Source organism: Schistosoma haematobium, chromosome ZW, assembly GCF_000699445.3.
Source record: "Schistosoma haematobium chromosome ZW, whole genome shotgun sequence".
In the NCBI taxonomy this organism is placed as follows: Eukaryota; Metazoa; Platyhelminthes; class Trematoda; order Strigeidida; family Schistosomatidae; genus Schistosoma; species Schistosoma haematobium.
This window is the reverse complement of record NC_067195.1, coordinates 15,486,072-15,558,160: the sequence shown is the minus strand read 5'-3', so window position 1 is coordinate 15,558,160 and position 72,089 is coordinate 15,486,072. Positions and strand designations below refer to the sequence as shown.

Genomic DNA, 72,089 nt, shown 5'->3' with positions numbered 1-72,089 from the left:
TCGCTTCAAACGCCATCGCATTATCCACTTAACTACTGAGTCCTGATAGCCACTAGCTCGTACAACGGGTTGAAGTTAAATTCACTTCAGGACAGTACTGTGTTTGATTCCCGGGGTGAACATCAACTCTGGGATGCAAGTACATCCAGCTGAAGAGTCCTCAATATGACGAAACGCGCGTCTTAGATTCCACTGCTAGCCATTATCCATCTTTGCTTAGAAAGCTTGTGACCTAAGGCTATATCGAGGCAGTCCGAACAGGATGCACATATGCTAATATGAGACTGATCAAATGCAGACTTAAATAACAATCGGAAGATACAATTAAAACAACGCCAAGTGTGTTTTTTTAGACATTTTGAAAAGTAAGAAAGGCATATTGTTGTATTTGATACTGAGTTCTGTTTGTTCAAACAGTGGGTAATGAGACAGAAAAACGTTATTACTTTTCTTCAGATGAATTCAAGAATATGTACACAGCATATTTCTCAAGTATGAAACAAATGTTGTAAAATATTAAGTGAATAAAATCGATGAGTGAAAATAATTACATTAAGTCAGAAAACGCTGACACTGTGATTTAGATTAACATAACATTTGTTACTGTTCACCGATTACTTGAAGTGAAAATCACAGGTCACTGAAATGTCAGTTCCTTTCATGATGCCTCTGGATGACGGAAGTTCAAATACAATAACAATGAGCAATTTCCACCTTAATAAGCATAACTTAAAACAATATATATAACCAGATATTTCTGCTAATTGTTTCCAAATATCTGGCATCAAAATTCAAACATCAAATACATCCATTTATTACTTTTGTGTAATGTAAGCTAGAGCATTCTATTTACTTGAGACTAGCTTTCAATAGTAGAATCGCTGTTTAAGCAGAAATTATGTTGCTTTTCTATTTATTTAAACAAAAGTATTGAAAATATTTTGCATGGTATAACCAAAGTCAGTAAACATGCTATATTTCCTAATGCAATATATATTTTTTCTACTAAGAATAATTTTGGTACAAAAACTAAGCGATCAAGCTTCGTATTAATTTTCACTGTTTATTTAAATGATGAGTTGTGGTACTAAAGTTCAAAGCTGAAGAAATAAATATATTTCTTTTTCATATTTATAATCACTAAAGCCCCATGTTTCCATTTATGAAAACTGACTAATTTTTTTAACACAATATGAACCAATAAAATGTTTTAGCTTACTTACATAGTTTTAATACACTCAGGTCTAAATGACAAAGTATTTCAGATGGCAATTAACAAAAATAAATGACATTCAATTCTAAATACAAAGTATAAAAATGCTATACATTTTGGATTATAAACCATTGGATTTTCCATGACATCATCAAAAGAAATAAAAATTCCATAGTCAAGTTTCCATAGAATAATAAACGCGTATCGTTAAAGGTTAAATAGAAGAAAAGTAGTTCTTGTTCACCTAGAAGTCATTTTTAGTCCTAAAAAATCACTTCCTAATTACCACTGTTGCTTTTCATTATTAATTAAATGAATCGATTTAAAATAACTGGTCAAACATTATTGTTTGCACACACTTGACAGAAAATATTGAAATGAAAATATTATCTTATACATTTAAAAATTAAGCACAAACAAAACTGATAATTCGGATAAAAACAATAACAGTTAAAATATAATTGATGAAAAGAGCAATTAAACTCAGATGTAAACCATAGAAACAATTATTAATAGATGAGCACGGATAAACAGCTCAGTTTCGTGGATTGGTTGAAATTAGACATTAACACCATTGAATGTTCATTCAGTGATGTAGAAGTTAAGCGTTGGCGCGCAAGACAAATAAGTCCTGGGTTCGAATCTCATAAGGCGGGATCGTGGATGCACACTGCTGAGGAGTCCCACAGTAGTGCGAAACGGCCATCTAATGCCCCCAGGTTTTCCGTGGTGGTCTAGTTTCAATTGATCTCAACTATCAAAATTACTATAATATCCACAAAAAACCCCTTCTGATACTAATTCATCTAATGTTAATTCTAACATATTACTAATGCCTATAGTAACAAGATCAAACTTTCATATAAGTTCAGTTGTTACATGAATACAGATCGTATACAAAGATAGAATTTGAGTGTATTTTATCACACGCATCAAGATGAATATCAAGGTAAAATGTTTATTGTGTTTTACAGCTCAAAAGAAAACAAATACCTGCATATTCTGAGAAATGAAGTAGAAATGTGTTGGGATATTCAGGAAAATATCCCAAAAATTGTCCTGTTAAGCCTAATGTTATCCTTGGACATGAAATGGTATCATCTTATTGGTCAATATTTATTTAACGTGTCATTTTCCTACTGGCCATCATTGTACAATGTTATTTTCTATTTTATGGTACGATGTGGTTTGCTTGAATGGTATATAAACAAAGTATGTTTGAAATATAATGATTCATATATCCGAGGCTGTGACTTGTGTTCTGGACTCATTTGGCTGGGCTAGACAAGGAAGCGAGACCAATCAGAACCCTAGGTCGTTCTACGTGTTTGCGCGTCTTTGGTCCGATCAATAATTCGCTACCCTTAATCAGCAGCAAATATTTTTCACGTTATAACAAAATGATAGTCAATAATCAAATTGGATGACGTGATATGTTACTTTGAAATTACCACCAAATAATAATCAGCTGAATCTGATCTGTTATAAAAAGTCAAATTTAATTGAAATGACTGGTAATTTAATTGACTCTTAGACTCCAAATTAGTTTTTACATTTATTAAATATACTTTGTCAATAACTATCATTTGTCACTGTCAAACATTTTGATTACTATTTTTCGATCATCCGAAAATGTTTCATTCCTAATATTTTGCTGAAATCATTTACAGTCGTAGTATATGATCTATTAGCTTGTACCGCATAAATGAAACAAAATATTATAGCTTAATCGTTAGTTATTTTTTTCTTCATTGAAAATTGCATTCAGATTTCGTCAGATTTCAAAATAGCTGAGATAGTATTGCTTTGAACGAAGACTTGATGATGCAAGCCAATTAACTACTTAATTCATATAACAAAATGTCTTCGTAAAATATGGAAATCATATATGAAGTATTTCATTTCCACTTCTATCAATTGTCTATTGTTATCTTGACCGCTTTCAGTTTTCTTCTTTCTTCTCTCTATTTTGGTCGTTTCAATCTTTTGCTCGCAGGCATTCCCTTCCGATTGTTGCTACATACTACTTATACCTGTCAACATAATTAGCATACGCCACAGTATTATGATTATTCAAAAGAATAAAACCTGAATAATGGATAATTATTAAATGATGTAAAAAGTACTCAGTATCTTCAAAAGTATGGATAAAGTTTTTCACTGATATTTGTGACGATAACTTAGAGTGACAGCTTACTGGTAATTATATTCACTTACATTCTATCGTTAATCAATATTTTGAAAAATACGAGCATCCATTATAAAAGTTGAAATATCTTATAAAACATTTTTTGCCTACAGACATTTTCAGTCAAAGTACATCAATAGAAGAATCTAACTTAAGGTAATTTGTTTATTTTAAGTCACCATCTCTTTGATAGTCTTGAAAAAAAACACTACCCAAATTTGTTTCCCCAAATGATATGAATTGAAACAATTTGTTTGTTTCGTTTTTTAAACAAAAAACAATTATATATATACAGTGGTTCTTCATTTTATAAGCATAAATAATAAGTGATTCTAACATAATAATTGGCACGACCAGACATAAAAACTGGCGACAAAGCTATAACAATACATGCTAATATAAGTTATCAACTATTAATTAAAAGCTGCTCATATTCAATAATTTCCATAGAAATTAATAAATGAAAACTCCAAATTAGACTGTAAATGTTACTTTTCTTCAAATTTCATATTATGAATTGTAATACAATGTTAGTAACAATAAAACCAATTTTTTCATTTATCGATACTATACAACAAAAAAATTTACTTTAGAACTTTTTGTATAGTTTGTAGGCTGTAAAGCGTAAAATTTGGCGGAGATTAACGTACAAAAAAATTTTAATCTCCGACAAAAGTATAAAGGTTAAAATAAAATGAATATTGCGGACTCCACTTCAACTTTTTTGCCGTATGTTCTGTTCATATTAATTCAACAAAGAAAAGTTTATACCTTTTTTTTAACATTATTCTATATCGGTTTTTGGTAGATACAGATGTACGGCAATGATTATTTATCAGATATTAATTGAAATTTACTTATTCAACAATAAAGTCAATTTTAAAAATTAACGCTTCCTTTTTAACAGACGATGGCATTGTAATGAATAAAACGGATATTGTTAAACTGATTAATATAAAAACTAATTACATATCAGAATGAATTAAATATTGATTACATTGTCTAACAATTGTTTAACCTTATTTTCAGTTCCCATATATTCACCTAAATGCTGCTATTAAACTATAAGTGGTAATAGTCATCAATTACATCACAATGATAAATTAATAAAATTGGTCAACATTTATAGTATACAACAGTTTCATGATTATCTGCTTACATAAAATGTATGTTTAATTATTTCAGGCTATTTTGTACACTAATAACCGATTAATTCACTCAGAAAAAAATAATAATGTATTCATTACTATGATCATAACGAATTCTGAAGTAAACTTCAGATTAGTGATGAGATTGATATTTGAAAATGAGATGTTATCTGTATGAAATAAACAAATATTCACATTGTTCTAGATTCTACAACTAAACCACGACCTCCTTAAATGATAAGGCAAAGCATAGAAATGTTTTTTAATTAGTTGTGTTTTGTATGCTCAACAGTTGGAAAAGAAAGTTTTTGTTGGGATTCTAGAGTACACTATTAACGGGCACATCAAAACAACAAAATTATTAGAAATTCTGTGCTAAGTGTTTCTAAGCTGGTTGGACGCATTTCTGTCACCCATTTCTAGACTGATCTATCTGTACAGAAGAAACGTAAAGTAAATTTGGATATGTTAAAATGAAAACAATTTTAATAAATAGCAAATATTACTTTTACATATCCTCTGACGTAAACTCACTACTCAGCTTTCACTCCAAACATGTAGTGTGACCGCTTAATTCCTTGTTTTGCTATATTTACAAATAACTATGCCTTGCCTTTGTGATAGTGAAAGGCTGATTATTCAACCAATTAATATGCAGAAATAGTAGTACTTTCATAGTTTAAATCACGAACTAGTTGAATTTACACAATAAGATCGTTGGATGTCAGCACGGAGATCCAGAGTTTAAGCATTTGCTTGCAAGTACGAAGGTCCTAGATTTGACTTCCAGAGATAGGGTCATGAAGGCTCACTACCCGGGAGTCTAATATTGGAACGTAACAGCTGCTCAGTACTTCCAAAATTTCAGTGAGAGTTCAGCTGATTTTTTGCAAACAAATGGGATAATTATAATTACTATTTTTAATGACATATTCGATATCATCTTGCTATGGATTATTAAGAACAATCATTTCAACTCTACTGGCTTCCATATCTCAAGTATTTATGTACAAACACTGTGAAAATTTGTTACCTTTAACTGTTTAGAATTGACCATCAGCCTTCAAGCTTAAATAAATTCATTTTGTTGTAGAAACTTTTATGATTTTGCTTCATTAAAATTTATCAGGAAACCCAGTAATAGATTTCGGTTTTATTATTTTAGTCATATACGATTTAAGTAAAATTAATGTCATTCACAAATTATTAAACGTTTATTCATTGAACAAAATTTTCTAACCCATTAATTATAAAATACTATAAACGATTGCCGTCAGCATGGAATCTAAGTGCACGATTTCCTGTCATCTGTAACCGTCTTAAATTTTAACGTAGTGTACATAATGTCGACTTAGTTAAAGTGGTCTCTATATTACAATTTTATTGACAGAGTTCAGTTAACACTAAAGAACTACACAAGCATAACAGTGGTCACAACTCACTGATCGGTTAGCTTTCAATATTTCAGTTGCATATCTGATCATCATTGCGTGTGAGGTTGATGCTACTACCCACCGAAGACAATATAAGATGGTCGCGCGACATCATGGTTTGGTTGAAGTTGAACATTAATACCGTTGGATATCGGGTCAGTAGTTTAAAGGTTAAGCGTTTGCTCGCGAAACCGGGGGATATGATTTCGAACCCTACGCGCGGGATTTCGGACGCGGACTGTTGAGGTATTCCATTTTGGGACGAAACAGGCGTCCAGTTCTCCTAGTTTTTCAGTGATGGTGTAACATTGATCGGTTCATGATTCTAATGAAATTTAGCAATCTCCACAACCCCAAAATGAAAGTATATCTCTAGTTATGCCATCAATAAATTTAAATAAATTATTGAAAATGTTCTTAACCATCATATAAACCTGTTAGTATTCCTCTCAAATGTCAATAATAGTAATAAATTAAATTAACTAGAATAGTCAATAACAACATATTTAATTATTTCCCTGATGATGGCTTCTAGCAACAACATTGATAGAGTTTTCATTTAACCATAAAAACCGAACGGATAATTTGACCGAATTCTAGAAAAATAACATCGCAGAAGGACAATTATGATGCTGATGTAATACAAAATAACAGTCTAATTGAATGATCACTCACCGATGCTTCATATATTTTCATTAACAAATCAATAAACACATTACGAACTCTTACATATGTATGCATATTGAAATACATTTACTGAGTATATTACACACGTATACAACTACAATTTATTAAGGAAATCATTGACTATATATTTATAAATTGCCATCAAAACCTTTGTCTTTCACAAATATTATGAGAACCAAGAATAGAAATAACCGAAATTTAAATAAGAAATTTTATTTAAAAAATATCAACAACAAATACTGGTGAATGAAAATATTGAAGTGTGAAAAATGAAATCAAATTCTTTTTTTGTTCTTGCGTAAATATAAAAGTAGAATGTCATCGAATTTATGGAATTTATTTCATTAGCAAATAATTAACGGGAATAAATAAGCTGCTTTTTATTTACTTTCATCAAATTACATAAATGAAATTTCTAGAAGAAAAAATTAAAATGTTACAGACGAATAATATTAACTTATTAACAGCCTAGAAATCAAATAACAACGGATTATTCGGATTATTTGTTTGCATGTAGATTTCAGAAACAAATAAGCCCCAAACTTCTACCATTTTATTAAGTGCCATTTCATCTGTATTTGATTTCTGTTCTCCCATCTTCTTTATTTAAGTATTATTACCTTTCGACATATCAGGGTGTTGCCATCTTAACTTGAAACTTATATCTGGATTTTAAATGTTGTGAATTCATTAATAGTATTATTTCAATAGTTTTAATGTGATTCAATATGCACATTTAAAATGTACAATAAACCCTCCATTTTTTATATTCATTATTGAGAAAATATGTAGACCGTTGAATGAGTAAGCATGTTCATCATATATTTTTTATATTGATAAATGTTCGATGATTACATATGAAGTCAGTCATTCAAATTACTTCATAAATACTTGTGGAAAGCAACTCATTATTGAAATTTGAACTCTTCATTTAAAAAAATGGAACAAAAGTCTCACCGTACGAAATATTTCCACTTGATGACCTTATTGTCTTAAGCTATACAATTTGTCTGATATAACAACAAAGTTTATCATGGTAGTATCCATTCATATAAAATGTCGAAGTCAAAGAGTGAAGTTTTTAATAATCAATAGAAATGTAGATCATTAGATTGATTAGAGTTTATAGAAAAAATGACAAACTACGGTTAAAAGAAATAGCTACAAAATTGGATATTTCGAAATGACTTTACAAGCTACAAAAGAAAATCATCATAAATGAGTCTATTAACCGAATAAAGGAGATAATATAGTAATAACAACAGCTGAATGATTTCAGTAAGTAAATGATGGTTGAATACTTTCCAGAGCAGTTGGTTATGACTAATATGTGACTTCATGACTAAACAAAGTGGTGAGGCTATAATTTATGCACGGATTTCAAGGTCACAGCAGCTATTTCAATACTCAACAGTTATGTACGATCGGTTAACTGCGGATTTCAAAGAGGAAGTTAATGTTGTGCGCCAGTGTTCAAATGACTGCTGGATATTGTGAAAACTGTCGTGACGATGTTATATTTCGTTGTCATGCATGTTGGAGGAAAACGTCTGCTAGAACGGGAAACCTTTATGTCCGATCCAAACTGACAATAAGACAAATTATGGTAAGTGTTGTAAACTGGATAGTAAAAGCACCGGTAACAGTTGCTGCAACCTCTGCAGATGTTACTGAAGCTTCGGTAGTTCAGTGGTATAAGTAGTGTCGAGATATATGTTCAATGAAAAATACACGCTTGCATTTGGACGAAATCGACAAAACGGTCGTTAGAAAATGCAAATTCAATAAAGGAAAAAGTGTTAAAGATCGGGTAAGTAGCAGTTCTTTAAATATATTTAGCAGGTTCTTAGTTTATTTGATAGATCATCTCAAATAGGACACTTCCAGCGTGTGAGAAACTGACAAGCTACAACCATAATGTCAATTATACAACAGTAAGTGTAACCGGCTATCACAATATACACGAATGACTGGAGAGCATATCGATGCCTATCTAGACTTGGTTACGTGCATCGTACCGTGATTCACAAGAGACATTTTGTACACCCCACCATGGGATTACACACCAATAATATAGAAACAATGTGATCGAAGCTAAAAGCATTTTTGCGACCTTACCATGGCTTCTGAGGTTGACCTATATAGTCACATGGATGAGTTCCTGTTCCTTATGCATTATGATTTCGGAATAACAGAGCCTCTGCCTAACCCTGAAAAGTTTTCAAACCATGTTGACTAGGTGTATTCACCTTAATTTTTTGATTTTGTATAATATATACTTACTCTATATCGACTGTTTTCTGATTGGCTGAAGTTTCCCAGGGTCACTTAGAACTCGCCAGCAAAGTCATAAATAGTGAACAGAAATTATAAATTGTGCATAAATTATCATTTTTTTTTCATTTTTCATGCTGTTCATATGAAAAACATTCTATAAATTAATTTTTAATGATAAATTTATTTAGTTACTAAAACGAACGAAAGGATTAGTTTAAGGATTGGCCCTATCGTATACTGAGATACAAATACCTTAAAACTACGAAATTTCACTTTGAATGTTGTGTTAGCAAACAAAGTATTCAATGACAGTAGGAACATACCGTCACTTTCCACTTGAATCCACCCATAATTTGTTAACGAAATCTGTAAAAGCCAGAAAAAGGGTTAGAATACTGCGTCCAACCAGCATAAACCACAAAATTAGCCAGAAAAATTGGTGTTTTGCTAACTTTTGCCTACTTTCTACTATTTCCGGTTCATATGAAGGCGAAATCTGAAGAGTAAAGAAGTGTCTAGGAAGTCAGTATCAGCCATATGAGCAGCGGAATCATTTACCGTTCAATAAATAATTTATGCGATAAAGTCATGCCAGTATCTATAGATAATAATATTAAAGTTTTGTCAAAATAATGATCTATGGTTCAATTATTTAAACTGACCTAAAATATCTCAATCATCTCTTACAATTTGTTGTCTTTTTGGTTCAACCTGATATTATAGCATCACAAATGTTTTGTTGGGTGATATACTATTATTGGCGAACTGTCATAAGTGGTTGCAAAAATTTAGAACATGATTTCAAAGCACTGCTCTCTGTGTAAGGTAGAATTTTGTTTGAGATATGTGTTTCAAGACTTAGTTCCAAGCTTTGCTTGACAAAAATAACACAATTCTGTTTTTGCATCGTCTACAGGAAAAGGTTTGACCTGGATGCCGTAGAGCAGGTTTTTGTATAGCATCAACGTTTATTTCATATATTATTTGAAATCCTTTAAAAACATTAGGCTAAATAGATAAATCTATTCGCTATTGACACTACTACATATTTTTATCCACGATACGATGAATTAAATTCATAGTATTTCACACAGATTAAGTAGATAGGATGTGTACGCGATGGCACGTAAAGCGAATGGTATTGTGTTCGAGTAGTAATGTGACCATTAAAATTAGAATCGAGGTACATCCATGCACAAATCTATGTAATAAAATTGTTCTCTGATTCAAGGTTGCATTGAGTCACTCAAATCAGTCTTCATACCGCAACTATATTGAGAGAGTCTGATCTAAACTGTTTACTAACCAAACATGACATTGGTCAGTGCTCAATGATCGATCCCCAATATTTAGGAATACAGTTTATAACAGCATTCAAAATATCATTACGATAAGTATAAATGTTAGTCTATTTGAAAACTATGAACACAGTAAAAACAATATGAACAAAATGGATCCCTCTTAGATTGTTCTGACTCATCATAGAAAATTAAATGTACAGAATGTTTACATATAATTGAGTGTGTTCTTCTTTCAAACGGTTTATTTTCGACTCTGAAGAATCTCTTTTATCATAATTGATAACATAATAGTAGGTTGGAGTTGGATTTCTCCTGGATATTCATTGTGTTAGCTGACATAAAATGGTCAAATTCTGTAAATTGTTCAAGTATAAGCATAGTTTGAAATGGACTGGTGTTGTAGGTTCTAAATTTTTTCACGTATAATATTATTTTCTATTATTCAAGAAAAATTGTTAATAAATCTTTTCTCATTGAACTTAAATTTTGTCCTATATATTTTACGGCTTTACTTATTAACAAATTCAGCATTCATTTTAAATGACACTTTTTGATAGGTAGGAGAAACGATGCGTAAAATTTATTGTTAAAACAACTGAGATTTACACCTGATGATATTTTTGTCTCCTATATGTATCGTCTAAATTCAAAGCTATGATTGTCATTGTCTCAGAAAAGCAATGAAAACTCCTCAATTAAATCATTAAACCTATGAAACTTTATACTTGAAAAAAAATCGTTTGTTATATTGTTCATCTGGTTCTTTGCATCATCCGTTTCAGATGTTTCTGTCTTTATATTAGTGTGTCCTAAAGTATTTTGTTTCTAATACATATAAGAAAAGATATGCTCCAGTTAGACAACAGCCAATTAACCATTCATTATGTATAAACATAAATATTTTGTACTTAAAAATATCTTTAATTTTCTTGTCTATAGACAATGACAATAATCAAATGCTTGGGTTGTCGTACCGTTGTGGTTTATGTAAATTATGAATCATCATAATTATCATGATCAAGCTTTTCCCCTATTAAAACAAAAACAGATTAACTACAAACTTTATTCTCATTTGTTTATTAAAAAATTTAGTTATTTTTTAAAAAAAATTTGTGAACTTTAGACAGGGTAAACAAAAGTTAAACATCCTCATTTTTCTTAACGCACACACAGACACAAATGTACACAGAGGCATCTGTAATACGAATTATATACATGATAATGTACCAGACTGTATTTGTTGTAAACTGAACAATTTGTCTTTAGATCATGTGCAATGAATCATTCGACAATGTAAATTATCGCATTAAACTCTTCATTAAAATAGTTTTAATGAAATAAATAATTGAACAAATATTTTCAGTTGTATAATACATGATATAAATCACTAAGACAATTATCCAACACATGGTTATACTGATTGTATTACAATACATAAAAAAAGAATAAGAAATCGCTTACTTATTTTTATGTCAATTAAAAAGGGAAGTTTCACAAGATGAGTAGGTTTTTAAAATTTCACACGAGAGGATTTTTTTAAAACTGAAATTACGGTAAAATCATCCCAGTTGTTATTACCTAAACAAATATTTACGTAATCTTTTCAAAATCTTCAATAGGTTATTAAATAAGAAAAACTTTAACTATTCCACATTCATGGATTAGTTACTTAAACCTTTTATTCATTTTCGAGTATAAGCTACTGGATGTCAAATTATTGGTTACAATAGATACATACACATGTTTATGAATATCAACATTTAGACCTAGATACATCCAGCTAACAAGTCTGAAACAGAATCAAACAAGCATTCTGGCTTTCATTATAAATCATGTCATCTATTTTAAAAAACTATGAGTGTATATATCTGTATCGCTTACCCCATTCATCACATGTTTTTAGCTTATTTTTATCTGGCTATAAATATTGAGTCAAGCTTTATCAATTTGATTCACCACACTTACCTTCTCCGCTTCACTTCAATATCTTATTTCGATTCTTAATGTCTGTCCAAATAAACGAGTGCGTGAAACAAATTCATCCAACTCAACCCATATTTGGCTTTTAATTATCGCCGTCACACAAACGGATTTAGTTAAAGTGTAAGACACAGATCAAGATAGGAGTTTTATATTCATGGCATATCCATTCGTTCTTTAAAATCAGAGTCAAATCAACTGGGCACGAAACGATAATTTGAACTCTTGCCACTTATAGAAACAATAACAAGTAACTCGATTTATGTCAAATTAATTTTCTTGCAAGTTAAAAAGTCCATTTTAGTTTATTGCGTGTTTACAGGTCATTAAAATCGGATAACTAAATGATTTGAAATCTCAAAATCATTAAGACAACAGATAACTTGAAGAATTCGTTGATACAGTAATTAACAATTAATTCACCTTTATTTACTATCTTTTGCTACAATGTTTTCCATTATTTGAAATACTGGTGTAAGTCTGTAATAAAAAAACTAACTTTAAACTACGTTAAGTCTTACTAAGACAGTCAAATCTATTATATGGTCTTGTGATGATCTTTCAGGTGTTCTAGTAAATTAGCAATAAAAGTAGGTAATTAATATTTAAAACAGAGAGTGTACTGAGGTATTATGCTTGTCATGAAATATGAAGATCTTGGAAATGCTGAGTTGATGAGTCGTCAATGGCTAAGAATCTAAATCCAGAATAAAACAAATGTCTAATGCAACTTGTCTTGAAATAATTCATCAACTGTTTTCCATTAATTATTAACATCAACTTTGAAGTATCCACTTCCCGTATTTACATTTTTATGCCAATCATAGGTTTTGTTTTTTCTTAATATGGTTTCAATCAATTTTCTTGACGTAAAAAATGCTTTTGTTTCAATGTAAGATCATTTCAATTTCAAATTATTCATGCATAGCTAGTTACTTTCTCAAATAAATGCTTGTGCAAATCTAAAACACAGGATCACACAATTATTTGTTCATCAAAAATATTATCTCTTCTGAAAACTGTTAACTGATAAGAATTGTTTAAATTCCCTAAAATGGAGATCTGACTTTAGTGATCCTTTATCTCAGTTATCATTTTTGAGTTAATTGAAATTAAATTAGGCATTCAACTACACGAATGTGTGAACTCTTAGTTACTGATGTCAATTATTAAAATCGAAAATGTCTACTGATTGTTTTGTCGTGTGTTATGTTAGCCAGTGAAATGAAGATGCCAAAGAGATATCAAGTGAAACATTTTTCAATGAAAACTATTTTTGAATGATGATAATCTAATTGAAATAGTATTTTGGATAGATAATGTTAGGCAACGCTTCCTACAAGACTTATCTGTTTCAGCTTTAAAATGATCAATAAACTCCTTTATATTCATTGAATTAAAAAACTGATTGTGGTTTTTGTGCTCAGACTAGATCTAGTTATAACGACAATTGTTTTACGTAATTTCTCGAAATATTTTTTGGAATCTGTGGTCGTTGTTTTAAAACAAAGAAATTAGAAGATATGTACATTCCTAAAACAGGCATCAAACGTCTTATGTTTATCATCGATTACCATTGTAGTGTAGGATAGGATAGTGATTTTTTTCCACAACTTATGAATATGTTGTAAGACTGTATATTTTTTGTACATATTTGACAATGTACACTTATGTTGAATTCGAAAAAGTTCAATGTCGGGAAACATAAAATCATTTTATTTAGACGGATGTAATTGTGAAAAAATATCATTTTGACTTTTTATAACATCTATACTTGGTAATAAAGTTCAGATTTATACATATCAAATAATAGCAGTTTCAAACACAATACAAGAATATTCGACGAAATTTCATCATACTCAATGTAAATGATCTACACAAAATCTACCATACAGATACAATAAATTGATGCATGTATTAAGAACAGACTACTGAATGATCTATGTTCATATAATTTTGCAAGACAATAGTACATTGCATGCAACAAATATGCATTTTACTAAAACTCTCCAAACTTATACGCTCGTCAACTCTGCAGCTGCTAGCACCCTTTGAAATATATACATCATGCCTCCACTATCAAATATTCTAAGGTAAAAACAGGAAAACACAAAAAATAACAAGCTATTTTTTGGAGAATTGACTTACATAACTTTAGAAGGTATTCATTGAACAGTTGTTTTGTTATGCTGTCCATAGTTTCAGCTGTGTTTCCTTATTCATATCATCGATTAATGTCAAGACATTTGATAATAGATAATCGTGGTAACCGAGTTATACGGAACAAAATGTTGTAGATCTGAATTTGTCGAAACTTGCATATTAATCAGGAAAAGACTGACAATACTTTGTCAATGGTCATCCAATAGAAACGACCCACAAACTTCCAGAAAAATCGGATTATATGCCAAAAATGTGATTGAATGATTGTGCATTCGTTACTAGACTTAACATTCAGAAATTTCAAGAATATACAGGTTACCCTGTCACCCGTAGATAACCTCATTATACTTATCTAAACCAATTTCGAAACTCATACTTCCCATCTTCTGCCTTCTGTTCAAGAATCAACTTAAGAGAATTCTAGAAAGTTAGTAAGTGGCTTAAAAGTCGTTATCAAGCATTTGAGCACCAACTGTATTCAAAATTTCTTACTAATATCTCCTATGGGACTTACAAACCGTGGCATACTGAAGTTTTACATTTTAGCTGTATATATTGAACTATAAAAGGTACATGTGATCACACTCATATGAGTTTCTGTTTTTCTAATCAAATTTGTACAAAAGTGAGTCATTACTCAGAGCAAGAACATTAAAAGAGTCGATGCCTACGATATTAGATGACTGGTGGACAATACAAAATTCTTTATCACATACAACAATTTTCACTAAAACTTTGATTTACAGGATGTTTTAAAAAGGAAATGTCAAATCACACGAAATTATAACCAAAACGAAGTGACTCAGTATATATCAAGTTCCATTTAAGCTATTAGTAAACATACAGCTACGCTTAACTGGTACTCTTCAGTTTTAATACACTGATAGTAACTTGCGGTATTATCAATCGGTTTTAATTTAGTGTCTAGGTGGTAACTTACCTCGTTATCTGATACACAACTAGTAGTATGTCTCTTTTGAGATTTGGAAACTAAAACATGGACTCACAGTTTCTGAGTTTAAAGTGTTTGCTAAGTAGTAGCGGTATATGATCAAAATGTGCTCATATTACCAGCTAATCCGTCTTTATTCTAAATCTAAGTATTATCATCACAACCAGTACATGAATGGTTTGAAGGTTTCTTTGAGAACTGGATAACCAGTTAATGTTTAAGTAAGGGGAAAATTAAATTTCAATTATTTAGTTCATATCTAATTTGTCAGCTTGTAGGAGGGTGAATAATTGATTAGATGTTTGTTACTTAACATGAAATTAGCAGTTCATCAGACAATGATTTACGACCTACTGAAAACGCAGAAATAACAAGTCATTTGAAATAGATCATTTAAAAATCAATCTCGTTAACAACCGATGCTAATAAGAGAATTTTTAAAGACAAACCTTACGTTTAAGTCTGGGAATTCTCAATAGTATGCACTGAGGACGTTCCTGTCTTCAAGAGACTACTGTACCATTTCAGATAATCAGTCAGTATTATATTTTAAAAAATTGTTCTTTAATTCATCCAAATTATTATTTAACAAGTACGATCATATATCTATATTGAGAAGTAGTTCAAAACAAAGATGAAATAACTTTCCATTGTATCGTAATTTTCAATGGTCTTCCAGATGATTCCAATCTATTTTGCTAATTATCACCGGATTACGACGATCTCCAACAGCTATCTGGCTAAATGAATCAACTTGACCCCAACTCACAAAATGAACTAGTTTGATTTTATTACAAAACCTTTGGAAAATTCACATATATGTCGATAATCTACTGAAATAAATGTGTAAGATACTTTTTCATCGCTATAAGTTTGTTCTTCACTTAATTTACTGTTAAAATTCATTTCTATCGGCTATTCTTTACCAGCAACCTGTGAAGAATTTTTATACAATTATGCTGTAAACACTTTTTTTAATGTCAGCTGTTAAAAGTTTAATTAACATTTTTGCAAAGACAAAACTTATATAAAAAGATGACAAATAAAGTATTTCATTCCTTGTTAGAAAAAGATCAACATACATAGTACAAAGCTTTCAGATCACAATGAGCTAATGATATTTATTTAACCAAAGTATCTAAAATCTATGGCTTTCCTTTATTCATTTACCTTCAGTGTTCCTTTCAATGCTTGTTTGAATCATTGTTTTCTTCTAATTATCCTCTTAAGTTATTATTGAAGAAACAATTACAAATGAAGTGCTAGTTTTGAGTGCTGTTTTACTGCAGGCGTGCACATTTTATCATACAATGTGTACGGAATTTCTTAGTCATATATACCTCTGTGTAAAATTTTTTTAAGATCATAACGACCACTGATAATATTACCTCTTTCAAAACAAACTATCATGAACCTATAACAAGTGTTTCTAATGCACAAAGTTAGTGTACAAGACGTTAAGTTTTAACCAGATTACATATGTTATATAAATTATCGCGGCTGAATTGTTTTTTCTTAGTTTCTCAAAATGATTTCAGTCACCTGACTCTAATGCAAATCTGATTGTTTTGATTCACATTTTAAAGTTTTTCTAAAAATCAGCTATAAAATACCTAATTCACTATTCTATTCTTGTTTCATTCAATATTAACTAATTATTTATCTGATAACTGAACTGTTCAATGATTTGGTGATCGAATAATTTTATTCATCACATTATCATGTCTATGATGTTTAGTCAGCCGTGCATAATACCAAGTGAGAATGATCCATAATTAAATGGTTCTTCAGACATTAAACGATTTCTTTGTTATTGTCTTTTTCGTTAGTCAGACCACTGTTTTTTAAAGCTACAGTACTTCGTATAATTCTCACTAGAAAGACCGGTATTTTTGATTACATTATTCCTTAATTTATTTTCATATGGTTGGTTTGCAATTAATTTCTCTCAGACTAGTAGAAAGCGAAATTAATTTTATTTGATATTCTTTTGCAGTTTAATTTTCGGTGCTAACTTTAAGGTACCTATATGCAAACTAATCGTTCAAATCTAAAAGTCATTTTTAGTGAAGACAAACTTTATTCTTGTTGACTTTGCACCTGACAACCAACCAAAATGAATCAGAAATTACTATTAACACTATCATAATCTATGATGAAAGGCATGTTTCGTTATCTGTCATTTTTGCTGGGTTACATAAAAGATATAAAGTTTTCTATGACAAAACACCACACCATAATACTGCAGACATGTCAAATGTAGGGCAGTCAGTGATGACAGAAGAAAAATCACACGGCATAAATCATACCTCTAATAAATTTTATGATAGACATTATTCCAAGGTATCAACATAACCTCAATTAATGACTGCTATACGCTTAGATGACTGGAAAACGTCAAATTTATTCCCAGCCGTCATTTCTACCGAGAATGGTGAATCTCAGAAAAATGAGGAAATTTTCACGAAACATTTCACAGTAAATTTCAAATAAAATCAATAAGTAATTTGTCTCACTACGCATTAGGCATAAACAGTTGGTAAAAAAGTGAGATCTAATATGGCGATCGACTAGTTTTATTTCAAAATTGTGTCAATAATTCTTTTTTAATTTTTGCAAAATGATTAATTGTAATGGTTTCAAAATGTATAATTTGAAAATATAATTTGAAATGGGATTAAGTCAAGTTCAATCACAAATTGAATTTCAGACACCGTTGAATAAACCATGAACAATAACATTCCGTAGTAGTGATAAACAATTTTTTAGACACCAAGTTATATCAAGCGGATGATCCAAGCATAAATAAAAAAACTAAATCAAATTATTATGTAATTTTAATCTTGTTCCTAATGTATTAGCCTATAGTTTAACTGTGATCATTTAATGACTTTGTGTCTAAACAGTTAAATAATTTGATTATGAAGCTTTCGTTTTTGTTTTATAGTGAGGTGAAATCAGTCTATGAACTAGGGCAATCCAGGATGTTCATTATATTCTCAATCTCGTTTTTAGCCTATCCATAGACGTCTATGGTACTGAACCCAAAGTTTTCATGCTTACTGTTAAGGTGACAATTGATACAGATCAACTGATGGACGCGAAAATGTTTTACAGAACTATCGAACTGTGTAATACGTTATTGTTTATATATCATACAGATACAAATGTTATTATTATCTCTATTACCCTTATTTCTAAGTTGTAACTCAAAAAATGCATATATAATCTTACAAAACTAACACAGTATATGCTTATCAAGACGGTAACTATTTTTTTGTGGTTCAAACCCAAAAACATTTCATTCATTGGTATTATTTTATAATACAATAAAGTTTCAATTGTTTATAATAATAATAATTATATTAGCTATGTTCAGTAACATAAATTTTGTTATTTTAAGGAATTCTGAACATCAGTTCAGTAATATCGCTATACGTTTTTCCCCAAAATACCCTCAAATTGTAACCAGTGAAAAACTAGATCTTATAAATGTTTATTTCGATAGTCAGTACTTATCACTCATCTTCGATGAAGAATATATTCTGTAAGTTCCGGTGTTATGACCAACCTTTTCTATGCATCAAGAATTAGATGCGTGGATTCTGATTTATTCGTCTTTTGTCTTTTCAAACGTTAGACAAGAATCGAATTATCCCAACATGTGCCACGTTTTAGTCTGGGACTTCCTGTCTTTAGCACTACGAGGGATTGTAAATCTTTAATTACAGTATACACAGATTTTGATTCATAGTTATTCGGTTCAAACAAATCCAAAACAGGAAGGTCTATCACGAAAATTGATAGCCATAACGTCACAATAGTTAATACTAATTCTAACAAAAAAGACTGGATCTGCTTATTTATCAAATAATCATCAGTAAACTACCTTAATTTATTGGGATACATCAATTTAAAGTTCAGATTCATTTTGTCTGCTGTCACAAACTTGTTTAAATAAAGTTTGTAAAAGCTAGTAAATTTTCATTAACACTACAAAGTCTTCAATAGATTCGATTTTACTTAAGTGATGCGTAAATTAAGGTTAACCACTAGATTGGAAAAGTCTAACTTTATTGTCCTCGAAGGTTATCAGTTCAATTGGAAGCATTGCTATAACATGAATTAAACTCCCTGATTGATGTTTAATATGAAGAATATGTATTTCAAATCACATACTATTCCGCTATGAGACAAAGTGAAAAGATCTAACCTCTTTAATTGTTTCCAGTAGAAATGTCTGGAAATCCAAGTCAAGACCTAGAATATTCCATTTATGAACACTAGTATCTTCCATTATCCCTGAAATGGCAGGCCAACTACAGTGCACTGACGAGTTTTACCAAAAGAGGTCAAAATGGTCATTTAAAAAATCTCATTGTATTCTATGTTTGGTATGGACAAGACATGCATGATGGAATGACTTTTTGCCTTGTCTTCACAAACGTTCCCACAGGTTTATACACTCTGAAGATTTTTTGATTTCAATTCCTTATGTTTTGTTTAGAACTTTTACATAGTAAATTTCAGTATTTTTCTGGTCTTCTATCAACAACAAATCTGTGAATTCAAAAGGGCAGATATAGAGTAATTAATCGAAAGAATCATGTTTCTTCCGGATTATGTAAATTTTTGTACACAACTGTATGTTGGGGCTGATTCAAGTTAACAACTTCATATTAATCAGCCCCAACATTACCAATTTGATTTGATTTGATTTTATATAACAAACAACGATTCTTAATTCACATATTACAATTTCCAAATGGTGTACTCTGCCTTAAATCTGGCCAATTTTATGGATTATTAATTTGGATTCATAATTGTAGAACCTGATGAGAAATTATTGAAAAGAATATTCTTCGTTCATACAATTGTGTTTTTAATATAATGGGAATTTTCCGGAGGTTAAAATTCAAGTTTGATGTTCATATCTGAAAGCAGTATATCCATTCCCTTAATTTACAATGTTCTTTATAGTCTATTCTTATTTGTTAAGTTGTATATTTTGACACTTGTTTGTTCGTATTCTTCATCCTCTGTATGGCTGTCAAAGTGATGAATTTCTCATATCCCCCTTCTATGTTATCTCACTCACAACTATTTGCCTATTACACAACCCTAAATTTGGTTGACTTTTCACACCTCAATTGATGATGCAAGTTTTTAACTTTGTTTTTATTATATATGTATAATAGAAATTTAGAAGAAAATACATTCAATTCGTGGAATTATCATTGTTATGTGAACTGGTGAGTGCTTTAATAGTTGAATTCTTGAGTCATTTTAAGCTAGACCACCACTGAAAACCTGGAAGCACTAGATGGCCATTTCTTCCTAGTATAGGACTCCATAGCAGTGCCCATCCACAATCCTGAACGTAGGACTTGAACCTAGGACCTTCAGTCTCGCGCGCAAACGCTTAAATCCTAGACTACTGAGCCGGCATCCAACGGTGTTAATATCTAACTTTAATCGATCCATGACTTTGCGCGCCCCTTTGCCCATTGACTGAGGTGCTTCAGGTTCTTCAATGGTGGTTTATCTTAGATCGACTCATGAATTCAATCTACACTAATCCCCATTCTGGTGTTTTTTGACAAGTTATTTTATAAAAGCATCATTTATCGAAGGTATGTACCCATATATATATATATATATATATATATATATATATATATATATATATATATATATATATATATATAAAGTCACGAATATGTAAATGGCATCTAATTTTCGTAATCTTAAATAATATACAAAAAAGTTATTAAAGACATATAGTATCAGTCAATTCCAAAGTTAGTCATAAACAATCTGACGTCTAATATAAAGATCTGCATCAGTTTTCAGTTTTCTCTGTAACGCATATAATTCTTTTTTTAATTCAGTTTCATTATTATTCATAAACGCCTGACAAAAAATTAAGATAAATCATCTTGATTTTTTCTTTAAAAGAACACTACTATTTCAAATAAGTAATAAAAAGCTTAAAATGATTAGTTCTTTTGATTACAATTTGCTGGTATATTAAACAGACAAAGTTTTAGTAGTATGATACTTATGATCAGAAGAAATGATTATTCAGGTTTAAGTGATTCCTTATGTTGAGGGAATTTATGCAACATAGAAAATCTTCCATTATTTCCATCTATTATCTGAATTCTGTTCGTAAATAATAGTTTTGAGTATAAAATGAATGCAACCAACTATTTTTGTTAATAGAAGTTTTGATGTGTAAATATTTTACAAGGTAAATTATACTCCGACCCGCATGAAATAAATACGTAGTTTGTAGTAATATCTTTGTTCTGTGCAAAACATTCAAAAGATATCAGTATGGGTAGTTTGGTTTACAGCACACAAGTTCTGATCGTTTTTACTCTATTTTTGTAAGTTGTTTCAATAAATACCCTCATTCGTTTATTCGAATTGCTCAAGGTTTCTCAAGTGAAGCTTCACTATTGAACACCTACTTAATGTTTCGAATAGTTAACCGTTTGTTAAAAAACCAGAAAGTCATGAGTTTAATCCACGGTGGTTTTGTGGATAAATACTACCAAGAAGTTCCATACTAGAACTAAATGACAGTTCAGTACTCCCTATATTTCAATGATATCCCAAATGAGATTAATCTATAACTAATAAAACTTACAAATCAAAACATTTCTACAATGGTCAAGCGGGTTAAAAAGTGTCGTAGGTTCGAGTAATTAAACCGATTCTAATTGATATTACTATTACATGAAATAAGCATAACTAGAAATTCATTAGCCCAAAGATAGACTGAAAACCGTTTCCTACAAACTACAACTAATCATCTAGTGTAGATAATGATAAAAATTTATATGACATATTAAACTATCCATTTTAATTATTTCATTTTGGTGTCATCACGAAGTAATTTATTCAAGGTGATTTGAGTTTTAGTCAGCTAACTGATTAGAATGATATCATCCTAGTCACTGAGAATCAACTTGATTCACTACAAATCAGAAAGGTTTAGTGAACGGTTATTCATTACTTATTTCAATAATGATCCGATGCGTTAACACGTATTTTCGTTGATCAAACCTGTTAACTACATAGCATTAAATTGATTAAAACACTTTAAAAAGTATAACTAACCTAACTTTGTTAAGGTTAACTTTAAATTATTCTGTATTATTCTCATTTAAATAAAAGTTACTGTAAATATTTGAATTTATAGTCACATGGCTACATACTAGCTACACCAAAATAAAAGACTATAATGTTTGGTTACATGGAGTTTAAACATTTATATAATTATTTTCTTAAAATTATTGTGAAATAAAATCTGACCACATAGTATCAAGCATCAACTACACAATACACCAATTAGTTGATAAATTAAGCTTAGTAATACTTTGCTTCATAGTACCGATGCTATGAAACCATTGTGGAATATTATTCAATACTAAATCGTACATAGAAATGAGTCGGAAACGTTTTTAATTTTATATGGCCACTTGTTATGTCACTACCTACAAATTTATTGAGCTCATAAAATACTCAATCGTATCTTAATTAGTTTGTGTGTCTTCTGGTGCCTGGATTTGGTTATTTTACTGAATGTATGGATTAGAAAGATGATTGCTATCTTATAAGTATTGAAAGAAGTTTATGCACGCATTTAGCCTTCCAGGTTAATTCTCGAAATTGACCGATGTCAGACAAATGGACAATACAACCTGGACTTTTTTGCAGTGTCCCCTAGTCCCCAGTAAACGCGAGAATTTCAGATTTTGTGACATCTTCGACATTCTTACGTCATCTATTCAGATCTAAATGGTCCACGTTTACAACCTCAGTCAATTCATCATCTAATGTCATGATTGTTCATTGTCCTCAGATATGACTGTATCACAGTCAACAGAGTTGAAAACAGTCAGTCATGGCTTTTTACGAGTTAAAGAACTTGGGAATTATTCAGTTAATAAATAACAGTCTATCTACTTACGTTGAGCAAGCGTCTCTTTTATTGAGTCAAAAATTTAAAACTAATTCCTAGGATGTCAGTACTGCTAAATGACCAGAAGGTATTAACAATGCAAGAAAAAGGATGATGGGTTTTATTTTAAATTTCGTATATTATGATTACTATGGATTCATTTAGAAATTTTTAAATATAGCTATCCAGTTTAGAATAGATTCTAAATAACAAAGTTTACTACTCATTTGGTTTTAAGTAATATGTTACGCAGAACGGGCATGAAACTAATTTCCCAAGAGTTACCCGAACTACGGTAGACGTTATGTAAGCATAATATGCTATATAACTTATAATTTGATCTCTTTAGATAGAAAAAATCAATTTAAATGATAAACTTACCGATGCTTTAAGTCCAAGCCTTAAGGATTATAATTACATTTCTTCATCCCCCAAATTAAACTACGTTACACAGGACATTTATCAAGCTAGCTTATATTGTATCAGATTAGTTGTAGTTTATAATTTATTCACAGAGCAGATTGTGGGCAAAAGATCTGTGTCCGAAATTTGGTTTACAAAATTTAAAAGCTACGCTTCTTCCTGTTTTTATAACCGATACCGAGAACAATGTTCGACAAACGAAAACATTAGTATGAAAAGAGCTAACATCTCAACCAGCTACGGTAAGGTTCCAAGCTATAAATGGCGGTTAACACTACAAACGTTTTACAGGATTGCTGATATTAAAGAAATATCTTTTATCACTTACTTACGCCTGTTATCCCTCTTGAGGTACGGATAGCTAGTCGGAGATCTCAACTCAATTCTTTCCTGTGCTTTTCTTCCTAGTTTTTGCCAAGCGCTGTTCATTCTTTTGATGTATGCCTCCAATTCAAGACCAAGTTTGTTCTCTGACAATCCGTCTCTGTTCTTTTTTTCCTGATACTTCTGGGTTGCTTAGTGATGAACTTTTAATATCAGTAAAAGTTTGATTTCCGGTTATGTGAAAACTGACTGTAGTAAAAAAAAATTCACGAAATAAATTACCCATTTATTAAAAACCACAATCAACCATTATAGATTATGTAGCTAATACTACAACTTGCACACCAAAGTACCAAAAACTACAACGAAACATTAAACTGGACACAGCACAGAATCAATCGTGTACTACAGATATGACGGAAATAGCACAGGAATTCGAATACTTACATGGACAGTTGAAATACTAATTTGTATGCAGAATAATTAAAATGATTAATTTTTGATTTGATGATGAACTAAAACAAAAACAATTTCCGACTCATTGAAATTCAACAAACAATCTGAAATTTTAACATTATTGGCTGCATAATAATATCTCAGGTTGTTTGATTGAACTTTCAAAGGTAAATACATTAAAATGTAAACTCATTATTTAATAAACACTGATATAAATGTGGGAGAAGAAAAAATGTTATGGGCATAATATCATTTTTGTCCTGTATCATTTTGGTGAATTACTTTAATTATCAACTGAAATTCATCAAGTATATTAATACATTTGTAAAAAGTGTCTAAACTCATATTTAACCTAATAAGCCAGTATTTCTTTATGTTAAAACAAATAATTTGTAACTGTATTACTGACGAATATCATCAAAAAACCGCTTTATTACAGAACACTTTTAATTGTCAGAAGGGCTTTTGTGGATATTATAGTAATTTCAGTGGTTGAGATCATGAGTCAATTGAAGCTAGACCACCATGGAAAACCTGGAAGCATTGGACAGTCTAGCTTCAATTGACTCATAATCTTAACCATTGATATTTTAATTATGCAAAATTTATTTAAGAAGAGACTTATGATTTTAATAAAATTCAACTTGTCAATAAAGTTAGAATTAACATTTTTAAAAAATAAGTAGAATAACATACGTTACTGAATTTCAGTTTTAAAAAATTCTGTAGACCTTTAAATAACCTTTAACACTGAATTACTGGTTATTACAAGGAAAAGTGTTAATGATATTGTAGCAGTTTTTATAATGTACCCTTATCCAAATTATTCTTGTTTGAACAAATAAACGTTTTATTTTTAATAAAATAAATCATTTTACTTTTCTTCTTATATAAGTGGTTAATGTTTTATAAACATATGTTTTCTATATTTTTGAGCTTCCCTGGTTGTGAACCTCTATATCTGCTGATTTCACTAAATTTAAGATGCCAAATAAACCTCATTTAACAGAACAATTGCGGATTAAACTGGAGTTAAATCCAGTCAGTATCCGTCTATTCATTTTCATGGTTTATCTGTTAATCTGAAAACACGAAAAACAAAAGTTGTAGATTAAACCACTGATTAATCTTAATAAGAACAATCGTAAGAATGTGGAAGCACAGGACAGATTTTCCGTCTCATTATGAAACTACTCAAAGGTGTTCATCCACGGCCTCGCCAAGAAGGTTTGAACCAGGAACCCTCAACCTCGCTCACAAACGTTTAAATTTCAGACCACCGAGCCTAAGTACATGTCTAACTTCAATCAATTCGCTTCATTGAGCGAACATCTTTAACTGTCCTCGATAAGTACCTTACTTACATCCAATACGGCCACATTCCACCGACCAAGGCTTTTCAATCAAATGTAAAAAAATCTTCTTTTAATAAGCATATGATCATTATTATTATCAGGCTTTTATCGATATAGATAAATAATCCGAGTAAATACAGTACTTAAAAAAACATTTCATGTCATACATCTCTCAGTTGAACCAGTCTAAGTATTATGTATGAAACTAATTTAATGTAATATGAACTCGAGAATGAAATCAGTAAGTCAGATTTATTTTAATACTGTATCCAGGTCATCATTTTCTATGAGACTTAGGAACTGACATCGTTGTTATAGTTAAATAACTGTTTGTTGCCTGGTAGACAAGTTTCATGATTGATTTGCAGTTATTTTTTTAAAAGGAACTGACAGTCTTTAAAACATTTTCTGACTTACTGACAAGTCATGAAAGCTAAAACAAAATAAAATTTTGATGCTGTCTACTTTTTAATGATTCAATAACTAATGTAAGCAGTTTCGTACATTTTATGTGTATATTTGTGCATTCATTTCTCTATAGAAATACTCATTTTTATTCAAAATCTAATATTTCGTATTATCATACTTACTTCTTGAATCAAAACTTAACTAGATTTAAAAAATGATTCTTCTTAAAATTACTGTTGCTTTTCACAGAAAACTAGTTCCGTTAGTGTTTTATTCAATCAGTTTTATGAGTTTATAGGGGTTTAACTTAAATTTTAGTTTATTTACTCCACGAGTGAACAGAATGGTTTACATATTTAGGCATAAAATTATGATTTATGATTGTTATTTGTAACAATTTTCTACCGATTTGATTTCTTGCCAACTTTTATCACAAATAACCACAACAATCATAATGAAGATACTTATAAAATTAAAACTGTGAGGCATTGGGAAGTTAGAAATGAACATTTAAGGATGTTAATAGGTGAGTAAGAGCTTTTTTTCTCTGAATATTTTGATATGTTACTACGATTTAATCCGAATAATCTTATTGGACAATATTCCCTGTCATTCGACTAATCAGCAATACTCGTTAATTTATTTCTCACGGTAATTTTAAATTTGTTGAAACTATATATATAGCGGGCGTGTTGTTCACGAAATTGGGAAGACGAAAAGCAACTTTCCGGAGCTTTAACCGGGTTGGTAGAAATGGAGGATCCACCTAGGGTATTTGGAAAACCATGATTCCAAACCAAGATCCTGAAGGAACAAATTGCATATGAACCAATTATTGGTCACCGACTACCATAGGACTACATCTTCTGACGTTGATCCACTGCCTTGTGAATCAAACCTTTAGATTAAAGGCTCATGGTGTGATCCTCTAATAAAACCGCCTGCCTTGGTCTTGGCGCCCGGGCAGTATCACAGCCAACACACAAATCAAGTTATTTGTGTAGGGCATCTGTATTTGTTTCCCCTTAGTACCAATATCTATGTGTTCAAATAAAATAAAACAAATACATGAAAGACTGTTTATTACGTATTTAAAGTAGATGATATATAAAATTTTCAAAGTCTTATACATGATAAAACACCAGCGTTGAATGTGTGAAAATAATCCGTACAAGCTTTGGGGGTCTTTAGTAATAATCATATATTCTGTGATATCCCAATTAGTAGAAAATTGCATTCCCGACGTTCCGTAACTTAGTGTAAGTCACTTCTTCACAGTCAATAAATAACTAACTGAAATAAATTAGCAGTAGTTTGAATAGTGCAAAGGAAACATAACAGAATATTTTTAGTACAGTCAAAATCATAATAAATCTGAACATGTCAACGTAGTTTTATGTTTGGTCATAGTGATTTTGTTTGGGTTATCCCCGTGTTTATTTGTGTGTATAATTGAGGGTATGAACAATGTATAATTTGTAAAACGAAGTTGTGGAGTTAAAATTTGATTATGTACAGATGCTTTGGAAAATGAATACAGTCAAATGTGGCTGTTTAGAAAAACAGTACAAGTTGGATGAACATTCAGACCTTCTTTGCACTAAAAATATTCGGTTATGTTTCCTTTGCACTGTTCAAACTATTGCTAATTTATTTCAGTTATTTATTTATTGACTTTGAAGGATTGACTTACACTTAGTTACGAAACGTCAGGAATACAATTTTCTACTAATTGTGATATTGCAAAACACGTAATTCTTATTTAGACGTTCACCTCAAAATTATTCACCGGGAAATAAGAGACCATTATTCAATTTGATGTTTTACAGTGATTAAATCAATTACTGATCTGTGTACCTCCTGACTATAGGATGTTGGACATTACCCAACGTGACTGCAAAACATTTGTCCCATACTGGGACAAAATGGTTACTCAGTCCTCTCTCTCTACAGAAATACTCGAACTGTGACCTATCTGCATCAGATAAAACCCTTAAGTTCATACAGTTATTTATTTTCCTGGATTTTAATAATATCTGGAACATCTTACAAAAATGAAATGGTTTTCTAGGAACCAAATGGTTGTATTTAAACAGATAAACATTGCGAAATCGCAATTCATCGGACAATGAAAGTATTACTAACCTATATTAGAAGGCATGTAGTTGGAACATAATTTGCAAGAGAATTATATCACAAGTTGAATTTCATGAAATAACAGCTGAAAATTATGTGAAAAAAGCAGAGGTTTCATTTTTAACACGGAACATCTCAGTAGTATTTCTCATCAATAAATGAGATCTATTTTTGCCAAATCTTTAAAACAACTAGGCTTTGAAAAGTTATTTACTTCAAGACTAAAATAACTTTAAAAAAATATATTGCATTTTTTATTTAAAAAACTTTAGACATTTAATTTACTCTTTCATTAATAAACGTTTTCTAAGTGACTTCATTTCTTTTGTCCCATATGTGAGAATATTCCACTTATGTAGACAAGTAATTTAATGGTCATTGAGTTAGTCTCATTACTAAACAAATGGTCGCACATTCGTAAATAAATATAAAAACTGTCTGTCTTTTGTTTGTTCGTTGCCTGTAGTTATCAGTATATCAGCAACAATCATGTTTTAAGAAAATATGAGTCATTGAAAATATCCTGTTTGGAAGATGGACTTAATTACACCCAAAAATTATATTATTCTCCATTTCTATACTTATATATATATGGGATTATTATTATTATTATTATTAAACTCTGAAAAATAAACACAAACATTGAAAGGGAAAGAAATAACTTTTAAAAAAGAACACAAAAGAGAAAAGAAATTGCATAAGTGAGTCAGTCTTTCTTTTGACTTATTTATTTGTACAATATTCAAGATATGAATCATTTGAGAAATGAAACACGGTCATATTTATATAATGCAGACATCCAGACTACTTTTTGAATTAGAATTTGTCTGTAAACATTTGGGAATGTGTGTCATTAAACCTCAGCATAGTGATTCAGTGGTTACGCGTACGATTAGTGACCAAAAGGTATTGTATTTGATTACTTTCAGAGCCGCACAAGTAAAGTCTACTAGTTTCATACCTGGACAGTAAATTGCTTTTTAGTTTTCAGTAATATCCCAACTGAATTCAGTTTGTGAAGGATGATAACTAGAAAATAAGTCTTTACAAGTATACGAAAATGATTCTCATTAAAAAAGTGTCTATTAAATAAATTAGGGAACTCTGGGCAGTTTTCTTCGGACAACAAAGCACTGAACACCAGCAATTTAATACAGAGTCAGACCCAGAATCTTCATAAACAGTGGACCTTCAATAACGTTTAGTAGTATGTTCGGCTCTGATATTTCAATAACAATAGCGACTATTTTAATCTAAATACGACGCTGTTGTGTGCTCAAAGTCATTCAGCGGATTATAAGACATGTTACGAATTGCATTTCATATAACAATGATGTAGCCCAGTTCATAAGTCTTCAAACTGCATCTCTTGACCAAAGCAACAAAACATGAACTGGCGCAAACAGATCAAATTATTTTGGCTGAATTCTTCCTATTGTACTTATGAATTACTTGACAAAATAGTCAAGTAGCTTTAGAAGTCTCCTTGACTCACCAAAGTCTTTATGTTCAATGCTCGTTGTCCTAGCCCAATTATATCAGACTATTACTGTATGAATGTTAAAGGTTCTTCTAGTTCCAATTTGTTCTGAGTTAGTAATCACTATTCAGAAAATTTAGAATACGTAGGGAAGATGATCGGTGAAAATTGGATCCCAACCATTCTACTCAGACAAAAGTTCAAATTATTTTACATGAGTTACTTGAATTTCTATATTATGCAAAATATTCAAGATAATTGCAGATATTCTAAATATATTTCACGCTAAGTAATCATGATGACACTTACTTATATTATTACTTAAAAGCAGGACAACATGTCACGTTAATGTGTGAACAATAATCCTTCTTGAAAGAAACGTTCATTTTGATTTCAAATGCATCATCTAACTAATAAATTATTTTTAAAATAAATTTCTTTTACATTAAATAAACTAATGTAACATTTTTTAAAGTTAAGATCACTTTTGCTGTATATAGTAGACATTATATGCAATGCTGGCAGTGACAGTTTGACATCTAAATTCTTGATATCGTTCTTCATAATATTCATTATTTAATATGATCTAAAAGTGTCACTTATGTGAACTGAACATAACCAAGTCTGATTATAGATCTGCATCCATCAATCATTTAGCCATAGACAATTTAGAGCTTAGTGCATATATTCATCATGGTCTACATCAAAATAAACATAAAAAGATAACCAGAATAAAACCAGAGTCAAAGTAATATTACCAATGATAGAAAGGAAGTAAACATGAAGAATACTGTCCGAATGAATGGAAAATATCTACAAGGAAAATAATAAATAATAATAAATCTTTGGGTTTGGGGGGCAAACAGTGAGTGCTTTAGTTATGCTACACAAGGTCTCCAAACAGGATCGCAGCATATCGTGACGCAAATCGAATCAAAAGTCAACAAAAGTCACTGGATTGATGCTGCGTATTATGAAGTAGCGTTATTATGGAGTGTATTATGAAGTAGCCTTATTACCACTTACTATTATCCCATTCAGAATTGATTATCAGTGTTGGAAGTTTTTAGATACCCTTAACTCACTTTAACAACTTTTCAATTAAGGTTAATAAACTATTCGAAGGATTTGCCTTTTTTTCGTGGTTACTTGTGTTTAATCTAATCACTAAACACTGCTCCATATGTGAATAAAGCTTTAAAGACATTTTTGAGTGAACGTTAACAAGCTACTTGTATCATAAACTATGCTTCACATTCTAATAGTAAAACACAAAATCATGTCTAAATTATACTGTTAAATATCTTACCTACACTCGAATTAAAGTGATTTTCTTTGTTCCTCTCAACTTTATAGTAGTGATATTTTATAACTGTCCATTATTGTAAAGAGTAATTAACATTAACAATAAAAAGATAATATCATTTACATGACAAACAGTGTAGCATTCATTATTAGTGTTCTTTCCGACTTAGAGTAGAATGTAGAACGAGAAGTCAAGTGAGGAAAACCAATTTGTTATCTTTTGCAACATTAGTTCTTTCGTAAAATGTGAAAAACCACATATTAAATTCTTCATTTGCAAATCTACCACCAATTGTCTCAGACTTTATCGTTCCTTCATTGCTATTACAATTGCTCTCTACTTACATTCTCATTCTCTTCGATTCGATCTTCTCAACATTCTGCTACCAGGCATTCCACTTCTGATTTGTGTTACCTATTACTCATGACAATAGACATAAGTATCACACACAACAGGAATAATTTATTTGTTATGATTATCTCAAAATATTTTCAATATCTAACTCTGGATGTTGAAAATACCTTTAAACTTAGAAAACAAGAAAAAACAGAACTACAATCTGTAGTTTGAAAGATAACTGAACTAGCAAAATTATCTAGAAATAAATATCTGCTATTTAAGGCTTTCATTAGGAAAATCTTCAAACCTTCATTTATTTATCTGTTCTATTGGATGAGATGGAATAACAGTGATTTCCAAAATTTTTCTCATAATTTATCTGATAATCTTGAATTTATAAAGTGTATTTAATGTACAACGTCAAAATGTCAGAAATACGTTTTTCTTTAAAATAAAAAAAATTTATCTTCCAAAAATAACACACCTGAAAAGACAGTTTAATGAAAAAGTTGATTGTTCTACATACCGGATATATAGCGAGTGAAAATGCATTTCAAAGTAATTAATTTCTCTTCACACTTTTTGCAATTTCATGAAAGTAAGAAATACTTACTTATTCTGGTGTCTGGCTTGAAATTTAGGAATATAAATACAAGTTGTAAATATGAATTGAAATTTCTCATTGTTTTTTTCTTAGATTTTCAAAAAAAACTAATCGATTAGCCTGTATTTGTGTATCAAATATAGATGTAAATCTAGGCAATATGGTGATGGAGTCCATCATAGCTTAAAAAAATTTAGAGTGCGGCCATTTTACCACTTTTATAATACCTTTCGTGCCAATAAATGGTTCTCACAATCACTTTGTTTAAAACATTCATGTAAATCGACAGAATTTAGGATGTTCAATAATCTTGTCACCATCTCATATCATTCGTTGTTTCAACTCTAAATTATTTGTACATTTATAAAGATGTTAAGAAACATAATTTCAGTTTTTTTTAATAACCACTAATATGAAATTAAAAAGCAACTCCATTAGATGGTCGTTCATTTTTATTATGATTCTTCAAAAAATATTATCAGACACAGAATGGTAAACAATATGAGACTCACCGTAAATGCTCATTTATTTCTACGCTCACGTTTGTGAAAGACAAAAAGTGAGAAAAATATAATCAATGAAAAATATTCTTTAACAATTTAGTAGATTTACATGTTGGAAGAAGAGAAAACATGATTTAAAGTAAGATGTGAAAGTTGTAGAGTACTGCTAGAAGGTTAGGAATGAATACATCCGCATTATTGTTACTGATCTTGAGTTACACCACCCAATCTCTCTGATTACACATTACGGTTGTGCTTCATTGCCTAATGGGAAGACTGTGTTTCCCTACAGGACCATAACAAGAGGTTAGTAATTTCATGAACTACTGATGTTGTGACTTGGTTCAGTCAACAAAGGCCCTTTCACAATCTGCATGAAGTCTAGCTCGTAGAAAAGACCAAGGAAATCATGTTTAACTAAATCAAAAGTAACAAAAGCGAATTTCGAGGAGATTTCGCAGTTGTAAATGCATCAAAATCCCGTAGGAAGTCAGCCGAGACCCGAATAGCTCATTGGTAATTTCTCTGAATGCAAAGCTACGTGACACTAGATTGAATTTGTCAGAGAAAATAAATTCCTTCAGGATTGCAGTTACACCTTGCTGACGAGTGTCAAATGGCGAAACTTATGTTCGTGGTTTCTTGTCAACCATCTTCAACCACCACCTACCTTACATGATAATGCCTTTTCTTCTCCTTAAAGAACTTTCAGTGTGATACTTTGTTTCATTTTTAGGTTGTTTTACTGGCGTTCTGTATATCTCTCAAAAATCTTAATTAGAGACTGGTTAGCACAAACACCAAATGAACTTAAATTCGTTTCTATTTTTATTCATCTACTCAGATATAACAGGAACTTTATGCCGATACTAATACTATTTTTTACACAGCTGATTCTCTATAAAAATTTAAATATGTCAAGAAAGATATTCATATATACAAAGTTATCGTAAAAACAAAGTTGGTTCTCCATTTTCATAATGAATCTTTGCGTAAAAAATTTAAAAGTAATCGAAAAGCAAAATTCCAAATTCACAGTATTTTAGCATTATTTTAAAAGGTTCACCATTATCTACGACTTTCAGACAATAAGCATTAAACCGGCAATTGACCATCATATTTTCATTTGATTGACAATTGTAATATCATAGATAAATATTAATTATTTAAACATTAATTGATAACGATCTATATACATATTAACTTACAAGTTGGGATGCTTTTTTTACGTTTTTTCCGTGTTTACTTGTTTATCTGTTTAAACTCTTTTCACTTCCTTCCTCCCGTTGCTTCTTCTCTTTCCCTTTCATTTTTAATGTTTTTCTCGTTTTGCCTTATAAATGTTTTTGTCATAAAAAAGATTACCACTCAACTTGTACATTTAAGGTATGGTAAATATACAGGAGGGAGACGGAGAATCATAATGAATGTATTTATGTATAATTAATAAATCCCTATCATTACAGACCACAAAATCAGTTGTTCATCGGCTGTTCAATAAGTATCATGTTACAAAATGATAAATAATTATTTTATTGAAAATACAAGCCGACTTAAGTAGAATAATCGTTGGATACCAGGGGACACTAGGGAATCTCTAAAAATCACTATACTGAAGTTTATCATGTCCTTACTTGTGATTTATTTCCACAGGTGGTTCCAGGAGTTCTGATGAAAAGTTGTGACTAGAGGTGTTTAACTGTGTTAGACGTAAGAGTTACCCACCGAAGACAGTGGAATATCACATACGTTGAATCCGCACACTATCGGGTGACGTTTTGGTGATCTCAGAGTTAATCGTTTACTGAGAAACCTGAGGATCGTAATTTCAACCAATGGAGGGGTTGCGGAGGTCCACTGCTCAGGAATCCTATGCTAGAACAAAGTATTAAGTCAGTCTCTTCTGGTTTTAATAGTTTATCCAACATGAGTTGGTTCCTGATCTCACTAGCATTCAACAATCTCCACAAATCCCAACCGTGAAAAAATTATTTTTCTGTCTTTGAACATCTCTATCTGTCATAAAACAATATACGACAATGATGAGAGTAAAATCCATACATAAAATGATGTATTTAGTTAGAACAGTTGTCGTACTTTGTAGGATGAATAAAATTTTATTCTGCCATCAAGTTTTTATCCTCTTCCTTATATCTGCGAGTCACAGTGTTTCTCTTGCTTTTAGTACCAGTTTTCGGAAGCAATACTGTATCATTGAAACACAATTTATTCCAGCAACTGATTACACAAAAATAAAAACTAAACGTCAATGATCACGTAACGGCCGTTTTGCCCAAGTATGCAATTCTTCAGCAGCATGGATGCATTATCTTACCAAGGTCCGAAACATTCAAGCCCTATATCCAGCTAGTTACTTTGAGACCACCTAGAAAGAATTCAATATTTTACACTTTCAGTTTCAATCAATCGGCGATATTTCCGAAGTACGATCTATCCTCGTTCTGGTAATCTTATTTCCGTAAGTCGACTGAAGTAAAACGTGCAAATGTTGGGTATCAGCTCATTTTCCCAGGAGTTCAACGCTTTCCGCTCCTGAAGAGCCCCACACTAGGACGAAACAGATGTCAAGTGCTTACTAGTTTTCAGGGGTTGTTTGACTATTTTTGAACCGTAATGTAAACTTAAAAATATTTTTTCAATCAAACTGTTCTCAGACTATTCTGACATTGGAGTATTTGAGAAAATTATTCTCAAAAAGTCTTCACAAAACTACAACAGAAAAATTTCAGTTTCCTTATCATCATATTATACCAATGATTTAAAGAAAAATCAGTTTTTAAGTGAATCAAAACAGCAGAATAGATTTGAATGCGTCTGAACACCTACTGAAAAAAAGGATAAATAAGCGACCTGCTTCAACAAATCATGTTTTGATTTTTAGTGTTGCCTAAGTGATATTAACTAGAAAACAAAATTCATCTGTCTTCTGTTTAATAATTAATTACCTGGTAATATTAAATAGTTTGTTTTCCGACCCTTGGTATTAACAAAATTCCATCAGCTTATGAAACTGGCTCTAATTTGGTGAGTAATCACCGTATGTTAGCTGAACAATATGTCACACAAGACCAGAATGACGTAGTTGTAAAGACTTTGCACCTAAATTACAAAGTTTTGAATCTTAAGAAGAATTTAAGTTTCTTTGAGCTTTCCAAAAAGTTTTGAATGTCATTCAGTGTCTGTAGAATCATGAACAAATCGACGTACATAATATCTTTCATTTATTCCCGATTTGTTATATAAACATAGAATCTACGTTAGAAATATTTAGTCTAATTCGAATAATTTAATTCAATATTTTTAAATAACTATAGTCTTTTGTTACAGTGATCTGAAATCACCGTTTATGTTTATAAAGTTAGCCACTATATGATAAAGATGAATTCACTATATTCTTATAAAGCAAATTATTGGAAAATTAAATCTACATTCATTTATTTCAAACCTACCTACTAATAATTTCATTAGGTAAATTCAGATTTCAATTGCATGAGTAATTATTCCCGTGCAACTTACTAATATTAATATAGGCTTAATCTGATAACTTGCACTTAAATCAAAAAGAGAAAATAAAGTCTCGAAATAAAGATCTTTTTAAATTTTAGAAGCAATTACTTGGAATTATGTCAAAAACATAATTCCATTATGAATTGATTTTAAATAAACTACTATAAAATTAGATAATTTTTTTATTATTATTAGGAATTAGACTTCAAATCTACTCAGCTGTATAAATAAAGCTACTTCCCGATAATATTCCAGGGAAATGGTTTCACATCAAGTACCAAAGAGAGTAGGAATTCTTACTTACTGATTGTCAACTTAGTGACATGGTAATAGTAATATTAATAACAATATATATATATTTACATGCTTGGATAATGATAAACCTTCTATGTAATCATATGATGTACATCTTTCTGTTAGGCTACATATCAGAACAACATAACTTACTTAAACTTAATTGTTAGTTAGCTGACATGTATAAGTGAATTATTCGAAGTGATCTTGAACATGTTAATTTGATAATACTTCATTTCCTCTTAGTTAAAATAAGCTTTGAAATGTATATTTAAAAAAAAAATTTTCCTTTACCATTGAATGTATTTGTGCATAAGTATTCATAGATATCCAATCTGAATCAAAGTTCACAGTTTTACATATATTATTGACTTATTGATTATTTCAAATTTAAAAATGAGTCGATATATATACCAACATTGAAATATCCCATATTTCGTTAGAATAATTTTAAAGAATACAAATCAACTTGATTTTTTTTTAAAATGCTTTTGAAAACTATTATTTTAATTTATGGATTGATTATTATACTAATTTATCGAGAAGGAAATACTTTGAATTATTTATCACAGGAATGTGATAGTAAATCAGAATGGGGCCCATGGCGTTGTCCTGGTATAGGAACAAAATGTACTGCTAACATTGCAACACGTTATAAATGCATCGGTGGAAATTGTACAAGTGATAGTCTATGTGCTAAACTTGAAAATCATACTGTAAGTAATAAATGTTGGTTATATATATATATATATATATATTGTATTCGAGGACCTTACTTTTTCCTTTGTGTATGTTGAGGCCTATTGACACAGAGGCTGCTGCTAAACTAGTTGTCTTCATCTGCACTTGTTTGTGTGTATGGGATAGAAGGGCCAGGTCATCTTCTGATTGATTCCGAGCTGTCCATTGTATTCCGTGCTTCCTTTCCGATACCGAGGTCTTCATAATCCGGTCAATCACCAGATGAAAGAGATAGGGGGAGAGTAAGCAGCTTTGTCTGACTTCAGGTCCTCACTTGGAATGCATCTGTCAGCTGTCCTCCATGCACCACGTTGCAATGAATTCCGGGTGATGTTGACTATCGTTTCAGGTACACCATAGTGTCGAAGAAGTTTCCATAATGTTCTCCTGTCCACACTATCAAAAGCTTTCTCATAGTCAATGAAGTTGATATATAGTGACGAGTTTCATTCAACTGATTGTTCAACGATGATCCGTAGTGTCGCGGTTTGCTCTGTGCAAGACCGATCCTTACGGGATCCGGTCTGCTGGTCTCGAAGTTGGATGTTTGCTGAATCCTCCATCCAGTTCAGCAACACTCTGTTGAAAGCCATTCCCAGTACTGACAGTAGTGTGATTCCTCTGTAGTTCTCACATTTGCTCAGATCTCCTTACTTTGTTATCTTGATGAGATGCCCTGGATTCCAGTTTGTCAGTGGCACTTGTTCTTCCTCCCAAATCTTCCCGAATAGAACATGGAGCATGTTTGCAGTTACTTCCATATCTGACTTTAGAGCTTCGGCTGGTATATTATCAGGTTGTGCTGCTTTTCCACTCTTCACTTGACTAATGGCCATCCCGGTTTCTTCGATCGTTGATGGAGTGAAATCTATAGGCATGTCTGTGTGTGCTGCTTTGATGTCAGGCGAGTTCATTGGAGCTAGCCTGTTCAAGAGTTCCTGAAAGCGTTTTACCCATCTAATCCTTTGTTTTGAATCTCAGTGATTGTCTTACCTTCTTTGTCCTTGACCGGTCTCTCTGGTTTACTATATTACTCTGTCAGTTTCTTCGTTGTGTCATATAGCTATTTCATAGTTCCTTCTCTTGCAGCTTTCTCCACTGTCGTTGCTAGGTCTCCCACATATTTCTGCTTGTCGGCCCTGATGCTCCTCTTCACCTGCTTGTTTGCTTCAGTGTATTCAACTTGCGTCTTGAATCTCTCTGCTCTTGTTCTGCTGTTGTTAGATGCTGTCTTCGTGTTCTTTCATTGTTGAATCTTGTCCAAGCGTTCGATGCGTCGAAGTTCGTGCTTCTTTGATCTCTCTCTCTGATAGTCCTCCATCGTAGTTTCTTCTTTCAGTAGATCCTGCAACGTTTGGAACCTGTTGTTGCGAGTTGTCTTGAATTGGTTGAATTTGTTAGTATCTCGAAAGAAGGCTATATTGAACGTTTGTACTGTTTCTTCCCCAGTTGTCCAGTGTTTCTTTACATTCAGTTTCATCTTGCCCACAACCAGGTGGTAATCTGAAGCTAAGTCAGCTCCTCTCCTGGTTCTCATGTCTTCCATTGTCCTTCTGAATTTTCTATTGATACAAATATGATCTATCTGGTTCTCCGTGGTGTGATCAGGTAAGACTCACGTAGCCTTGTGTATGCGTTTGTGTGGGAATATTGTGCTGCCTATAACCATTTAGTTGAATGCACATGGATTTTCAAATCTCTCCCCATTTTCGTTTCTCTCTCCCAGTCCATGTCGTCCCATGATACATTCATAAACGTTGTTGTCCATTCCAACTTTAGTGTTTAGGTCTCCCATCAGAATTTTCAGGTCCTTTCCTGTGCACTTCACTATGATCGATTACAGCCTCTCGTAAAATTGATCTTTATCGTCTTCAATGCTATCGTTGGTGGGTGCATAACATTGGATAACATTCATCGTGATTCCCTCCTTTTTTCTTCTGAATGATACTTTGATGATCCTGGATCCATGATATTCTCTTCCTATAAATGCTTCACGTGCTTCTTTGTACAACATTAGAGCAACTCCCTGAGTGTGTGGAGCATTGTTCTCTTCGTGACCGGAGTACATCAGCATCTCTCCTGTACCTAACCTTTACTGTCCAGCTTGGGTCCAATGGGTTTCGTTTACTGATCCCGAGAACCGCCAACTTTTACCTCCCTATTTCTACAGCTATTTTGATGGTCCTCCCGGTCTCCCACATTGTTTGGACGTTCCGTGCACCTATGTCTGTTGCTGCTGTGATTGTTAGAAGGGGAATCGGCCTCGTGAATTCCGAATAATTTCGGCTTTCATCATGAGGTGTTACAATCCTTCCTTTAACTCCCAGGATAGAGTTTCAATGATTTAATTTATTTAGTCTGGTTAGCGTCTTTTAGAAAGGTTGTTTTCTTCAGGGTGAGGTTGTCGAGTCCACGACCAGCTCTCCTCCTTTGTGTGGGCTTGGGACCGGCAGTAGACCTAAAAGAGCTATGGATGGAGTTTAAGATTTATCCAAGACGTTCACTTAATCCAGATTCAGAGAGATAAGGATATTTTATCAGACACTTTTAAATAAATTACTGCTCAGTAACTTTATGGTAAGTATCAAAATAAGTGTTTACAATATTCACTATATATATAAGAATTCTCTTTTTTATTCACAATCAACACGGAGTCTAGCATAAATGTAAGTTGTCTCATGTTGACATACCACATCAGTTCAGAGATGTGAAATTAACATATGGAGTAGCAAAGGAATCGTAATAGTTATATTACTATTGATAGTGAGAAAAATTTGACATTGGAGTAAATGGTTCGAAATGACGGAATAGAAAAGTTTGTGTGAAGTACTCAGACAATAAGTTGTCTCTTGATTGAAACCGAATAATTGGCATTAATAATACGAACTGATAATCGACGGATATAAATGCAACCCAACCGGTTCTCGTACTCAAGATCCCTAGGTCCCACGGTGTGAGCTTAACCTTTAGACTGCTGAACTGGAATCTAGTGGTGTACATGTTCAACTACAATCAATTCGCGCTACTGAAAAACCATCCTTCATTGTCTTCGATGGACAAGTGCCTCACATCCAATATGGTGGAAGTGCACCATTCACGGTTTTTCACTATTCTTTCAAGAATTTCTCCTCAGAATTAGTCGCTAGTGAGAACATGATTACTAGTAGTATATGGGGTTTTTGAAGACTATTTAGTGTAAACACTACATAACAGACTGGCTAGACAAATATACATGTATTCAGTAGTTGAATTCTAAATTCATATCATGATGTAGTATTTGTATCAACCATTAAATGCTTCGTATGTATTTGGTCGTTTCTACCATATCCAATAACATACAGTACAATGTGTCTTTACAGTCTTCTCCTATTCTGATGTCCATGTTGATTTATAACTACTGAAGTACATTTTGTACGTATTCATTAAAAATTGTAAGAATTACTAGTGTAATTTCACTCAGTGATAAATGTTTCAGTAATACCCTTAATATAGTTGCTTTTACGCCTACCAATATATTAACAGTACACTTTTTCGTATTATTATTAATCAAGCAATCAGATTCCTGCGTAAAAGTTCTTCAACGTGGTGAATGTGAACCTTGGTGGACCAACTGGTCATCGTGGTCTAAATGTACAACAACTTGTAGATTCCATGAAAAACATCGTTCCCGGTTTTGTACAGGAGCCTTTAATTATAATAGTTACAAATTTAAGGTAAAAGATTCAATTTTAAAATCTTGTGCATCTATCGAAAGAATACACGAAGAAGTTGAAAAAGTCTCTTGTCCTGTAAGTCGCCTATGTTCAGCTATTAATGGTGGTTGGAGTCAATGGAGTGAATTCACTGAATGTTCTGTTACATGTGGCATAGGAAAACGTGTTCGACGTCGTCACTGTGATCATCCTAGACCACAAGAAGGTGGATTATACTGCATAGGAACTGACCACCAAGAGGTAATTAATCATTTTTCTCAATTATGTCAATTTCATTCTAAATGAACTAACTGTTGTCAATTTTGTAAGTGATATAGTATAAACTATATGATCAGGAGAGGCTATTGTCTACAAAATTTAATGTTGTTACTATAATTAAATATACTGACAAAATTTAATATTCTAAAATTCTGTTATAGTATTTTGCAAATCAATATCATGTTAATTTTAACAACATTGATCCACACGTAGAACAAAATATTAACTGAAGATATCTTTTGTTGCAGACTGACATTAGATATAAGACTACTGAAAAGAATCACTAGGGAACTTTTTTACATTAGATTAAGACCTCACACTAGAATCCATTCACTATCCTACACAGAATCCAACTCACGACAAGTGTAGCTCACGTAAGGAGTCTGTTAGTGTTAGGCCAATGGTCAAAATCCAACGGTTCTCTCTTTTAACGTCAGCCATTTCATACCATCAGGGTGCTTGGTACCTGTGTGGTTGCGCCACAGGATTGAGCTGTACTATCCAGATTATAGCGCTAAAGCCTATATGGTATCTGGTTCTCCTGTAAAGCGAGATTTGGCTGTACTGCTCGGGTTATAAAGTTTAAGCCTGAGCGGTGTCTGTCTCTCTTGCGGAACAGAATTGAGCTGCACTGTTTGGATTGTCACGTGAAAGTCTGGATAGTGTCCGTTTCTTTTGGAAAATAATGTAAAATTACCCTAGCCCACAAGCGTACCTAACTGTGAACTTCGCTCCATAGAGTAAAAGTTATCAAATGTCATTGAAGTTTGTTTGTTTTTTTCAAAAAAACCAGTTATATAAGGAACAAAATGAATAGGATTTACTTTCATAAAATCTTAAATAGAATATTGGTTTATTCAACTGACTGTATGCTTTCTAAGGGTGGAAAGAATTAAATTACCTTATTTCTTTAAATTTAACTGTTATCCGATTCTATCTTTAATGATTCTCCATGTATATCTAATATTTCATTCAAGCTCTTTGCGAGTAAACTAAACTGTCCACGTAGAAAAAGTGTCAAGTGATGGATAACGTTAAACGTTCAGTGTATCCAACTTAATGTAATTAAAATAGTGTTTATTGAATCAACTAACAATTGCTAGAAAAAATAAACAACTTAGAACAATTACTCTTTTCGATAAATTTGGATAACATAATATGAAGACAAAGATTACTAAAGATCTGAAAATCTGCATCCTCTTAAATAAATAATTTAGATATTCTCCAAACACACAATACATATTCATAACAATCTAGTTTCCATGACGTCATTCACTTCAAGTTCACAGATCATAAAGTACTTCATATATATTTCGATCTAATTCAGCTGTGAGTTTTCTTTTTTCCTTTTCAAATGCAACGTCAACATTGCATACTATTTATTTCCATGACAGCATTACTAAAATTATCTGTGAATTAATGCAGATGGATGCAACTGGCTCATCTAGTTCGAAGAGCGTAATGCTACTTAAACTAACTAAACATAATATTATTCCTGGTATCTATACTGGTTTACATAATTTTTATTCTAGTGATAACAACCCATCATTTTTCAATATTATTTGCTTTTACTAAGATATCTTACTGATATGAACCTCTCAATTCTTTACTTTTAATATCCATAGGTGCTTCGTGATGATTGAAAATTTTCAAGACATGTTTTGTATTAAGCTCATTAGTTTACAACTGTAAAAAAGGATAAGAAGATTACTTAAGTTTTACTATGCTTTCCGTGTATTAAATTGAGTTCTTTTGAAATTTTTTCATCAGAATTTTCCGTTTTAGTATAGAAATTTTTATAAACAGGTATTCTGTGAAGGTTATTTACCGTGCCCACGAAAAGGACAGTGGTGCTCTTGGTCACCAATCATTCAGCATTGCACACGTAATTGTGGACCACGTGGGATGGGATTAAGATTACGCCAGTGTGCTTGCCCGAAGCCGTCGCAAGATGGTGAAGACTGTGAAATACCACCAGAAACAGCAGAAATGGCAGTTAATCTATTAGTTAATAACAGTACTGACGCTCCAACGGGATCTGCACTTGAAGCAATACTTAAAGGTGAAGGATTATGGGAACCATGCAACCGTCATCATTGTTCATATTTAAAAACATTAAATACTGAAGAAGATTTATTATTGTTGGAGGATTTAAATCTTCAAAGAGCAGAAGATGCCTGGATATCATCAGGTGGTCTACCACAGAGAATTCATGGTCCCTTAAAACTTTTCTGTCCATCATCACGTAATTCTCGTAAGAAAATATTCGATAAATCTGAACGCTTTCCAAAATCCAAGTTTTACTGGACTCGTTCAATTCCCACTTCTTCAAAAGAACCCTATTATATTCCGGGAATACCAATAGTGAATTCAAATCTATTTATCGTTGAAAATGATCACTTGACTATTCATAGTTTAGACCCATCGACTATGGGAATTTATCGATTTGGTTACGAGTATGAACCTGGCTATTTTGAAACAGTTTGCTTTTTTCCTGTTTATATTCATCAATGGCAACAAGTATGTAGTTATAATGCGTCCAATTTGAAGCTCGAAAGTAACTGAATTCAAAGTAATATATTTTTATCAGTATAAGGGACTTGTGGAGATAGTAATATTTTCATGGTTGAAATCAGGAGTCGATCTAATCTAAACCACCACTAAAAAACTGTGGGCACCGGACGTCCTTTACATCCTAGTATTGGACCCTTCAGCGATGCACATCCATTATCCTATACGCAAGACTCAGACCCAGGGCTCACACACAATCACCGAGTCGGCCTCCAACTGTGTTGAAGTCTAACTTTAATCAACTGTGGATGCGCACTGCTGAAAAGTTCCGTACTAGAAAAAAGCGGCCGTCCAGTACTTCCAGATTTTCAATGGTGGTCTAGCTTAGATCGACTTATAATATATTTTCATTTCAAACAATTCATAAGTGAATCGTATTTTTTAAAGTAACAATGAATTTGGAGCTTAGATCTGATTAGCAATAACATGTTGATGGAAAAAATAACGCAATTTCATAAGATAAAGTAATCTAACAACAACTTGACTCATAATAAAGATCAACCATATGTTAAATCATTAAAAAAACTTTCAAAATGTTCATTTTATTAGGGAATATTTCAGACAACTCGTCTATTTGATTACAATTACCCTGTGTAATTGATTAAATACAGCGTTAATTAACACTAGTCGAATATCATTTGAAATAAATTATTAGCACAGCGAAGTGACCGAAGGACTGATAATCATTACGTTCAATATATTTTGATCAGCTCTGGAATCCAGGACTCGCTGTTCGTACTATTTAAAAGAGGTTTTCCTATTTTTTAAAACTAAATATACTACTTTATTTAAAAATAAATTGAACAACACTTTTTGTAAAATTATGTGTTTAGGTATTATCTCATGGAGAAACATTTGACTTAGTTTGTAATTCATTGGGATTATGGCCTATTATAAGTAAATCTACCACTACAAAATGGTTCATTTATTGGAACGTAACTTTATTGGAAAAAGAAGAGCAGAATGATATAAAAAAGCATAAATTATGGTGGTATACAGAACTGAAAAATTCTCATATCGATAAACATGAAGGAAATAATTCATTTGACAATCAAACTGATAATCCATCAATGTTTGGAACACATTTCACATTATGGGATACAGAATATAAGAGACTGTATGATACTGTGAAAAAAATGACAGGATATTATGAATGTCATATATTTAATCAACTTAATTCCACATATAATCGAACATTTATCACGCAATCAATTCATCTTATAATAAAACCACCTCCAAATATATGGACCTTAGTAAGTGATAAAACTTTATTTTCATGATAAGAGATTTTTATACACTTGAATAGTATATTTGTTTTATTAACGTCTTTACCAAGAAATATCACCATATTGACGTCTAAGCGAAGAGTTCCACCTTATCATTATAGCTTCAAAATAAGAATGTTAACCAATCTCTTACTGAACCATATTACTTACTAGATTACTCGGTCTTAAATTTGTTGTTAATCGAAAAGACTAGTATTTTTCTGTAATTGATATTTAATCAGTATTTATGCATCCATTCAAAGTTCATCTGTTGACAGAAACTCATTGTTTTAGTTCGTTGATTGTGAAGTTTGATTTGACTCTGAGGTAGTTTTCGCCTCATGTTGACTTCACATTCTGGCGTTCATTGGGATCATACATTCTTCCATAGAATTTGACCGAATAGAGTTCGTCTTCCATGATGGATATGAAAGAGGATCCTTTAATGAGCTATCATTCCAAAGAGCGCTTGTATCGATGATATATTGCTTGGTATAGACATTTACTGAATGGTTCAAGCGTTTCCTGGATGAGATAAAGGCTTATGTTTACCAGAGATGAATTCAAAGTATTTTTGACTGCAGATTAAGTCGACGCTTCTCCGAGAATAGCTAACACCCATATTATTCGATACATTTAAGCACCTCTGAAATAATCGCTCTTAGTTTACTTTCTGAACTTGGCGTTATTATAAAATCGTCCTGATATGTCGAAACTTCAGCACTCCCAGATATGATTGAGTTCTTAGTCTGTTGATGACGAGGTACAGGTTGCCACGGACTGATCTAATGTCGTTTCCTATAGCCTATTTTTGTCAGATTCCATCAAATTAATCGATTACGGAGATGTCAACTTCTAATCTAACAGATTAAATGTATTGGAGAACTGTCTCTACAGTTCGGTAGCTTCGGATGTTTACGGCCAAAAGCTATCTCATAAGGAATAAACAATTTAACTCTGAATATTAATGTTGATAAAAAAAATAACTGGACACAATAATGAGAATCATTATGAACACAAAGTAACCGACAAAAATGATATGGATTATCCTAGATATAGTTTTTACTATTATATGATATACATTTAAAACATTTAAACAGATAGATGATTCAATTCCCTCGGAATCTCAAGATTGAATAAAATGTCCAGCAAATAAGGAAATCATAAAACTGCGGCGTAGAAGCGTACACTAACAAGCATCTTTATACTTCCAGCTTTTCATAATATAAACAAGATTGCTAAATAATCACAAAAATTAAATCCATATGACTACTCTTACGAATCTGAACCAAGGTAAAAATAAAAAAGATGATAGATGAATTTATTGAATTTCGTTAAGTTACGTTTTTAACAGAACGGCGGGACTATAATTTATGGACGAACCAACCAGATTTAGGATAACAGGATTTTGGTACGAAATCCATTCATCCGCTTGTTTAAATAGCGTTTTGGCATTTTAGCTGATGTCAGTTCGTGATGAAAACCCTAAATCTAATTTCTAACCCTAACCATCAACTGAAAATTACTATCTTAATTCTTCACATTGGATTACAACCCTCATTTAGCCTCAGTAAGTAGGTAAACATTCCCAAGGTCACATTGCCGTAACTCAAAGGTCATCAATAAATTATAGTCTCACCGAAACATTCATCATAAAACACTAGAGAGTGAGATAAAGACATTATTTGTAAGTTTTTATTTAAAGGTATAAAAATTAAAATACAATAAAAAGTGTACAAATCGAAAAGTAATTACGTGAATATCAAAGGGTATTATGCAATATTTGAAATTTAGATCTTATCAGTGAGCGAATAAACCTACCCACCAAGGTTACCGTTACAAATCTGTAATTACTATGGATCTTTTTAAAAAAAAGCCAGCTTATTTATTAAGTACAGGATTATGCAAATCAGCTTCAAAATGTTTGTGAGCGAAAGCTAGTTCGAATTGAAGTAGGGCGAAGTCAAGAAAATTGAGACCTACTGACTGAAAGTCGTGTTTTAACCACTCTTCTATCCGACACCTGATGTTGACTCAGTGGCATTAATTTATGACTACATTACTATAGTATCAATATTACCATAATCCAAAATTACGGAGTTAATGGAGTAAAATGTAACAAATTAACTGGTAAACAACAATGTTTTTTTCATTTCTAATGGAAATACATTGGATCAAAAATTCACATACAACTGATCCCTATATTCCATAATGATCAAACACTTCATCAAATCCTTCTTAATCATTTCATCAGTAAGACTAATATCATTATTCAACTTTAGAAAAGATTTTAAAACTCAAATGACATTATACAATATAGACAGAGAAAAAAAACATTTCAATAATGTTTATTATTAGTTTTCTAATATTTGTTTTCTATAAGGTGAAAGGCTGGTGTTTACAGCATCAAATAAATTTAATAATATTATTTTTGATAAGTATAATAACAAGTCTTTCATATGCAACTTATAAATGGACAATAGCAAAGAGATTATCAAAACTAGAAATTCAAATGAATGAAACAAGAAAGCATAGACAAAGTACCAATTTCGATGACATTTACATTATCAACTAGTTTCGACTATTTGGTAACAAACATGCTTTAATGCAATCGAAATGAATTCAGTTTGACTGAGTTTGTATGAAAGTAACAGTTCAAGAGCAATTATACTGTATAAATAACGTAACAACAGGAGAGCTAAATAAACTATTATCATGAAAAGTAATATTAAAATGTAGAAATGCGTTAATACATTAATTGCTTATATAGAAAATGTAATTTTATTTACAAAAATATGCTTGAAAATAAAAATTATTCGGTTATGTAACATTTGTTCTTATTTTACTCATTACTTACTGAGTTAGACTATAAAATTATTAACATAGTACCTATAAATAGTTTGTTGAATGCTTCACTATAAATCTTCATTTTGATTTAAATAAGATTATGTATGATTCTCAAGAAGACAAGCCGTTTCAACTAATCAAAACAAATATGAAATAACTTATTTTAAACTCTTGTGTATTATGAGGATATTCAGCTGAGGTGATGAGTGTTTTTAGTTGTTTAACGCCCTTGAAAATAGAAAGTTTTTTATTGACAAGCTTTAATTGTCGTTTTGGACATTATCGAGTTTACATTGCTATATCAGATAACAATGTTATTTACCAGTGAAAATAAATTATGCTATGAAAACATGAAAAGTCATTTATTAAGAACAAAGTTTCAACGACAATTACGTAAATGAAACAATGAATTTTATTACCAGTACAGGTAAACCATGACAATGGAATAACAATATAAAACAGACAGAGAAAGTTATTCTAACAAAGAACCATCGAATGAGAAACTGAATCTCTAAAAAAACATAAAAAGCTCTGTTCAACTGGTAGCATGAGCTCGAAACACTACTTGAACCTTCATGAAGTAAGTAGACCACTGATTTTGAACCCCAACAGTCCACATCTCTAAGGTTAACTCTATTATTTAGCAGTAATTATCACACCATCAAAGTACGTTCTGAAACTTCTCAAAACTGAATATCGACTTTGATTCATTATTAAGTAAACATCACTGAGTGACAATAACCGACAATAACTTGTACTGAGTTATTGCGGATCCGTTCAGTCATGCATAATATATTCAATACGCTTACTTATTCAAGAACGTTTAAATTTAACAACCTTATCACATAGTCAAGATCTAATTATTACTAGTGAAGACATAACAGAGAGTGAGTAGTAGACATAAGCTCTTTGATTCATAGTTTAATAGAAGTAAACTGTTTCCTGTCTGGATCTTCTAATTGGCTACTAGGTTGAAAAATCGAGGACCAATAAGCGTTAACGTATTAGGTGTTGTTCATTAGTCGGTGTGTCAGTTCGTGAACTAGGTCAGCTTGCCTACTGGTCACATAGGTAAACTAATGGATAATCAGAATCCTGATTGGACTACATAACACATGATTTCGATTGGAATCTCAAGTCACAATAGATAACACAACTAAGAAACAATCACCTGATCAGACGGAATAAAAATTAGTTTAAAACGATTACGAAGTCTATTATATAACCGCTTGAAGTAGTTGCTACGATTGTAAAAGTGATGAACATACAATCATTTTATATGATCAGCTTTAACTGTTGCATTCGCTTCATTATAAACAGTAAGATAATACTGATACCGCTAAAAGTGTAGTTAAAGGGGATATATATAAATCTTTGTTTCATTACTGGATTGAATTAAAAAGATTTCCTTGTTATATTCAAACTAAATATGATGAGCACAAAATACTCATAAACATTGTTGACCAACTTTTACCTTCTACAATGTTTCCAACGTGTTTTAAAAAGTGTATAGAAAATATGTAAATTATCATCGTAAAACTAAGGTACCCTTGTTACTTACTGAAATATCTTTACCATTTTCATAACTCTTTTAGGATGATGAGGGAGAATCACGCAATGAAGACATCTTAAAAAAACCATCCCCGATACACGAACCCATGAACAAGTGGATGTATAGAACATACTATTTCAAGAGATTTATTTCTTATCAACAGACGTCTTAAGAATTGAATAACCAGCTAACTGTGTATTTCTAAATTTAAACATATGAAAAGTATTTATGAACCGAAAAATTAATGTTCTATTCCAGAACACTTATTGCCACAATCGAACAACTAGACAGAACGAGTACACTAAACTCATACAGAACAAAAATATGTCGAATTAAGTTAATACATTTTAAAAAATCGGTATAAACGGGATGCCATGAAAACCGACAACAGAAATATGATTCACGAGTAGAAAGTAATAAAATATACAAAACATTACAGAAACAAACCACTTTAGATCTTATAGTCAATAATTTTATTATCCCTATGATTCTCACCTAAAAAGTTCATAGCTCTCCCCTTCTCTACAAATAGTTAGTCAATTTACGAACAAATACTGATAACCGCAGTGTTTACAAACGAGACACACTATTGAAGGTAGTTGATTACGCCCCTAGTCAAAGTCTAAGCCTTTAGATCCATGTTTCACCCAAATATATACAGACTCATGGATTTGAGCGCACGTAATTCGAATTGCTAACCAAAGCTTTCTAGACATATAATAGTTTTCTCACTCTTACTGGCAGTTGGTCAAACTTATAAGTAGTGTGTGTATCGGTAGCAGGATCGAACATGATGGGCTGTAACAAAACAATATGATTTCTTCTCACTATTTTAAATTTATATTTGAAAACTACATCAGAAACTGAATAAGAGCATAAATAGTATTATTATTATTAGATTATATACAACAAAACTCTTTACAATATTTCAATGTACAATAATTAGATTACAAAAATCTTCAAATATTTGCTCCAATTGAATCACTTGGTGAAATAAGACTAGATTTATGAAGAACCTTTTGATTAGTAGTAGTACTAATACTAAGAGTACTACTACTAGGCGATTTACTCAACTGATTGATATTACTAACATTAGGAGTCCAATAAAGACATGTAGAATCAATACAACGATCAGTAGCAGGCGGTTTAATTGTACTCAAAAGAGCGTCTACATCAGGCTAAAAAAAATTATAAACAAAATAAGTATAAGATAAAATATAAGACTAATTGTAACGGATTATTAACAGGATAAATGAAGTTTAATTAATAATCAGCAAATATAAATTTGGAATGTATGAATTTGTATTACAGTTTAATGATTAAAACAATCAACTTTTAGCTATTAAATCTCAGGTGCAAACTCCGCTCAAACTACTTCCGTTCAGGCATTCGAGTAGTGTCATTAGTTTTTTTAATACTTAAGTGGCTGGTGGGTGAGTTATTTTAACGCACTTTCTTCCCATTTATGAGAACCACTAGAAATCATGTTATAGCACAAGCGAAATTGTTTTATTCTAGTCAGTGTCTCCATGACAATTTTTTAAGTACGAACCCAAATAGAATAGGACCTACAATCTTTAGTTCTGTTAGAAAGTATGTAACTATTCACACACTAAGTTGGAAATCCAGAAATAGTGTTTCTTTTTATTTTGAATAGGAATGCGTATAGTGCAATCACATGTTACCTGCAAAATATTATCAGAGATGATGCCAACAGTCAAGAGAGTAAGGAAGTTCTAATGTTAAAAATCCTCATTCCCTATTGTAAAAACTGGATAGGAATGAAAACTACTCACAATAAATAAAAAATCTATAGACCACACAATCCACATTTTACAAGAATAATGAATTCGCGTGGAATTTTTATCTATGGATGTTGAAATCTAAGAACTACCTCTTGAAAGATATCATAAACGCAATAACCAAGGAAACCTAAGATAAAACTAGATGAAAATAGGAGAGGGTTGATGAGAGTATCTTGTCATAGTTATCTGACAGATATAAGTAGTATGTAGCAGTGATCGGAAGTGCAATACCTGTCAGCAGAAGATTGGATTGAGGAGAACAGGAGAGGAAACAAAGAACAATTGTAGTAACAACAGAATTGAAATAATCACGAAGTATATAAAGGACAACCGAAGGAAGATGCGCAAATAATATGTTTAATGTATGGTTTCCATATTTTAAGAAGGCATTGTGTAATTTTACATAAGACAATAGATTGGTTATCAGAAGGGGTTTTATGGAGATTTTAGTAATTTCAATAGTTGAGATCATGAGTCAATTGAAGCTAGACCACCATGGAAAACCTGGAAGCATTGGAAAGCCGTTTCGTCCTATTGTGGGACTCCTCAGCAGCGCGCATCCACGACCCCACCTCGTGGGACGAAACGGACGTTCAGTGCTTCCAGGTTTTCCATCGTAGTCTAGCTTCAATTGACTCATGATCTTAACTATTGAGATTGGTTGTCCCTAACTGTTTTATCGTTCACTACATTATCACTTTACCTCTACAATGGCAGAAAAGGATTAATTTTAGTTACCGTTTTAAACCGTCTAAGTATTTGTATTGCTGACTTTATGTGATATAGGATAAAAGTTATTCATCTTTAAATTTCGCACAAAAACCAAGAAGTTATTCTCTCGATTCTGATCAGCTTGTTATCTCTATATCCATATACGTAGTGATAAATTAGATAGAAATATTAGGTCTAAGTACAATTATGTTTTTATTTCAAGAAACAAATGAACGACACTAACTACTACCGAGTCCAGATTACCTGGTTGAGGTCTGTGCGATTATCGTGACCAGTGGTTAGACAATTCGAATGATATTGTTGAAAATCGTTCGCAATGACGCAGATGAACTTACTTTTTCCCCTCTCTTAGATCCCAAGTTTTTAAATTGCTTGTAATTTTCGTTAATCTTACAAATTTATATCCTCTCGAACGGTATCCTCGATACTTAATCATTTTCATTACTATCAATACTGTTAACACTTTTAATACTCTGGGATTTGCACTGACAATTTTATCTCTCTGTACTAATAAGGTATGGCAAGTTAAACCGATGTACACATGCGCCAGATTCTATGTTGCGTTTGACTGACTAGCTGACTGCTACTATTACTAGCTTTTCATCATTAAAAAATACAATATGCCAAGAACAAAAACAGTGAAAAATTCACTTACTTTATTATTGATTATGTAATATTGTGTCCGATAGCAAACAAGCATCTTCATATCTAATAAAGTGCTTACAATATCAGGAACTGCTATTCCTAATTCTTGACTCATAGCTAAAAAAGGTGGGTTCATCGTCGTCATAATAATAATAACAATAGTAGTAATAATAATAGTTATAGTAATAGTAATAATTTATCTGAATAAAAGCTTTTCAACAAAAACAAATTACAGGTTAGTTGAAGGGATTTCGTGAAAATTGGTATAGTTTATAGGTTTTATTCACCACAGACTAATCTCATAGACCCGAAGTTTCTAAGGTTTGATCCCTAGAAGGGTTGTTGGTGCGCAGTGCTCAGTCTCATACTAAGGTGAAAAAGTTGCTTAATGCACCCTAGTTTCAAATGTTACCTTTACTGAGATCAATCTGTGATTAATACAACTTACGAAGTATGATTTATTTCAAATTAAAAATGTACTATTTATATGATATTTTTACTTAGCCGATTTATTTACACTATGAATAAGGTGTGTATAGAACCTTTCAGTGGGGAATTGCCGATGATCAATAAGTGTAACAATAAGTCTACTTTGATTGTCAGTTAATGAAAACACTGTGAAATAATATCGTGTTGTATTTCTTAGTCTAAAAGATAAAAGACTAATGTACAATTCCATTTCTGCTACATGTCCACGAACCTGGTCTGTTCTACTTATATTCCTAGCATGTACGTTTGCTTGCTCATGGCTTTTTAAGTATATATTTCATTTATCCAATTATACTACATTCTAAATCAATTATTTTTTAGAAGAATGAACACTTGTTTCCACTTGAAGTTACCGCATATATCTCCATATTAATTGACAGTCAGATTAATGCAACTGTAGATCTCTTTAAAAATGAATTTCAGGACATTATATAAAGTTAGACTAGCTTTGTTAAAATCGAAGATAAGTAAACACAAATCAATGCAGAATTTCGCACAAAACTACCGCCGTCTGAATTTCAACTAAAACTTTTAATACCCCAACGAAATAAACCATCAAATCATGGAAAAAGGAAATATCAATAACAATAATGATGAGCAGGTCCTCACATTTATAATCACGTTTCATTGTTGAAAATAAAAGAGTAAAAGGCCACATATATAATTAATTTGCATACTCTTCATCAAACAGTTACAAAATTTTGGTGACATTATGACGCGGCTACCATGTCGATTGGACTGGGATCCCAAACTAACGCTGAGTGATATTGCAAATAAATATCAAAGGCTAATTAATCTTCAGCGCGATACTAATATGGTTCAGTGTGGAGATTACGACCGCTCCGAAGTTCACATAGTCCAGCAACCATCCAACACTGCCAAACCCGAGCCTGTTATACCTAGCTCATCTTACCCAAGCTCAGTTCATTAAACGAAGACAAGTCCTCCGGCTCCCTCCTGGCACTGTGTTGTGTGACATTCGGTAAGAACCTGTCCGTTCAAGCAACATCGTTGCAGGAAATATAAATCCAACGGTCACAAAGATGGACTCTGTCAAAGTTGGAAATCAAACCAACTATCACATCAGTCCATAAACATTGGAAAGCCTGCTTCCAAAACCTGCACTAATTCGTTGAGCCTACTAGAATCCTATTAGAGCACAACTCCAGGTGAAAAAAAACTTATTATCTTTAATAATAATGGGCATTTATTTAGATTCCAAATTGATAAAGCTTCAGACATTACCATTATCTCCCGTAAATTTGGGATCGAAATGGGCAGCCCGTGCATTCAGCTAACAAGATAAAAGGCTCGTACAGCATGTGGTAGTTATCTGCATTTGTTCGGACGACTAGATTGTGACGTGTCTTCCCGAGAATCGGTGTTCACCAGGGTATGTTGCGTAACGCCAGTTACTTTAAATCTACTTAGTTTAGATTGGTTTGACCAGTTTCAGCAAGCTAAGGTCCCATTAAGTACCGTACGACATCTGGTGAGACAACCTCCGGAACCGGAAGCACATACAACGAAGTTGGAGATGCTGGACCCCCAGAAATCACTTGATAAACATCCTATTTTTGTAATTTAATTGTAGAGATTTGAATCTATCGTTTTTGCGCCAAAGGCTCCCATTACTACCTTTAACTTGTGTTACCCGCCTGGAAGGACTTTAAATTTTATTGGTTCGTCTTCTTTTTCGGTACTTTATTTAGTGACGCTCTTCAAGGACATTTTTATATTGTATACGTCATATAAGATTTGGGTGTTTGTTATTCGTTCTTCTGGGCTGGTTGTAGAATTATATATTTTTCCAGCTGACTCTGATCTTCATCTAGCTAACAGAGCTGGGATGCAGAAGAATAACTTAGCTTCGTCCCATTATTGTGTTCCTGGTTTACGTTCCGTTCCTCGGTACCATTGTAATATCATAAAATTTCGTTTCTGATATTTTATACTAAAATTTGATCAGTCTTTGTTGGCAAATGTACATTTTATGTTGACTGAACCTATATAGCCACAAGTTTATAAAAAATAAATGGAACGTAGTCAGCAGGAGAGTTCAGGATGCGTGTTTTGGTACATTTGGGACTCGTCAGTTAGATGTGGCTGTGTCCTAAGTTGTTGCTCACTCAGGGACTGATAAAATTTCAGTCAATATATCAACAGCGGGGTCATCCAAATAATTACAAATTAAGTTAAAATTCATACCCCTGCAAGAATGAGAGAATATCTGGACTTAGTAGGTAGGCAAATAACGCGCTGAAGTTTCAAGCAAAAGGTACTGGGTTCGAGTCCCACAGTGAACATTACCCTGGGATACAGGTACGTCTGGCTAACGAGTCCTAAATAGGACCAGCCTAGAGTCCTGGATTACACTACATGCCACATTTCATGTATTATGCACAAAGTTATTTTACAGAATGTTTGGAGGTTGAAAGTAGTAGACAGGAAACTCTGGATCCTAGTTTAGTGTTAAGACTGATACAAAACTTTGCATAGTCCTGAATATAACCCCTTTTTGACGCATTGTACATCTGTTTTACGCCATCAGGTTAGTTATGAGTCCATATATTAAGAAGTACGTGTAAGCACTACTCGTTTGATTTTCTAATATTCTAATCCAAAATTAAAAGACTTGATAGTTTACGTCGGCCACCAGATATAATCGATTTGTTGTTAGTGATGTAAACAATAACACAACAAGTATAGTACTATCACACTTCATACAATTATCTAACCGTTAGTCCTGCAATTTTTAAAGACTATATCCAACCCATACGTAGAACGACAGATGAGATTTTCAAACAAAAAGACCAACTTTTCAATTAGTTAAACGGTGACATATTAATCGACTACTTTATTCAAAATAAATTTTAAAAAATTATTTGTAATGCAGTACCAAAACTGTCAACGTAATTTCCGTTTTAAAATTACTTGAATCGATAGAATGACTTCTGAGGTCATCTTAGATACATCTGATTGTTGCTTTGATCTCGAAATGAAACGTTGAAAGTCTAATAAAATATAGATTTTTTGAAAAAAAATCGTAAATTATAGTCACTTACTTCGAATATTAATTGATTTAGCTGTGAATGACGATAAGTATTTTAAAATTTCAAAACGCCAATATCTTCTGTAAATAATGATGCCCAAATCTGATAATGGACGTTCTGGTGTACCAATACGTTGTTCTAGTCGACTTAAAATATAACCTTCGAAATAAGAAATAATTATTTCTTAGAAAAAAAATTAATTATACTTTTTAACTAGTATTAGGAATAATATGACGAGTAGATGAAAATCAAAGACAAATGCTTCAACATAAATTTTATCATTATTACTCGAGTCCTAAGTAAAAAAACTGACATAAACTATTGCAAGATTATTCTTTGGAAAATAGTAGTTACAGAATACCCGACTGGAGCCACTAAAGTGACATGGTGATCAGATTAACTTACCTTGATGAACCGATGGAGCTATATTGGTTAGAGCACTTAGTTCTCTTAGGTCCATACTATGCCACACAAGTCAGTTAGAAAATGGTGAGACTAAAAGCAGCACCTCAAAGTCTGAAGGAAACGTCATACTGCGGACCCTACAAGTGCATGGCAACAATGAAGGGTTCCTTTCACACAACCTGCATCTTCAGCGATGCTGAATGGAAGAATGGGACTTCCATTGCCGGCTGTGATGTGTTATCTATAAAATAAGAAGCCGGTTATGACCGACCTTGAAATCGGTGGTTACGCCTTCAGTTGTTCAAGACCAATAGAAGTTTGACTAGAATATAACGAAATTTACATTTCAAGAGAATATAATCAAAATATAAAACCCTTATTAATGTTATAAAGTAGTTCAAATAACATTTTCTATAAAAACATAATGAACACATACTCATCTCGATTAGCATACGACCAAAACCACGACATTGATAAGGCGGTAAAATGAGAATACATGAAAGATTATTGTACACGGTATTGACGGAGTTGTCACATTGATCATCAGCTTTTTGCTAAATAAAAAGCAAAATAAAATGTATGACGATAGTTATTAATCACAATCCAAACACAAAGATGAAAAATTACCAGAAAGCTTCAAAACAACAACGGATAAGGAAGTTAGAAAAATGTTCTAATACTGAAATTTATTAAGATTCTTCTAATAATCTCTTCACATTAATTAAATGGTAGAAAATTTGTTTGAATGAGCAACTTAAATGCCTTTACTTGAAAGTCTTAAATTTAATATTGAATAAACCTTAATTACTGACTTTCGAAGCAATTCCCTTTAGTGAATCCGCTTCTGTTGGTTACGCCGAAATTCCTACATTTTTTAGTTTAATTAAAGATGAACGATATGCCTCAAAAACATTAGATAATGCAAAGATAGGTGTCATTAAGTGAGCCATAGAAGTAAATACACTACATTCAATAAGAATACATCAGATTGTGATTCAAACATCTCTATGACCATTTCTACGAGAAATGCCCTGGTATGGCCGAGAGCGGGGTGGGTTTGCCCTCCCTCTCGAAATACTCTCATACGGCCACGCGTATACAGCCTCTGCCAGGGAAGTCCTACTCACTGCCTTCTCGTGGCGGGGGTGTTGTTTACGAAAATGAGAGGACGAAAAGCGAATATCCGGCACTTTAACCGGATCCCAAACCAAATCAATGGTGCATATGGGCTACAGGATCCTGCGGGAACAAATGGCGTATGAACTAATCGTTGGTCACCGGCTAACTTCTAGGCTAGCTACCATTCCACCGAAAAGTATAGATGAGCATTGGCTGCAATTGCATGACGCCATGAAAATGGCGGGTACAGTCAGTTGTGGGTTCGCGAAACGTCCCGCTTTTAAGCACTGGGTTTCTTCTGGTTCCTTACAACTCATAGAAGCCCGTCGGTCTACTCCGCGTGACCGTGAGTTTGACCACAAACGAAGGATGTTACGTAATGAAATCGGGCAAAGCTTGCGTAAGGACCGAGAAGCCTGGTGGTCGAAGCGTGCTAATGAGCTGGAAGCAACAGCTGCATCTGGTAATTACCGGAAGCTCTTCCAACTCATCCGAGCCACTGGCAGCAAGAAATCTGGTGTGAGCGAAACAATCTGTGAGAATGACGGAACGCCAATCACTAAAATCCATCGACGTCTTGGACGATGGGCAGAATTCTTCGAAGGGCAGTTCAACTGGCCTGCTGCTCCGGCAACATCGGTCAGACTGTCCTGCCCACCATGGCCGGTGAAGACTAATCCACCAAACGAGGAGGAAGTCCGCAAGGAACTCCAACTCTTGAAGCGTTACAAATCACCTGGCCCAGATGACTTACCTCCGGTTCTTTTTAAAGATGGTGGTGACTTTCTGACTAAGGAACTGACGACGTTGTTCACAAAGGTTTGGGAACTAGAGAGTGTACCAACGTCATGGAATGAGTCGATAGTTGTCCTTATCTTTAAAAAGGGTTCACGTCGTTCCTGTAACAACTATCGGGGGATAAGTCAACTTCCGATTGCGTCCAAGCTATTAGCTTCCGTCATACTTCGTAGGTTGTTCAAAACCCGAGAAAGATTGACTCGCGAGAAGCAGGCTGGGTTTCGTTCTGGTCGAGGATGTATTGATCATATCTTCACCCTCCGCCAAATGTTAGAACACCTCCATACTTATCAAAGGCCAACAATCGTAGTGTATCTTGACATCAAGGCTGCCTTCGATTCGTTGGACAGGTCTGTTCTCTGGGATCGGCTATTGAAGATGGGTGTGTCTGAGAAGTTTACTAACATCCTAAAAGCCCTATATGCAAACACCTCAGGCAGAGTGAAGGCATACAACCACCTCTCTCCATTGTTCCATTGGAGCAGTGGGGTTAGACAGGGTTGCCCAATCTCACCATTCCTCTTCAACTTTGCCATCGGCGACATTCTGAAAACAGCTCTGATGGATGTAAGCAATGGCGGTGTGGATCTGTTGCCTGGAGAAAGACTTCTCGACCTTGAGTATGCGGATGATATTGTCTTACTGTGCGATAATGCCCAAGCCATGCAATCCGCACTTAATCAGTTAGCAATCAGTGTCCGTAAGTATGATATGTGGCTTGTACCTTTGAAGTGCAAAGTAGTTCTATAAGGACGGGTTTACTGCGCAGCAGTTTGTTCCGTCCTACTTTATAGCAGTGAAACATGGCCGGTAAGAGTAGAGGATATTTGTAGGTTACTATTATTTGATCATAGGTGTCTTCGAAATATTGCTCGTATATCCTGGGACTATCGAGTAAGTAACGCAGTTGTCAGGAAACGGGTACTAGGTAAGGATAGCAAATCAATTGATGAAGTAGTGAAACTTCATCAGTTGAGATGGCTGGGACACGTGTTACGTATGCCCAACAACCGACTGCCTCGACGTGCGATGTTCAGTGGTATAGGAGTAGGTTGGAAGAAAGCTAGGGGCGGCCAGACCAAAACATGGCACAATTCCATGAAGTCACTGACAAGTGGATTGAGTCATGTTGATAGGTGTAGACTACCGGGTTGGGGACCGCGAGATGATAGCAACCGATGGTTAGAGACCCTGAATGACATGGCTCAAAATCGTTTGCAATGGCGCAGGTGCATACACTCTTTGTGTTCTCCCAAATTTTGATCTCCTTATTCCTCCTTGTCTCTTTTTTTTCTCTTCCCAAATTTATTTCACTGTATTATACTCTTTAAATAACATCTGCAAACACTAATTTTCCTGATTACTGCTTATACTCTTATTACCTCTACCACTACGGGATTTGAATCGACCACTGCATCTCTGTGCTAATGTGGTGTGACAACTCGAACTGATGTACGTACGTACGAAGTCCTACGTTGTTACTGACTGACTGACTTCTATAAGACTGTCAGGATTCTAATCCTGTACTCACTCTGGATGGTGAGCAGATAGAAGTAGTCGAGAAGTTCGTGTATCTGGGTAGCTGCATAGGTGCTGGTAGGGGTGTGAGTGATGAGATCAATGCAGGTGTAGTGAAAGCCAGAGCGGCTTATGCCAATCTGGGTTATCTTCGGCGTGTTCGTGATGTTAGTCTGGCTGTAAAAGATCGGATCTACAACACGTCGGTGAGAGCAGTTTTGATCTATGCTTGTAAAACCTGGCCTCTCCGAGTTGAGGACGTTAGACGAATCTCTGTGTTCGATCATCGCTGTCTGCGAAGGATTGCTGACATCCAGTGGTAACACCATGTTAGTAATGCAGAGGTTCGGCATCGTGTGTTCGGGCACAGAGACGATAATGCAATTGGTGTCACCATCTTGAAACACCGACTTCGGTGGCTTGGACATGTTCTCCGAATGTCGTCCCAGAGAATTCCACGTCGTGCATTATTTGCCGACTCTGGGACTGGTTGGAAGAAGCGGAGAAGTGGTCAGTATATGACATGGTGTCGTGGCATGAAAGAAAGCTGCAAAGGAATGGCTTGTGTTGGTCCTTCACGACTCCCTGGTTGGGGTCCGAGAGATGGTGCTACACAGTGGCTAGAGACGTCATCAGATATGGCTCAGAATAGAAGCCAGTGGCGATCCTGCTGTAACCTTCTTTCACTTCCTTCGTAAAAAGTGGTTGTATCTTCCTTAACTGAAAGATTTCTTCTGATTGTACCTTTCTGTTCCCTCATTATTACTAGTATTATTATTACACTACCTTACACCAATCTCTTCGTTATCGTTCTTTTTTTTCTACGCACCTTACCTTTTTTTCTTTTTCCTTCTCTTTAAATTCTCATTGTTTTGTGTGGCGCGGATATATTTGGTGCCCCCTTGTACCAATATTTATGTGTTCAAATAAATAAATAAATAAATCTACGAGAAAACTAAAGAGAAATCTACTGATAAATCTTCTGACTGAACAATTGAATCAGTTTCCTAAGCTCTTTTAATACCCACAGGCTAGCCACCATTCATTTCTGCTTAAGATGCTTGTGATTTAAGACAATATTGACACAATCCAAACAGGATGAATATATGCCAATAAGAGACTGATCAATTTCAGTCCCAAACACCAATGGGAAAATCTAAGCAACCAATACAAAAATGAATTAAAACTTCACCCCATTGCACAAGCTAGTGGCTATCTGAACTTAGTAGCTAAGTGAATAACGTGATGGCGTTTTAAGCGAATGGTAATGGGTTCGAGTCCCGAAGTAGACATCAACTCTGAAATGCAAGTACATCCAGCTGACGAGCCCCAAATAGGATGAAACGCGCGATCCGGATTCCACAGCTAGCCAGCATTCATCTCTGCTTATATGCCTACGTACAATTGGATATAGTGCCCTGAAACTACCATCCAGAGTGAGTGAATCTTAAGAACAACTAGAAATTTCCTAGAAATACCAAACTGAGTCAGAACTATAAACTTTCTGAGTTCTTTTTGTTTGTTTGATCAGTTTTAGAAGCTTTATTAGAGGGTTATCAAGAGGGGAAGAAAAATGTATACTTCTACCATATAAATCCTTTGCCTAAATAAATCTAGTTTCCCAAAATGTATAACAGAATTACTGCGCAACATTTTTAAAATCTTAAAATGACTAAATGATCAGAAAAATTATTAGTTTTGACGCATGACTCACTATATATATACATATAATAAAGACTTCTCTACACGAAATAAGCGCTGAAAATGTTGGCCAGAATGACAATGAATGCTACAACAATTGAATGATCTAGTTCAGAGAAGATTAACACCATTAAAAACTTAGAAAACTATGAATAAAATAAGAGTATACTTTACTTACTTTTGAGAAATAACCAATAATATGTGAACCATCTTGATCTGTTTCAGTTAATACGTAGAATAAAAATGCAGGAACTTGATCTAACTCATGAACTGTTTTTTGTTTCAGAAATAATTTAGCTAATAAACATAAATTTCGACAATATTCCTGTAAAAAAAATTTTAAGAATATTTATTAATGTAAAGATTTATCGCTAGCCTACTGAATATATAAGACAAACTTTTTTAAAACGTACTAATCACCAAGAAATATTAGTAGATAAACAGACAGAATGACAAGTTAATTTAAGGTACACATTATACAATAATATTTTTCATGGCCTAATTGAAACAATGATATAATCAAGCTATTTATATCATTAAAAAGAATACCACTCGTTAATAACTAACAATGTTTACCATTCAAACTAATGACTTACAACCAACTCTTAATTGTTTCTCAGCTAAACATCAATACACGATACTAATTACCGATATAACAGACCAATAAAACTAACTACAATGTGAAAATTATGTAAAATATTCTTTAAGCAAACAAAGTTACAAACATTTCATTTGCGAAAAATTCGAAATTGGCCTACCACGTGACGATATTATCAAGCTGAAAGATTTTATTCTCAATACTTCAAAAATAAACTTATGTGTTATTTATTTAATACATTTGAAGTTATGATATATAAATAGATCAATGAATAACAACTGTGTTTCTATTTTATTTTTTTGTATGATTTATTGGCAACTAAGTAGTAGTGACTAATATCACGATTTTTTTTCCTAGTCCCGTAGTGTTGACCAAATTCTATCGACCAAGTGGCAATGTCGCCAACAGTTTAAGTCAGCCAATATCATTGGTACTACGTTCATATGCTGTGTTTGGAGGTAGTTATGTAGTTTGAACAGTATTTAAGGATTAGATAGTAATGACATTGGTCGCTAATCAAATACGCAATCAACTATAAATATCTCATTCCCACAGGATATCAGCCATAGTCCGAATAGATTCGTAGTAATGTCTTAATCTGTGAAGCCAGGTTCGAATACTATGAAGAGTATCTTCCTCTCAAAACTGCAAGTAAGCCTTGATGACGAATACCCCACAGAACAAAACTTACGTCTAGGGTTTTCTACGGACCACCACCAACCAACACTTAATACTCTTTTTTGAGTAACAAGCTTCTCAACAAATGACCTATCTGTCTACTATCAGATTAAAAAAGAACCTTTTCTGTCCCATTATCGATGTTAGTCAGTTTCTTAACAGAAACGTCACGTGTGAAAAAAGCGGATAAATACATGACTATTTGACTTTGAAAATAACGAATTTATAAGCCCAAAAAACCAATTTCCAGATATTAATCTATGATTTCAAGATTTTTATCATTTATATTTTCATCCTTTCTACACAGCAAAAAGTTTATACTGGTCAAACAAAACAACAGGAACTATATTGAGGGAATTTACAAAAGTCACAATTCAGTAACGAAAGATGTTTCAATGAGAAAGTTTCGTTAATCATTCAAAATCCGTATTTTACACAACCACTAGATTTACATACATACACAATTACGCTGGGCATATTAAAAAGATCTTCAAATAATGGTGGAGATACTATTAAAAGATTTTACTTTCTTACAAACAATCTGTAAAAATGGATCAGAAAGATTACGATAAATTAACAGAAAATCTATTACTTTTGTATTCCTAATATATACGTAATTATCAATAAAACCCATGATAATTTAAACAAGAAAAAGTTTTTTTAAGTAGACTTACCTGATGCTTTTGTCCATCAATTTCAAAAAACGATAAATTCTCTTTACGATATATTTCATTACCTGGAGGAAACGTTCGACCACAATTAATCTGTAATGATTATCATGATACATGAATAACACTTTACCAACAAAATAAAAACAATTATTCAAATATGAAATCACTAAAAACGACAAACAGTAGGGATATATGAGAAAAGGAGTACAAGAGTGGGTAGGTCAGTCAATAATAAACGACATATGACTATATATATGCGCATCGATCACAGTTGCAAAATCATATTAGTATGGCAAAGTAGAAGTATTGAGACAAATCCAAGAGTATTATAAGTAGTAACGGTATCGGTGGTCGTAGAACAGATTAAATATAGACAAGATGAATTAAGAATGAATTTGTGGAATAGAATTACTAAAGTGGTTTTTGCAAAGTCTTTTACTATTTGAATGTAATTTTCATTACATAGTGATATCAGATGAAGACCTATTGAAAACCGGATTATCACTGTAAACAGCTGTTTTAAATGTAATTCGAGACTTCTTAGTATGCACACTCGTAACGTCATATCGAAGACATTGTTAATACATCCATCCATATCAATGGGGAAAAACATAAGGCCATATAATTCAATATTTTAGAATATTAACAATCCTTAATATGTTTGAAATAGCCATGACCTGAAACATGACTTACATGTATGGTGAAAAGGGGTAATTGTTTTGACATAATTAGAATTTCTTTTCATAAATTTAAGACTGAAACGTTTGAATATTCGAGCATTCTGTTAAATAACACCTTACTCTATTCAATAAACAATAGAACAGATCTCATAAAAACTACGAGGTATAAAGTATGGCGGTATAATACTTCTCTGCTGGTGGTAATATGCTTTTTTCATCTCCGTCTCCATAGTTTAAGATATCGATGATACACACATCAGACTCTTTAGTCACTTCATTTTGGTTCGCTACGATCGTCTGGACAAACGATACGCCAAAAGTTAGTTAATTGTCGGCCAGCTAGACAGTTAACTTTCTGATGGGAAAACATAAAAGACTGTACAAGTTCGAAGCCCAGGTTGACAGTTATCATGCTGAAACATTTCGTCGACGTGAATAAGCTGTTTCCTTCAATGCGCTATCTCAGTAAAAGCCCTTCAACATCTCATGAATTGCTGAGAGTTCCCCTCAAGTTTCACCCAAAACTTTAGTACCTCAGTTTGTGAAATTATTGAACAGAGTATGGATAGAATGCTGGTCATAAGTGAATAGAGAGTGTTTAATTTTCCTCCAATTTAAACCATACAGATAAAATACTCGCAAGATATTCAAAAGCTACGTGAATACGGTTACTCATAAAGTCAATGGTCCGCTACGTAGAACAATGGTAGTTAACAAAAATAATTATTAATAAAATCTCAATAAAACATATTTCCATGTAAAAAAAAAGGGACAGATGTATGATGTGTACACTTGGGCAATGAATATTATTTAGAAGTAAAAGAAAGAGGTTTACACAGATTATTTGACATAGTAACCTAATTTATTCACATAACCAATGGCAAATACAAAAAAAACTCTGAAATGGTTAAAACCAGAGCCCATCGATCCAATTATGGATCACTAGAATCCAACTCGGTGGATAAACTAACTAGTATGACCTAATAGAGTGGAAACGTAGGAATCCTACATCTAGAAATAGTAAAATCAAAATTTAGATATAGTATTAACACAACAGCAATTCATCTCAATTTGTTCTTTTTTTAAACTATTATTAGAAATAACATTAAACGTAATTTGAACACAAGCTTAAACCATTTCAGATAACCATTAGACACTAAATATTACTATACCCACAGCTTACAGAATATCAGTAGGAAACGGAATTACATCTACTGTTTATCAATCCTGAAAGCAGAACACATTAAAAAGTTTGCAGAAATTCATGGTGCCATTTGGATTTAAACCAATATCATCCATCGATGTAATAAAATGTTAACACCAAACGTTTCAACTTAAAACTATATCATCACATAGTTTTCCCCACTATAATCAGTAGAATCAGTAATCCGTAAAAACCAAGGATTACTTCGATTACTGCACAGCAAGTATTACGTAAAAAAAATTATTGCTGATATGAAGGGGATTGTGGAAATGTGATAACTCATAGAAAAATGAGCAAGAGTAATATAACGAATACACTTACTTTATGACGATCATATGCAACCTTATGGCGCATTCCACATAGACAGAATTCACAAATGTATATGGTAGGTAGACAACTCAAATCGGCAGGATAATTACTCTGATACCACGGTTGTAAATCCCATGTTCCAAAAATAACAGAACGTATGCGCTGTTCTGTAGCAAACTCAATATTTTCGGAAAATGCTTAATCTTATTTTGATGTGAAATTACAAACTACCATTATTGGGTACATTTCCTGAATTCGAAGCCACTCGTGCACATAGAAGTAAATGTTCTCGGGCATCCGTCTCCTCGAATGCAGAAAATAAAAAGAGACAATAAACGCATCTTTAACTGATTTTAAAATATTTCTTAATAGACAAGAGACTTCAAACGAAAACAAATAACGTAGGTCAGATAATGCCATTTTCAATCAAGCCCTCATATAATACAATGAAATAACTAACAAAAGAGGAAATCTAATACAGCTAACATTAGGAATAGTGATTTGCATTCATGATTGATATTTGACAATATTTCATGTAGTCTTTAATTAAGTTTTGATGTTCTTCGGCACTAGACAAACACGCGTACGCTTTTAATACCAATCGATGCATTCCTGAGTTGATTTTGAGTCTTGCGGCTACTAACTTACGAGTTCTTCCAGTTTTAAGGTATTCCAAACCATCAAATAGGTAGTGAACTACCGTATGTCACGTGTAAACATCTGCTTATCAAAGGAGTAAAAAGTCGTCAAAGATGTTTAACATGTAGGACTATAGATTATTATCCACTAATCTGTTTCACGTTTTACCATTTTATGTGGTATAACTAGATCACAAATAGGAGTCAAAGTTCGGGATCAAACCATTACGAAAACGAGATTTTTCACTCACTATAAGCTTATAAAATACTTCAAGGTCAATACAGATGGTGTAAACGATAAGGTAACTAAATTAAATCTTAAAATCAAGTAGAAGACGAAACTGTTTTTCAGGCCCAGCATTACAAAATAAGGGACAAGAATGTCCAACACATAAAACTTGAAGCTTTGGAAATAATTTATGAAAAAAAACCATCAAAAATGAGACAAAACTGATGGAACACTTGGAAAGATTTGTTAAGTTGGAAATAAACAAATAAAACAAAATGAAACGAATAAATCTTATATATGCTTACATAGGTTGAAACCAATCTTTGTTGAGCACGACGAAACTGGTACAACTCTACTTGGCTAGCTAAATCATCAAGCATAGGTTCTCTTTGTGTAGTTTTAAACTGATGTGAACGGTCAACCCTGTGCTTAACTTTAGAAGGTGATGGTGAATTTTGAGATATTCGTATAATGGATTCTGGAACAACAAGACCTTCTTCCCGAGCACGCATCTCCGCCCATTTCACAAAGCTCATATTGTGATACAAAGGGCATCCAGATAGGGTCACGTGTGCAGTATCTCGGCCATTAATATGACCAATCCCTGAACATCCAATTAAAGGACAATTAAAAGGGACATTTGAACGGTTCACCGGTAGGGCCTGATTGAATTCTTTAGAAAATAAAATTGAAAGTACAAGTAACTACTTTTCTGTTTTTGCTTCACAGACCATGAGACAAAACGATGCTTTGATTTAGGTAGTTTGGAACGTGAGAATGGTAAGGGTCTTTCCATTTGAGAAAATTGACCACTTTTCATTGACCTGGAGTGGAAATTTGAATAAAGACTGCAGTCGAAAATAAACGCATCTCAAAAAAGCAATAAGAGCAAGTCAGATTCGAAGCTAAGTTGCAAAGAAGCTTTAAGCAGTTAGATGTTACTAACCTGCAGATCCAAAACAATCACTTTCGAGATTTTTCTAAACATGATTAATAATAAACGGAGAAATAATGGGATGATAGACTGTAAATATTAAAACATCGTTACACAAACTCTACAAATAGCTTCGAAAATGATGGCCCGAACGTAAAAACACAGCTTCTAACCAGTAAGTCAGAGGTTAGAAACATCTCATACCTACTTCGGTTTGGCCAGCCGGATTGTCACTGACCTTAAATTCCAATGCACAATCCCACATTTGGTAAATAAACGACACCTATCACTATTAAGAAGTGACGAAACAACGTGAAATGTTTTGTGCTAGTTAAAAAAGATGGCACTGATTGCTGATTATGCCCTAACCGACAGATAATTTAACCAAATTTTTTTGCATACACCATACCCTAGTTAAATGCTACCAAGTGAGTAAAGTTTCTTAAGGACGCTGGTATTGCTCAGAAATTGTTTGCCAGCTATAGTCTTTTCAAACTTATCAAGGTCACCGATTAAAAGACAGATACAACCTGTGTTGACGGCAGCAATGAACAATAGTTTCGGGTTCGACGAACACCCTGAATAACAATACTCATATTACACAAAAGACGAGTCTTTCGTATCTCCCTACATGTCTCACGAAGTCAATTACAGGTTAAAGCATATATTAGTCAAATATAGGCGTTATTTTGTCAATCCAAGAGAAGAGGTATTAACAAACAACTCAAAGGAGAAATATGGTCGATTTGAAACCTAACCGGGAAGATAAAATATCTTTCAAAAACGGCAACTTGAGTGGTTGAGATATCGGTATTATGCAGGACATACCAACATCCAAGAATAAATCTCAAGATCCACAAAAATCAACATGATTGCCCTTTTTAAATTATGACCAAAAATGAATAATCACCACATCATCGAGTGATACGTGGAATCCGAGTAAGCACCACTTTATTTTTGATCTCTCTGACTTTTTCAACAAATATGATTGTTTTTACACCAAGGTCAAGCGCAGAGACAAGGTACTAATGCTTACCAAAGTTATCGTTTGCTACGTCTGACCGCGATATTTGTGAGAAACCAATAAAACAAATATTTAGAAATTCTCATATGATGCAAAGCATACAGAAAAAAATTGACTGCCTCGGTTCAAACTAACTGTAACGCACTACCTAAATATTGCGCACCTTTTACTCGATATATTCAATGTGACCTTGTATAAACAAATTAATTAATTGCACTCGCTTCTCGTTGTTTCATTACGGTTCCATATACTTCATAATGTCTAATAGACAAAGGTCGTCCCACTCCATTACACCAAATTTAGTCAATTTGGCTGTGATTTGCGGATTTCTAAATCTCATAGTCTGAATGGTTGGATTTCAAACTTATCACAATTAAAATGATGGATCAATAAGTGTAAAAGCCTTAAAAAAAGATTCGATGGATAAAATAAAAGACGCGGTGCATACACAAATCCAGATTAAATAAGTGTAACGTCCACCTTTTGTTCATGTTTCCGTCTAGCCTGAAAGTACCTTGTACGCTAAGACAGGAAATATCAACCAACGACCCAGAAAGTAGATAATATACACTTCCAATATCCAATATGTTTGCTGCGGGCATGCGCAAACCTATTGATTTTGTTGCACTCACTTTTTAAGGTTTCGGTAAGTTTCCAGATATTTGGTTATGTCCAATGAGTGGTAGTCTGACCACTCGACTGCACTGGTTCTAGTCAGTTTAGTAGTCATTTGAGCATTTATACATCTTGTAGCCAATTGAGTGCGTTTGTCTTGAGGCAGTAGGATTTCTGGATACCAGTAGCTATCAAATTACCAGCTAAGAGGATGGTTGATCGCAGTGTGAAGAAATGAATTGATAAATGAGGTCCTCAGAGGTGAATATTTCAAGAATATATAAGTAATTTACTAAGATAGTGATCTGTGAGAAGGTGGAATTGAAAAAATGAGAGGGGGAACATAGATGATAATAAGATATGGCAGATAGTTTATGACATGCTGTAATGATAACCATTGTAACTTATGATACACGCATCCGATGCAACTGGTTCAAGTGTGTTATGGTATTCCATGGCTGAGTACGTATCCGTCAAGTTTCCTTTTTAAAGCAATGCATTGTGAGGGGCTGTGATCACAACGTCTGAGAGAGCATTCCAAATGCAGCCAAGCCTTGGAGAGGAGAATCGATGTTGTGCATGGGTGTTCACCCTTTATATGCCATCATCCGAGGGTTATCTCAAGGTAAGTGGTGAGGATGTTCTGACAATTATCTAGCTTTGAGGTGGCTAGACATACTTAATATTATGTATGCCATTATCAGATCAACTCTTATCCTAATATAGCTCGCTAGGAAATATCCCAGTTGTTAGAGTCTGTCAATATATTAGTCTGATCACGCAACTGGTTATTCATCTTCGTAATTAGTCTAAGAGCTTTATGCTTCTTCAGAATGGAAGGGGCACAATGACATTGTGAACTTCAACGGGAGACCATGCGCACATGTTAAGCAGTGTTAGGAACAACACTAGGGTATACAAGCGCTCTGTGTTTACAAGCCCGAGATCAAGCTTTAAGGAGTGGATTTACATGGCGAGTGTAAGTGGTGTATGTCAAATGTGGTAGAGTATTCATGACATGGCATTTCGACAGGCTACGTTTTAATTCATTGTCTACTGTTCACTCCTCTATCGATGTAAGGTCCTTTTGAAGCTCAGGTGGATCCGTTTTGAGTTTTATGGACCTCCAGATCATTGAGTCATTTGTGTAGATCAGTGTTGTCCAGCTAATTCCATCGTCAATGGAGAACAAGAACAGGGGTGGACCTAAAGATTTTGCAAGTGAAACACGATATCGAGGCCCTCCAACCAGTGTGCACTCTATTTACCTTAATTCAAAACGTCCTGTCCTTTAGGAAGTTTCGGAACCAAGATAGAATAGGGCTGTAGATCAGCAACGTAGATGATCTATGTCAAAATTATTAGAGGCCTATTCGGGTTAGACGTGAATGTTGTGACAAACTAGCTAACGTCGAAGTCACACCTCGTGGTCAGCACCTTACATGGACTACCCAATTGACGTATCAAGGCACCATAGATGCTTTGAGGGCTGTACAACATAGAGGACGTTATTACAGAAATATATTAGTTCAAGTAGGTACAAGCAAAAGTAAGACCACTGCCGCATGGGCCAGTCCATGACGCAAGATTAACTGATGCGCGTTGGTTGTCCCTGACATTGAGGAGGATCGATGATTTGCTCAACATTCAATAACCAAACTGCCGGATGATTTGGTTAGGGCTTAGTGACATCTTTGCAACCTTCGTTATGAGTACTTGAGGCACTGTATAAAAAGCTTTAGCTAATTCGAGGAACATTAGATAAACCGGTATCTTTTGGCCACAACAGGTCTCCCAGCTTTGTCATATGAGGAGATTGAACTCACAGGATCTGCCTTTTCTGAGTCCGCATTGGACTTCCTATAGGATATTGTTTTTATCTATTCTCTCATTTGTTCATTTAACAGTCCTATTACCTTCGACGGTATTGGGAATGATGCGATAGGTCTGTAACAAGTCGAATCTTTTCTATCGCCTTAATGAATATTGTAGAGAGTGGACTGCTTACATTCTCTTGGCAGTTGGTGTAAATTTAGTGGGTGCCTGAACACGCCACACACTAGTATACTGATGGCCTCCGCACACTGTTTCAGGACTATACGTTAGTTGCTGTCACATCCTGATTTTACTGGGCGCAGGGAGTTAGTTGAAATTCTACAAGATATAATTCTGCCACTGGAATTTAGACGCTATAACGTCGTCCTTGTTGTATCCCAGTTCAAATTGTTCTCCGTATTGCTGATCGCCGCGATAGGACGAGTCAGAGTAGACTGAAATGACTTCCAACCATGAAGACAGATGTATGTCGGACGTCTTAGTGACATCATCATGGCGGTCCGATCTAGTTGATATTGGGAATATCAAGCATGGTATCTGGTCAACTCACATATTCACTACACAACCGTCCAATGACTCGAACCTGTCTAGGCAGTCATTATCTGAATGGTACGGATAATTTGAAATGAATATTTCACTAACCACTATTACACGGGGCACCCGGAGTCTGTGGGACTTGTGCGGAGACCTGTCTATTCCGGAAAACTATCAAACCAAGATACGACCTAAACCGTACACAACATGAAAGTCTCGTTAGCGGATAGATTCAACTCCCAACTGGATTAGAAACAACCCTATCAAATTTAACCGTTCAGTATTACCAGAATTCGCAATAATAAAGACTCAAAACGAAGAACGTATAACTACATATACACACCTAAGTTAATATATGTTGAATAAAGTGATATTTGAATATGATAAATTGTACATTAAATCATTATTAAGGGAGGATAGATAAATAACGTATCATTTAAAAAAGATAGACAGATAC

The 72,089-nt window shown here is 33.0% G+C and overlaps 3 protein-coding genes across 7 annotated transcripts in view; 1 reads left to right on the top strand and 2 right to left on the bottom strand.

Moving 5' to 3' along the window:
• Positions 1-29,205: 29,205 nt before the first annotated feature.
• On the top strand, positions 29,206-47,836 carry MS3_00002861 (uncharacterized protein; the record flags this gene model as incomplete). 4 transcript variants are annotated; one of them, XM_012940274.2, is made up of 6 exons in its annotated part: positions 29,206-29,322; positions 37,043-37,186; positions 40,763-41,164; positions 42,989-43,702; positions 44,587-45,006; positions 47,402-47,593. In XM_012940274.2, 6 exons carry the CDS (start codon positions 29,206-29,208, stop codon positions 47,591-47,593), a joined length of 1,989 nt encoding a protein of 662 aa, XP_012795728.2. The 4 variants fall into 4 exon arrangements, with proteins under 4 accessions (XP_012795728.2, XP_051070512.1, XP_051070514.1 ...); XM_051210514.1 differs by lacking the exon at positions 29,206-29,322 and having other exon boundaries at positions 36,957-37,186; positions 40,763-40,924; positions 40,966-41,164; positions 42,989-43,754; positions 47,402-47,836; XM_051210516.1 differs by lacking the exon at positions 29,206-29,322 and having other exon boundaries at positions 36,957-37,186; positions 40,763-40,999; positions 41,038-41,164; positions 47,402-47,836.
• A 2,096-nt stretch (positions 47,837-49,932) lies between these two features.
• Positions 49,933-68,790, bottom strand: KAT7_1 (Histone acetyltransferase kat7). 2 transcript variants are annotated; one of them, XM_051210513.1, is made up of 10 exons: positions 67,398-68,790; positions 66,995-67,362; positions 66,054-66,126; positions 65,835-66,019; positions 63,633-63,722; positions 61,861-62,007; positions 56,983-57,100; positions 56,154-56,300; positions 52,610-52,716; positions 49,933-50,595 (listed from the first exon to the last, which is right to left on the bottom strand). In XM_051210513.1, the coding sequence occupies exons 1-10, from the start codon at positions 67,507-67,509 to the stop codon at positions 50,377-50,379; spliced, it is 1,566 nt and encodes a 521-aa protein (XP_051070511.1). In that variant the 5' UTR covers positions 67,510-68,790; the 3' UTR covers positions 49,933-50,376. The 2 variants fall into 2 exon arrangements, with proteins under 2 accessions (XP_051070511.1, XP_051070510.1); XM_051210512.1 differs by having other exon boundaries at positions 49,933-56,300; positions 65,835-66,126; positions 66,995-67,513; positions 68,660-68,790.
• Positions 68,791-71,848: 3,058 nt separating this feature from the next.
• The window catches only part of SMC2_3 (Structural maintenance of chromosomes protein 2), a 23,196-nt gene continuing 22,955 nt past the window's right edge, over positions 71,849-72,089 (bottom strand). The window contains exon 18 of the mRNA XM_051210511.1: positions 71,849-72,089. This exon is cut by the window's right edge and continues 174 nt beyond it. The gene's annotated coding sequence lies outside the window, so the exon portion shown is untranslated.

Bases quoted from the DNA above. Each gene is read 5' to 3' on its own strand.
- KAT7_1 (XM_051210513.1), bottom strand. From the start codon at position 67,509: ATGAAAAGTGGTCAATTTTCTCAAATGGAAAGACCCTTACCATTCTCA. The intron at 52,717-56,153 runs GTAAGTGACTAT...CACCTTTTTTAG, and splicing joins TAAATCAATTAATATTCGAA to CTATGAGTCAAGAATTAGGA. The intron at 50,596-52,609 runs GTAAGTGAATTT...AATTTTTTTTAG, and splicing joins ATTACATAATCAATAATAAA to CCTGATGTAGACGCTCTTTT.